The 72,089-nt window shown below is 37.5% G+C and overlaps 3 protein-coding genes across 7 annotated transcripts in view; 2 read left to right on the plus strand and 1 right to left on the minus strand.

The window, feature by feature from the left end:
- Positions 1-8,176: 8,176 nt before the first annotated feature.
- LOC110618010 (FIP1[V]-like protein) lies at positions 8,177-22,125 on the plus strand. Of its 3 annotated transcripts, XM_021761003.2 has the most exons (10): positions 8,177-9,185; positions 12,018-12,256; positions 13,714-13,840; positions 13,918-13,986; positions 14,105-14,236; positions 14,553-14,654; positions 14,743-15,080; positions 17,105-18,755; positions 20,927-21,098; positions 21,162-22,125. In XM_021761003.2, the coding sequence occupies exons 1-10, from the start codon at positions 8,361-8,363 to the stop codon at positions 21,479-21,481; spliced, it is 3,975 nt and encodes a 1,324-aa protein (XP_021616695.1). In that variant the 5' UTR covers positions 8,177-8,360; the 3' UTR covers positions 21,482-22,125. The 3 variants fall into 3 exon arrangements, 2 of the variants coding, with proteins under 2 accessions (XP_021616695.1, XP_021616694.1); XR_002488455.2 differs by lacking the exon at positions 21,162-22,125 and having other exon boundaries at positions 8,178-9,185; positions 17,105-19,062; XM_021761002.2 differs by having other exon boundaries at positions 8,178-9,185; positions 20,927-22,125.
- Positions 22,126-26,566: 4,441 nt separating this feature from the next.
- Positions 26,567-37,251, minus strand: LOC110617832 (glycerophosphodiester phosphodiesterase GDPDL6-like). Its single transcript, XM_043957751.1, is given in 10 exon segments — positions 26,567-26,844; positions 26,927-27,106; positions 27,109-27,316; positions 27,318-27,407; positions 27,495-27,637; positions 27,725-27,937; positions 27,940-28,005; positions 28,093-28,134; positions 28,297-28,798; positions 37,099-37,251. Coding segments are annotated over 10 exon segments (1,875 nt in total).
- Positions 37,252-64,147: 26,896 nt separating this feature from the next.
- Positions 64,148-72,089, plus strand: part of LOC110616941 — an 11,362-nt gene continuing 3,420 nt past the window's right edge. Inside the window, exons 1-4 of one of the 3 annotated variants that reach the window (XM_021759474.2) lie at positions 64,148-64,356; positions 64,571-64,621; positions 66,754-66,775; positions 67,138-67,252. In XM_021759474.2, the coding sequence (XP_021615166.1) occupies positions 64,213-64,356; positions 64,571-64,621; positions 66,754-66,775; positions 67,138-67,252 (332 nt within the window). In that variant the 5' untranslated portion in view covers positions 64,148-64,212. Of the gene's footprint in view, positions 64,357-64,570; positions 64,622-66,753; positions 66,776-67,133; positions 67,253-72,089 lie in introns of all 3 variants that reach the window. The other 2 variants (XM_021759476.2, XM_043957468.1) reach the window with 2 other exon arrangements.

A 72,089-nucleotide genomic window follows, 5' to 3' on the forward strand; every position in this document is an offset into this window, starting at 1 on the left:
GATTCATCTGTAAATAAATAAATTATAAATCTCAGTCAATTATAACACTAAATGAAATCAAATGTACACACAAGATGTGGATTGAAAAAAAGAAGCTAAGATGTTAACCTAAGGGAGCTGATTTCAGTTATCAAATATTGCCATGATGTGGGTGTTGTACATCGGGATATCAAGCCTGAAAATATCCTCCTAACAACATCTGGGCAAATGAAGCTTGCAAATTTTGGGCTAGCTATAAGGATTTCAAATGGTAATAATAATTTTATTTGTTTAATAATTTGTTGTATTTCTATAGGCATTAATGCTCATGCTCTATATGTATAGCCATTGTTGTACTATCTGTAAAAGATGCTGAAGTAAGGTTTAGAATTTCATTTCAGCATGTTCTGAAGCAATTCCAAATCATGTTCTCCATATATGAATTAGCAATATGAAGTGCATAATGTGCCTTTTAAAATGCATTTTGAATCAATCTAAATAAAAGAATTTTTATTCAGAAAAATGCAGAAGCAAAGCAAATCTTCTCTAGTACTAAAATAGACTAAGGAATAAGGATTTCATGATTGCTTCATCTACCCATTGTTTCTTTTGGAAAAAACTCTTGTTACATCATAACTTTTTTTTTTCAAAAACCTTGTGATACTTTTATATGAATTCCTTGCATCTATTGGAGCTGTTCTATGCGCAATGTATAGCTTTTCCTTATATTTTCAATCATATTGCAGAAATATACTCCTGACGTAAGTGAGCCAGCCAAGAACCTTAATGTGGGTTAAGTTGGGATAATCATGAAAGCAACTCTATGAATATTGATGGTGACAATAAACTGTTAATGTAAAATTTAAAAGCTTGAAACTTTATTAACCCTCTCTTTAACAGATTAGTAAAAAGCTAGGACATCTAACAAGTTAGGACATCTAATTTGTAATATATATAAAATCAGGACACAACATCACACGAACAGTAGATCTAATGGAACTTGATTTTCAAAATATTTACTTACCTTCTACGGTTGCCTCAAATTCAATAGCACACGGACGACACAACCTACTGAACTGAGGGCTAGAGGCGCGAGAGATGTACAACACAATAGCAGGCAGTAGTGCACGACAGCGATGCAGATGTACAACACAATAACACACGACAGTAGCGACGGGTGATGACTGACACGGCATCGACGATTGCCCGGAGAGAGAGACTAGAGAGTGACAGAAGATTGAGGTGAGGAGGAGTCGGCATCGTTGAGTCACGCAGCCGCAATGTACAAGCCGAGTTACCCGACAATGGTCAATCACTCGATGTCGCCGGGAGGAGAGTGGAGGTTGGACGGTGGAAGCGCTGCTGGAAGTGGTGGAAGGAGGCACAGGCACTGTGAGTGTGAGGTGAGGGCAAGTGGCGTGGAATCTGGAATGGATAGTGTGATTGTGAACCTCTGTGGCAGACGAGACAAGGAACTATTGAAAATGACGTAGTATTGATGATTTCGGTTCAATTTAGTTTAATCAAAATTTTTGGATTTAAAATCGAATCGAGTCGAAATCATTGATTTTTTAAAAATTTGAACTCGAACTGAACTGAATAAAAAATAAAGTCGAACTAAATTTCTAAAATTAATCGGTTCGGTCGGTTATTTCAGTTTAAACCGAATATTGCTCACCTCTATGCTTAGATTCCATGAAAGCTACAAGAAGGCTGCAATTTGGCAGAGTAAGGTGACCCCAAAAACTCATAAGACTTTAAGGAAAATTATAAATCAGAGTAGATGTATGAAGTTAATTTCTAGAAGAAATGATGAATTTGAATGTCATGAAGGTCCTCGCAAATTTGTAGTTTCACTTGAAAGGAGAACTTATTCATGTGGTTGGTGGGACATTTTAGGTTTGCATGCAAGCATGCTGCTAGAGCAACAGGATACAAGAGAGTTGAGATTGAAAATTTTTGTGATGAATGTTTCACCATTTCTACATATAAGAAGGTATATCAACATGAAATACATTCCATACCATAAAGGGATTTGCAACCAAATGAGGATCACCCACCAATGCAGCCTCCTCTTTTGAAAAGGCAACTAGGCAGACCAAAAAACGCAAAGAGGAGAGGAGATGGTGAGGCAGGTCCAACTCCAAAGAGGAGAAGGAATGCCACAATGGTTTACACTAGATAGCATAAGTTGGGATATAACAAAAGAATCTATCAGATTACACCTGGTGGGGTAATAATATCTTTCTAATTAATATCTTTCTAATTAATATTTTTATTCATATATATGTCTATTTACTATTTCAATTTATTTGATTATTTCTACTAATTTTGACTGCAGTCCACTAGTAGTAAAGTTATTTTAAAATGGGGTAGCTGAACAAGAGACAATGGACATTAATTCTACTCAATCAATGGATCTCTATAACCAAACATTAGCAAACTAAGATACTTTTTAAAAAATTAAAGACATTTTGGAATTTATATTTTTTTTGGCAGATTATTTTGTGCATGTTGTGATTTTTTTATGGATAGGTGTGCAGGTTGTGAGTTTTTTGTTGGATAGATTGAATGTGCAGCATACTTTTTTGGACAGATTTGGCGAATTTTATTTTTGTCCAGATTGGATGAAAGTGTATTTTTTTTTGACATAATTAGTGTGTAGCTTTTGATGTTTATTTATTTATTATTTTTTTACAGATTTAATTTGCAGGTTTTAAACATATGTTGGTATTCTTGAGAGCTTTTGATGTGGAGCTATTTTGGATATATACTAGTCATTTCAGATATGCAGCTATTGTAAAGCTATTTTGGATAACTTTGGAGAATTTAGATAATTTTTTTGGATATATTTTGTGATGTAATGGATAAAATTTTATTTGCAATATAATGGACTTGATCAGTAGAATGATTTCGCCGATTTTGTCATTCAAATAACCAAGCTTTTATATGAATGAATATGCAATTTTCTTCATATCCTGTGCATTCTGTAATACCCGGCTAGACCCTGGCATTGGAATTCCTACCTTTCGGTGGAATCTCCGTTGGAATCCGGAATTCTCGGATGACGGAGCCTTCTAGAAGGGTAAAATAAAGGTTTTCTAAAATATTTTTATATGTTTTTATGGTTTTAATGAAGAAAGAAAATTGAGTTTTGAAAGAAAAAACCATGGAGGAAAAACCCAAGTTCGGCCGCCGAACCTCAAGTTCGGCCACCGAACATGGGGAGCTTGCGGAAGCTCTTTTGGCCCCCAAAGGTGGTCTGGCCAGCCACCTATAAAAGGCCCCATGTCCAAAAATGGGCAAGTTTTCTCTCTCTATTTTTTGGCATAGGTGAGATTTCGCCCTCCCATGGTTGATTTTGTGTTTTCCTTCAATCCCTTCAAGTTTTTGATAAGTTTTACTTTGTTTTGAAGATTTTTAAGCTAAGATCAAAGTTTTGAAGCTTGGAGACCCCGGAGCTCGATTTCTCCCAATCTCCAAGTTTGGATCACATCTCCTCTCGATCTTCAAGGAGTAAGTGTAGATCCTCGCCTTCTTTTATATTTTAAGTAAGTTTTAAGGGGTTTTAAGGGTGTTTAATGCATGTTTAGAGTAGTTGTAAAATGTTAGGGTTTATGTTAGTTTTATGCTAAATGTGATGCTATGTTGATGTTTATTGGGGTTTAGGCTAGTTTTATGCCCCTATATGCTTGAAAATGTGTTTATGCATGTTTTAGGATAGTTGAATGCATGTTGTGGGGTTTTGGGTGGCTGGATGAGAGAGGCAAAATCGGGTTCTGCCATTCAAGAGAACCCAGACTCGGCCGCCGAAGCCAGTTTCGGCTGCCGAACCTGCCTGTGGAGGCAGTTTTGGCCGTCTAAGCTCGCCCCTGAAAGTTTGGACTTTTGGCTCTGGAGGGGAGTTTCAGCCGCCGAACCTGCCCCTGAAGGTTGTGACTTTCAGATCTGTGAAGGCCTTCGCCGCCGAACCCTGCCCTCGAAAGTGCTTGACTTTCGGATCTGTAAGGACCTTCGGCCGCCGAACTTGCCGCTGAAAGTCCCCTGCCCAGCCTTCCTTTGCTTGTTTTCAATGCATGTTTTATGATGTTTTAGGGGGTTTTGGGGAGATGTTTAGAGTCATTATAGAGTATGTTTGGTCCCTCATTGGAGTCCACCTGTGTAGGATCGGACCTGAGGAACCGAGATGATCAGCAGTAAGTTAGCTGATCCAGAGTCAGTTGAGTATCAGCTAGAGGTGAGTAGAACACAACTCTTTTTATTTCAAAGCAATTAAATTTTTAAGCATGTTCATGCATCATTGTTCATGCATCATGAATGCCATGTATGTAATAGGTTGTATTGCATTAAAATTCACGAATATGACGCATTGCATAATATGATGTTGATGTAGATGGATGTTGGATGACCCATTGACCCTTGATATGATATAATATGATATGATATGGTATGGAAGTCCAGGTCGAGGCCCATTCTACGCCTCTGACACAGATGGATATGTTATGTTATGATATGTTAAGAGAAAGTCCTGAGAAGCTCCCGTTGTGGGCCGGGCACATTGGATTATGTAGAGGGTCATTGGTGACAAGTCCATCTTTGATGTGATTTGTTTGTGATGTGATGCATTTTATGAAAGCATATGTTTAAATAACTGTTTTACTGTTCTGCTCACTAGGCTTTAGTAGCTCACCCCTTTCCCCTAACCCCTAGGTTGCAGGGCCAGAGATAGCTCAGGAAGTCAGCAAGGGTAAAGGCTATATATATGTAATAGATTAGTAGTGGACATGTAATGTAAAATAATGTAACGTAATGTAAAGTAAAGTGATGTTTTATGGATTAGTATTGTGCTTGCCCCTAACAGTAGTGGTAATTCCTTTTGTACATGATCTGTATGTAATGTTTTAATGATGTTATCTGATGAATCAAGCTTGATATATGAAATGTGGACCCAACTAGAGCATGTGATGAGAGTGCTCTAGTATGGGGTTTTATGTTTACAGTTATGGTGCATGCACAGGTCAAGCTTGGTGTATGAAAAGTTTAAAATTTTTATGTAAATGTATGATCATGTATGGGATTTATCAGGTATGACAGGATGTATGTTAGGCTTGCTACGGGTTCCGGCGACCTTAAGTCGATCTGAATCCTAGCGCCGGTAGCGGTCCGGTTCACGGGTCGTTACACATGCGTTTATATTTCTTGTTGGTACTTTTTTATAATATTTTTATGTATGAATAAAGATAAAATACTTTGCAATAAAATAATATATTTGTGAAGACTATTGTCATTTGGTTAACTAAGTTTATAACACTATAGTCCCCGTACATTTAAATATACAAACACTATAGTTTTCATATTTTTAATTTTTCAGACATTTTAGCCCTTATATATTCAATATTTTAAATATTTACATCCACATAAAATTAAATATTTAAACACTTTAGTCCCTCGCATTACAAATAATTTGACAGAAATATATTAAAAAAAAGGTCGTTTCTATTATCCAAATTTCTTATATATATTATTTCAAATCACTTCCATTGCTACTCCAACTATAACAAAAATCAAAATAATATAAATTGTTCTCAATTGGCATATAATCCCCCCAATATTTACAATCTCATCCCTAGCAGCTCTTTTTTCTTCCTTCATCCTTTTCAAATCATTCTTCATCTTTGCAATATCTTCTATTACCTTCTCTAGCATTTCTTCTATAGGTGCTATTTTTTCGATTTTTCATCCCTTATACACGTTAATGCTGTCACTTGATGGATTTGAACTTTATTTCACAAGTTCACACCACCCATGAAAACTTCCACACATATTATCTCTGCAAAAATAATATGGCTTATTAGGGTTTTCGGCTGACTCAGAAATTCTTATCCTAGCATTTTTTCCACATTTGCAGTTCACATTCTTCAATCTTCCATTCTAGTACCTGATAGACCCATTTAATACAAATATTATTCTTTCCTAGTGATGATTCACAATAATGGACGAAAGAAAATAGAGAAGATACGAGGGAGTAGAAAGATATAAGGGAGAAGAAAGATATGAGGGAGAAGAAAGATGGAAATGAGAAAAAAAAGGAGAGTCAACAATGTTGTGGAGATGGAAATCAAAAGAGAGAGAATGATTTAGGGATTTCACATTGTGGGGTTTTAACAAGTTCATTGAGGGTATTTTTTTGGAAAAAAATGTCTCCTCTCACCTTAGACTCTTTGACCAAATGATTATTTTGGACGGAAGGACTACGAGTTTGGACGAAAGGACTACAAATTTGGACGAAAGGACTACGAATTTGGACGAAAGGACTGCGAGTTTGGACTGAGCAGAAAGTGAGGAACTTAAGTGTTGAGTCATCAAAATAAAGAGACAGAAGTGTTAATTACGTCAAACCTTAGGGATTAAAAAGTAATTTTTAATTTAAAATTATTATAAGTTCCCATGTAAAATAAATATTTTAAAGGCCAAATGCATAATTTGCCCCCACACCTTTTCATAAAAAGTCATTTTACTCCCTCAACTTTATTTTTATCCTATTTACTCCTTTAACTTTTAAATTTTGGATAATTTAATTTCTATAAAGTGAGAGAATGTACATATCACCCCTTTAACTTTTAATTATTGAATCACTTAATCCCTATGATATGGTAGCGCGTGAATATCACATGTTAGTTATAGGGATTAAGTTATTTTACCATTTGAAAGTTGAAGGAGTAAATAGGATAAAATTAAAGTTGAGAGGGTAAATGACTTTTCATGAAAAGGTGAGGGGCAATTATGCATTTTGCCTATTTTCAATAAAAGTTTATTATTTTTTATGTACATGTAAATAAAGTTTATGCCACAATAATAATTACCCACCTAGCACTCATTTTCTTATTTCCCATTTGCTTTGTTCTATTCATCTTCATATTTCTCGCTTCTTTCCCATGCATCTCCACTGTTTCTCCTTGAATTAGCACTCACATTTTTCATTTCGTTTCTTAGCCCCATTTTGTGATGTTGTACGTTTTTCATATGGTTTCTTATACTTATCTTCTCACTTTATTTCATTTTCAACAAAGTAGCAGGTAATCTTTATATTGCCTATAATCTTTCATCCCAACATTTCTAACTTTATATGCATTTGGATTGTTATAAAAAGTGAGTCATCTCCTCTATTCTCTTAATTTAAAGGTAAGATAATTTTTATTTATTTTGACATCGTTCAAGATATTATGGCCAAAAGAAGAAAAATATGCAAGTATTACATTGTATTTGAAGGTGTTCAACCTGGAATTTATACTTCATGACATGAATGTATGCCTAACATTATTGGAATAAAAGTTTATATGAATCTTTTGATACGGAGGTAGAGACTATTTAAACTTATAATTTTTATATAATTGAGAAGAGAAATGGAAACTCATTTTCAAATGGGGAGGATAGCTGTAATAACCAGCTAAACTTCGATGTCGAATTTCCAATTTTTCGATGGAATCTCTGTCAAAATTCAGAATCTCGAAACCAAAATCTTTAAAAGGGTAAAATATAATTTTTATAAAATGAATTTGAAGCCTTTTATGATGTGTTTAAAAAAAGGGGATCTTCAAATCATCAAGGTTCAACCGTTGAACATGAGTTGGTAGACCCAGCTATAAAAGGCCCCAACCTGATTTTTGAAAAAAGTTTTTCTCTCTTCTTCAGGCAGAGGTGAGCATGAAACCTTTTGACGATTTTTGCTTCAAGTTTTATAAAATCCTTTATTAATTCATAAGTTTTACTATTGTTTTGAAGAATTGAGCCTTATTTTTGAAGTTTTAACCTTCGGGATCTTTGAAGCTCATCCCTCTCTCCTACACAACCTCCTTCTTGCAGCATTGTGCTTTCTCCAAAGAGGTGAGTTGGACCCTCAAACTCTTTTAAATTTGAGAAGTTTAAAAGCTATTTTTTAGTGTTTCTTTTTCATGCAATGGTTGAGTTTTTGGTTTAAAGAAAATCTTGAGGATGTTGGATGAGTTTTCTTGTTTTGATGTTTTGTGGAATGCATGCTTAAGATTAGGTTAGTCTTAAGTGTTCTTGGTATGTTGGGTGGTATAGGGTTGCTTTTGAGGTTGGGAGCGTTTTGGTGGCTATGGTCTTAACCCACATTCTTTTTTTTTTTTTTTTTTTTTCATCTTTGATAGAAAACCGTACATTAATATAATCGTGAAAAACGTCATCCAAACATGGTCTTAATGACCGTTCTTTCACCCATCCAAACAAACAAACCCTAACTAACTAGCACTCTCTCTGGCTCTATGCCATGCCCCAAAACCCTCTCTCTCTAAAGTAGCGTTCGCTTCTCTGTTTCTCTCTTTCAGTTTAGTCTCTCTCGTTCTCTATCTCTCTCTGTAATGGAAGACGAAGACGAATTTGGAGATCTGTACACGGACGTGCTACAACCCTTCTCCTCATCTTTATCTTCTGCCCCACAGCCCCAGCAGCGTTCTCCCTCACCATCGTTAAGTCACCGTTCGATCAATCTCAATCTTCATAAATCCAAAAACGGCGTCCATGATGATGAGATCCTCTACGGCGCATCTGGCGTCAATCCCCCTCCTCCCTCTGATCGAACCATACCCATTTCTTTCCAGAATTCAAGTGCCACTGTCAATAATTCAGCTGCTGGGCCTAGGGTTTTGGGCGAAAAATTACCTAATAATGCTTCAGATGTTACTGACTTTCCACCCGATAAACAGGATAAAGATATCACTTTTGATATTGAGGAGGGCAATACTGGACTTCTTGCAAATTCTGGTCCGATGATCCCGGGACTCGCCGTCGATGCCGAGGATTCTAAGATGAATGAAGCTAACGGTGGTTGTGGCCGAGAGGGAGACGAAGATTGGGAGGAAGACAGTGATAGTGAAGATGACTTGCAAATAGTGTTGAATGACACTAATCATGGGCCCATGGGGATGGAAAGAGGAGTGATGGGTGATGCTGATGATGATGACGGCGAGGATGGAGACCCACTCGTAATTGTAGCTGATGGGGACCCAAATCAGCCTTTAGAAGAACAGGAGTGGGGCGTGGGAGAAGATGCGGCCACAACAACAGGGGCTGAAGGGGAGAAGAAAGAGGGATCCGAGGCAACTGCGAAAGGGATTGCTGTGGCAGGGCCGAAGAATGGGTATAGCAATCATGGGTATCATCACTCATTTCATTCTCAGTTTAAGGTCAGTGTTGTTGTTGCTAAAAGTTAGAGTTTTAACCAAAGAAAGAAAGAAAGAAAGAAAGAAAGAGAAAAAAGAAATATAGTGGTTTCATTCTTTAAGTAAGGGGATCGTGTTTTCCCCTCTTCTGATGAGAATATATCAATGTAGAGTTGTAAATTGTTGTACATATGTGACAAATCCTAAACTTTTATTTTTATTCAAGTATGTCTACTTGAAAAACTTGAATGCGAATGGAGAAATGGTGAATCTTTCTTTATGCTCGTGAATTTTTATTCTTTATCTTCCTTTATGTAGCAAGATTTCAGCTGGCAAGGAAATGGTTTATTTTATTTTATTTTATTATTATTTTCTTTTACATTTTACCAGCTATTAAGTGCGTAATTATCCCACACCATGAAATTGTTTGTTCTGGTTGCAGCGTGGTGCATGCTCTTTCAGCTAAAGTACTTAAGTTTTGGTCTGTTCCATGGGAACAATAAAGTGTTAAAATGTCTGAGGAGTTTAATGAATGAGTTGCTTGAGCTCATTCTTAACTGTAAATATAAATATGAGAAGTTGAAAGGCTGTTCAAATAAGTGCTCGTGCTGCTCCTACCTTGATATGAGTGCTGTGAAGCAAATGCACCCAATTATAGCACTATTCAGTGGTCATATCCTATAAACATTGTTGGGATATGAAAATGTTAGATATAGTTTCCTTATACTTTTCTTTATCACTATTGTTACTGAGTTGTTATGCTGAAGAGTTCTCAAGAATGCATTAATTTTGATCCGTGGGTGACACGGATCATCAACTTAAGTTAGAGAGAGGTGGAAGGACAACAATGACTTGAAGATATCTGTACCGTCAACCTACAAAAGAATTACTAGGCAGCAGTGTTGATCCTTTAATTATCAATTAAGCGAATAGAAAAGAGTAGGGGTGTAAATGAATCGTGCCGAGCTTTGAAGAAGTTGGTTCGCCAGAATTTTTTCGAGCTCAAGTTTGTCATTTCAAATTCAAGCTGAATATTAATAAGCGCAGGGTTGGTTCATTTAGCAAACGAGCTAAGACGAGCCAAGTTTTTATCAAGCCTAATATCAAATATTTCATAAACAGTTCAATTTATTTACAATTATAATAAGTTTTAGTTTAAAATTGACAAGTTTGAAGCTAAATAATTTTTGTAAAGTATGTGTATGGGTCAGCTTGCAAACTTGTAAAAAACGAGTTCTTAAATTTTAACGAGCCGAATATTTTAGGAGTGAAATCAAATTGCGGAATTAAGTTGTAGAAGGCTCGGACTTGACTCATGAAAATTTATGCAGGCTTTAGCTTCAACTCGATTCTCATATGATATTGAACTCAGCTTGCTTAACAAGCTTGTTCATGAGCCGACTCAACGAGTCAATTCGCAAGCTTGTTCATGAACTTAGAAGCATGAACTTAAAAACAAGTTGATTAGCAAGCTTGTTCATGAGCCGACTCAACGAGTCAATTCGCAAACTTGTTCATGAACTTATAAACAAGTTGATTTCACGAGCCTTAACAAGCTGAATATTATGGAACTCAAGCTCAGCTTGTTTATTAAATGAGTCTAAAAATTAAATTCGATCTTGGTTCAATTAAAAAGAGCCGAGTCCGATCAAGTTTTTATCGAGCTGAGCCTCGGATATCTCACAAATAGTTTGGTTCATAATTCATTTACACCCCTAGAAAAGAGTGCAGTTTTGTCATGTCGGATTTGATTTATTCCTTATGGGTCCATTGCACTTATATGCCATTGGCGATGCCAAAGTACCTATTGTTGAGATCCAGAAGTAATTGACCAAAGCTTCTGTTGTATTCTTTTAGTCATGACCAGGACAACATACAGATAATTTGCAAACAAATGATAATTGGTGTGCAAATACAGCTTGGTGCCTCAACAGCATTGTGTTCTGTTAAAATCTTTGCAAAAGTATTTTTCTTACCCTGAAATGACAAAAGGGCGTGCTTTTTGTTTTCTTGTGCATTTCACCTTTTCACAAGTTTGAGTCAGCAAAACTCATTTTGAATTATAATATATAGTTAAAAAATTTTCAATTACCTGTTGTTTGATATGTTTTGGAAGCTGCATCATTTGGGCAACCAATCAACTGAATCTCCACTTAATAATTGAACTTTTGATTCAAACTTGTTGTAATACTAATACCCATGATGGTTATTGGTCAATTTGATATGCAATATCTTGTTCTGTGTTGAAAACAATTCGTTTATCCATTTTCTTTGTGATCCTTTTTTTAACTGCATAGCATAAGTGTGCTTTCTACTCTTTTGGCCTCATTAATGTCCTGGTCTCTTTTTTCTAATCCTCTCACTTAGAATTAAAGAAAGCATGTGGAACAATTATGACTTCGTGATAGTGTTCTGGCTGCTAACTATCCCCAGCTTGTGTTGTGACTACGAATTCTTTGTCATTGCCTGCTTAGCCTAGCATTTCTTTTGATTCCTTGACAAGTAATATATGACCAATGAACAGCTAAATGTGCTTGATATCTTTTCATGTTCTCTTGATTTTCAATTTTTTTTAATTTGAATCTATATTGTCTTTTGTTGCTATACATGATGCAAAAGTTGAACTTATATTTGGAATAATTCGTGTTTTTGGAAAGTTGGTCTTGTTGTGTGCCTCTAGCTTTGACTGGTAGGGGTTGGGTGTCAATAAGATGATTGTGTGCTGCTAAGCTTAGTGTTACATGGAATTCTGCTTCACTTGCAATTATTCTGAGTTCAAGTATTTCACTTGGTGGATTGCCACCAATTTCCTGCAACTTTATGTTAATGTTATGGCTTATTTCTGCTGCTGTGCAGTATGTGAGACCTGGTGCAGTGCCAATGACTGGGGCTACTACTGTTGTTCCTGTAGTAGCCCCAGGTCAAGTTCGTCCTCCTATCAACATGGCTCCTTTAGCTGGTCGTGGTAGGGGTGACTGGCGACCAGTAGGAATTAAAAATGTTTCTCAAATGCAGAAGGGTTACTTTGGATGGGGCAACAATGTGGCAGGGCGAGGTTTTGGTGGTGGACTGGATTTCACCCTTCCTTCCCACAAGTAATTTTTTTTTTACCTACTATATAAGCTGGGTGCTTTCTCCACTTTATCTCATAACATTTTCATGTTGCAATTATTGTGGACTCATTGGTTGAAGTCTTAACAATTTGCAGGATAATTGCCTTTTGAATCTTATTTCTTGTAATTAAGGAAGTTAATCAGGTAGACATGCCTTAAGGCTTGTATCACCTGAAACCTTTCTTATAAAAATGAACCAGCCTTGCGGGTTGACCTGCTGAACTGGTGACCTACACAAAACCAGGCTGGTTCTTTAACTTGAATGGATAATTTTCACGAAAAACTTGGTGACCCTGCATGAAACCGATGATCTATTTGACTTGATGACAGACCTTGCATGTTTATAATTTTTGAATTGAAAATTTTTTAAACTATCAATGATGTTGACATTTTAATAGTTAAAAAGTTTAAATAAATTCGTATTGAGTCAATGAATGAGATGTTATTTAGCTATTATCTTTTTATTTATGGTAATATAATAAATTTATTAAAATGATATGTTTATTTTTTATTTTAATTTATAATAAATATTTCAGAAATATTAAGGACATAGTTACTTATTTCTAAAAGTATTTTTATTTCATGTATTACTTATAAATGATGAAAATAAAAATATTTAGTATTTAAAATTTGAATATTTTTCATATTTTCATATAACATGTAAGTTTTTTTAAGATATATGTAAATGTAACCTAATAAATGTTGAAATTCTAAAAGGAAAAAATGAAAATTAGTTCATTAAACTTATTTATTTACATTAGTAAGTCTAATTTAATACATATTTAATTAATTTTTTAGTGATCTACTGGTTGAACCAGTGAACTGCCAATCCGGACTGTTAGCAGGTCATATTCCGGTTTGTGTTTGAAATCTATGCCTCAAACTGACCTAGTTGGAGACATAAAAATAGTCATGCTTAACGTTTTCCAGCTTGCTTAGATTGGAAGGGTGATGGATTTGAAATTGCTAAATGATACCTGAATCCAACTTTCGATGCCTGTTTGTGGTATTGGTATGGTTAACCAGTTAACATGCAAACACAGACAAAAATGTTATATATGTTTTCATGCTAGGCTTAGAATATAAGGAAAAACTTCTGCTGATTCTAGTTTCAGGTTTGTCACATTTTGTCAAGTGAAATTGGTTGTAATTAGTTGTATACTTCGATTATTGCTAGTTTATCATAGCGATCATGTGTTGCTAGTGTATTGGTTGGTGATGTTTTAGCCTATACTGAATCTGCTTATACCAGCATGGATGAAGCTGAAAGAACAGGCTATTTTGTTGTAGGATGTTTCATCTTGTTCTAATGTTTGTCCAATGTTGTAGTGAACTTCTTTTATTTTTTGGGTTGAACAATTCAGTATGGCAGCATGGTGTACTGATTGATAGAAGTTTCAGAGTTTATTTTATTTGACAAATGCTTATTAATTTTTCAGGACCATTTTTGATGTTGATATTGATAGCTTTGAAGAGAAGCCGTGGAAATATCCTGGTGTGGATATCTCTGACTTCTTCAACTTTGGATTGAATGAAGAAATCTGGAAAGGTTATTGCAAGCAATTGGTAACTATCTTGACTTTTGATGATCTTGCGTACCAAGTAAACCCATATTATAAAGGATCTGTCTATCTATTGCTCAGGAACAACACCGATTAGAGACTACCATGCAAAGCAAAATTCGTGTATATGAGAGTGGGCGAGCAGAGCAGGTAGTAAGATCTTCCGTATTATATATATGTGACTGTATTCAAATGATATAATTCTTATTATATTTTGAATTCTATAAAGAGGAAAGATTTTTTTAATTTTCTATGGCCTTCATTTTAGGCATATGATCCAGATTTGCCACCAGAATTAGCATTAGCAGCAGGTATTCCAGCTGACAATTCTAATCTTGGGAAGTCAGATGTTGGACAAAGTGATTTAGCAAAAGGACCTTCCCACATGCGGCCATCATTAGTATGCTTCATTTTCAACTTTGCTTCTTCTCATTGCTTTTCTTTGAAGTTCAGTTATTACTGCTGCTGCTCTGCTGCTACTTTATAACGAGGGACAAGATCGAGATTCTTCTACTGTTACTGCTACTTTATAATAAGGGGCAAGATCAAGATTCTTCTTTATTAATATACTTTTGTAACTTATCAATTAAAGAATTTCTTAATATCATTGCTTGGCTGGGAGTGCCTTATGTACGAGAGTTTTGATAATGTGGATCCTCTAGATCTACTTTTGCCATAGCATTTTGAAGACTAATGTTTATTTTATTCTCTGCCAGCCAACTGGACGGGCAATACAAGTTGAAGGAGGTTCTGGTGAACGTCTCCCATCTATTGATACTCGACCACCTCGAATTCGTGATTCTGATGCAATAATTGAGGTATAGTATCTTTCTCATCTTTGGTTGCTTTTGTCATAGAGACACATCTGATGCAATATAAATTAACTAATGATACTTGGGTAAACAGATTGTCTTGCAGGACTCTCTAGATGATGATTCCTCCACAGGAAATGGTGGGATGAATGGAGGAAACAATGATCTACTAAGAGATGACGTCATAGGAAGCCTTATACCTGAAGATGACATGGCACAGATGGAAACTGAATATTACAAGGATTTTCCACAAGGTTATGACAAGCAAAAGGGTGGGAGGAGGGCACCATATACTGATTCTGGTCTTAGAAACACACCTGACGGAGATGGGAGTTTGCCCTGCCATCCTGAAGCACCATCTCAATATCTTGCTGGTTCTAGGGGGCGGCCTATGTTATCTGGTGGTGATTTTGGGGCCCCTCCTGAGGAAAGGTACAGGATAATGTAGGTCAGATAGGAGAAATTTGCCCTTATAGGTTGTGGAATGGCTAGGATTTGTTAAATCTACTAATTCAGATGTGTAAATTGTTGAGGGTATATGGCTGGAGAATGGTCAAGTTTGGTAGCTAAACCTACAAGTATCTGTGAGGGTCACAAAATATTAAGTTTTGGGATTTCATTTTGTTGGTTTTATTAGCAGAGGGAGTTGGAAAAATTTGTGGTCCTTGGGGTTTGTCTTTGTGTTTGTTGTAATGCTTGGATTGAATGGGTGATTAGAAAGTGCAGGAACTTTCAAGCCTGTTACGTAGCTGCAAATGGTAAACCAAGTTGCTGTAGTGGTAGATTTTAAGAAAGAGGATGATGACAATGAGGGGCAAATGTCACACTGGCAGGCATGTCTGTAAAACCAAATCCTCATCCATGATCAAGAATCTTAGAGAATAATGATATAAATAATAAATACATAGTAACTTTGAAATTTTCTGTTGTCCCAGAAGAATTTATTCTCCTGTATGGATTCCCATGAAATAACAAAAAAAAAAAAATTTAGTCTAGACCTAAAGAAACAATTCTGAGACTCCGTCTTAGCGGCTCTATTCTAAGGTCTAAACTCAAATACTTAACTTCATTTAGCTACCGATTGGTTTTAGATTAAAATGTACACTAGGTTAGTATATCACTCCTAATGAGTGCATATTCATTGCACTATCTACCTCTAGTGCAACATTCGAAATGATATTATATCAGGTTAAATGGGTTAACTTTAACCTCTCAACTACTTTTTTTTTTTAGAGATTTTCTAAGGGATTAACTATTACTCCATGAAAAGATGCACCATTAACAATTAACCTTATTTTGGTAACCTCGTACCAAACGTATCCTAAATTGCATAGAGATTGGAGTATAATTTTGCCTCTAATTTCCTTTTTATTGTAACTGCAATGTGTACTTGTCTTGAAGCTGGATGCTGGGAAATGAGTTCTGAATTGAATATTATCTTCATTTCTGCAGCACTTTTTGCATGCGGTCACTGTTTTTTCCTATCCTTTCCCAGTTCGTGCCACATTCCTTCACCTTAAATTGGGGATATCATCCAGCTATCTTCGTTTATTTATTTGTTTGTGGGGATAAGCAACTGAAACATTAAATCCATGTTAAAGGAAAGGTAGTCATGCTAATGAGCTTTAGCTCAGTGGTAGTGAAGTTGTCTAGGGTTGTGAGATCTTGAGTTCGAGTCCTAGTTGGAGCTAGTTGTACCATAAAAGAATTTGTACAAGGTACCCATGATGCACAATTTCTGAATATGGTGTTTAGAGAGAGAGGGATGGCATAAATGACAGGTTGGGATTCATGTCCTATAGGAGGGTGATGGTGTCTTTTTATGAGTCATTGCATAGTTGATACAGTTATGCACATAAAAGCATGACTAAGGGCTTCTAAAGGCCATGGCAATAGTAAACACTAACTCGAACCAACTTCGAATTTGTGTGGAAAAGAGAAGTTGCGAATTGCTATGTCCATAATGATGAAGTTAGCAATTACTTGTTATTGTAGTAACTGTAGTGAATGGCATTTTTAATATGTTTCTGTATAGAAGTTACATATTTATATACAAGATTCCTAACTAAAAAGGAATGTAATTTCCTAGAATTAAGGCTAATGACTATACAAGATTACACGCATCTATACATATTTAATTTCCTATAACAGTAACAAACCCTTTTGAATTGAAAACTGTCTGCCTTCGAATTTGGGTTGTTTAACAAACTAGAGATATTCTGCTCATTTACCATATCCACTAAAATTTTTTTGATATATTAACCTTTTCTATTGCTAGACCTGAAGTTGTAGAGGTTAGGAAGTATTGTGTTCTAATTGATTTTGCATTGTTTGAGGATTTCTTTGGCAGTGACTTCAATTATTTGCAATATACTACTATTTTGGTGTTGGATTAATTTTAACTTGGTTTAAACCTGAACTAATCGGCATCTTTGGCTCTCTCCTCTTAATGGCAGGCAGGAACGGGGAAGAACAAGTGACATATCCTCTCATGTTACTCCTAGTGGTACACGGGAAAAAGGATTATTTGACGATGTTGAGGAAGATTCAGTCAAAAACATGGGTGGTAAACATAGTCAAGTTGTGTCATCTCACACTGCAGTTAGAGATACAAGGGAGCTGAGTGTTGAGGACAAGGATGTTACTGTGCATAGTGAGCCTGTGCTAGATGAAGGAAGTTCTGGAATGGAAAAGGATGGGATGACTGAGAATGAAGTAACCACAAATGATAGCATAAACGATGGGAATGCACACCATTCCGCAAAGGAACAAAAATTAAGTTTACGTGTTGAACAGTCTGCACAGCAAGAACTTGATGACAGAGAGGGCTCCAAGGCTGCAAGAAGTAGTGAAAACAGCAAAGCAAGATCAGGTAGCAGCAAAGATTATCAGAAATGGCAGGATGGTGTTGAGGAGGAAGTAGTTCAAGATGGCCGTGCTAGGCCTACAGGGAGCACCAAGAGGCACCTTGATGATGAACATCATTTCCGAAGAAAAGAACGTGATGCAAGACCAGAGATGGAAAGAAATCACATGGTAATAAAAGGTAGGGAGGGTTCTTATCCTCGTAGAGCTTTGGGCACTGGCTTGGACCATCATTTGCATATAAGAAATGAAAGTTATGGTAAGCGAAAGGAACGCGAAATTCCTGATGGAGCTTGGCAACGGAGGGATGAAGATCTGCATAGCAGAAGAAGTAGATTTGAAGACACAAGGAAGAGGGAACAGGGAGATGAAATGGGATCCAGGCAAAGGAGTAAGATGCGGGAAGGTGAGAGGAGTGACAAAGAGCAACTTCTTCATTCAAGAAAACAGTTTGACAATGGCAGCTATGGGGTCCATTATGACAAGGATGCTGGTTCAAGGCATAGGGAAAAAGAAGAGATTTTGAAGAGTAGGTATGACATTGCAGATGATTATCATAGCAAGAGAATGAAAGATGAAGAATATTTAAGGAGGGAACATACCAAAAAGGAGGATTTGTTGCATGGCAACAGAGAAAGTACAACTCGTCGAAAGCGAGAAAGGGATGATGTTTTGGATCCTCGAAAGAGAGATGATCAGCAAAGAATTAGGGACAAAGATGAGGTCTGGCCCCAGAGGGAAAGGGGTGAAAGACAAAGAGAGAGGGAGGAGCTGTATAGGCTAAAACAATCACGTGACGAAAATTTATCCAAGCGAGAAAAAGAAGAAGGTCGTGGTTCTCTGAGGGCTGGGCATGTTGCAGATGATAAAGCATGGATTGGCCAAGCCAGGGTGAAGGATGAATACAGAGGTTCTGACAGAGAATTCCAACAAAAAGATGCTGTTCGGAACAGTGAACTGCAGAAAAGAAGGGATAGAATGGAGGATGAAAGTTATTCACATCATAGGGGACGTGATGATGTTTATGTACGGGGAGATCAACATAGTACTGAGGAGAGAAAATTGAGGCTAGAAAGGTCAAGCACTCGCATTGATCGTGCTGTCAATTCTCCTGATAAAAGAGTGCATGATAAAAAACATAAAGATAACATGAAGAATAAAGAATCTGATGGGGGAGATCACAACAATTTGGGTCCTTCTAGAAGAAATCAAAAGGATCATATTGGTCACATTGATGAGAGGGTATGTTCTTAATTAAAACAATAGCATGACCTCCTATTACGAAGGATGTCCTCCCTCATAAATCCACTTGTTGACCCGCACAATAAACTTAAGTTCTCAATCTGCAATTGGTACTTTGAGCACCTTGTTTTGAATGCGGAATTTGAATACCTTCTTTTGAGCAGTGTAGTCAAAGCGCATAAAGCGCTTGACTAGGTGCAAAAGCAGAGTGATATATGGTATGGGTCCAGTGCAATAGCACTCATAGTTGAGACACCTTCTAGTAAGGCGCTTTCTTTCCTCACATAAGCAGACAGTGCACACCGAGGTGGGCACAAGAGGCATATGCCTAGTTAAAATTAATTTCTTCCATCTTTGTGAAGGCCTGAAGGGCATTATGGCTTTTGTTCTTTTAGCTTAGAAGGGTTGCAATATTCAACATGCATAAAAATCATTGAAGAAACATGTTAGGCTGCTGAATGTCCTCTTCTCTTTTCTTTGGGTTGGCCGTTGCTAGGATATCCACTTTGCTCCATGCAGACATGGCTATTTTAATATGACAGCATATGAATGATCACGTTCTTTTTGCATGAGCCATTGCACTGGTTCTTTTGCACATTAATTTATTAACTATTTTTAAAACTTCATGCCTTGCTTTAATAATGTGGCGATGCTTTGCACTTTAGGCTATGGAGGCTTTGTCCTTATCATTGATGTCATTGAATTGAATTCTTCTTGCTGAGGTTTTAGTCATTTCCATAAACATTAACTAGCTATTATTCTTACCTCTTGATGGGAAGCACATCATCTAAACCTGCCTTGGCCATGAGGTTGTTTTTCATGTGCAGTGAATGGCCAGTTCTATGTGACTGCAACCCCCCTTAGCACAGTGATAACTCCCATTTTGCCTATAATCCGCAAGAATACGAGTTCCCCTTTCATTATATGATGTAGGTATGATGTAGATGAGTGTTGCCATATTTTAGTAAATCAGTGCAAACACCCCTCCCCCCAAAAATAAAAGTTATATTTATAATTTATATTTATTTTCTTTTGTGGTGTCTGACAGATATTTACTGAAACGTTCTTAAAAAGAAGAAAGAAGAAAGAAGAAAGAAAAAGAAAAATGGAAATTATTGATTCTCTAGTTTGTGGTCTCTAGTTATAGTTCCCTAATACAATAACTTTGTGTAGAATCCTACTATTTTGTGCTAAGTTTTGTAAACCCTTAATTTTTATCACTGAAATTTGTGCGTTTCAGATTTTATTTGATCTAGTACTGAAGGAATAATTTAAATTTGGCATAAGAAATATCACATATTACAAATCTAAGCCTTGCTAGGTTTAACAAATAAACAAGCTTTGAGCCATGCATGGGAAAACGCACAACTGAATTAAAAGCTAAGCTAATCGAGTACTTACTCGATAGATTTCTGTCATTTTTTTTATGCTTGCACAAAGTATATGAATGAACTTATTTCCTGATGACATGAACTCTTACTGTTTCATTTATGCTTCCAGACTATGTTCCATGATTGCCATCCAACTGGGGGGAAAGTGATTTATGTAAAACCTAATGATTGGAACGTTTATCCATTTGATTAACTTTAACTTTGAAATTTGATTTCTTGCTTAGCTTCTTCAAAGTTATGCTCCTTTCTCTCTCTCTCTTTCTCTCTCTTGTTCTATCTCCATCTCTTTCCCCCTTGTTTTCTTTATTCTATTTGATACTTTTTCATTGCAGTTAGTTCCATAAAAGGTGGTAACTTTTATTGCAAGGTTGACAAATTCCTTTGGAGATATATCTATATGGGTTCTTATACTGCAACATGTGTGTTATGCCTGAAATCTCAATAGCTCAATGACTGATAGATTTAAGATTTAGGTGCTTGGGCTAGCACCAAGGTGCATCTTTAAATTCCACTGACGCATGCATAGCCATTTTAGCATTAAGGTGGCTAAAATTGTGCTTGCATGGGTGCCTAAAACTAGATTTGGTTTTCTTTTAGGGAAGCTACTTTCATTTAATTTTTTCTCACCATTTCCACTAAAAAGTGAGTTACTGTTAGGTCATTAAAATTTTAATATGATGCATATAGTTAGTTGAAGTGCCATCACTAACGTAAAGCACAAGCAGATCTGAACCCTCATTAATGTGGCTCTTCTTGACTGTTTCTGCCTTTGCTTAATAGGGGTTGGATGATGGTGCTGAACAAGGAAAGAAAGAGATTACAGCACAGAACAACTCTTCCAAAAGACACAAGGAAGACGTGCCCTCTGATGATGAGCAACAAGATTCAAGAAGAGGACGATCAAAGTTGGAGCGTTGGACAAGCCATACGGAGAGAGATTATAGCATTGACAGTAAGCCATCATCTTCCTTGACTTTTAAAGAAAAAGATATGAATAACAACATTGGATTTTCAGAAGCCAAAAAACTTGCTGATGAAATTCTCAAGAGAAATCAGCTTGTTGAAAAGCATTCCTTGGCTGAAGAGAAAGATGCTGCTGATGTAGAAAATAAGGAGACTAATGCTAAACCATTGGAGGATCGGCACCTAGACACAGTTGAGAAGTTGAAGAAGCGAAGTGAGCGATTCAAGCTTCCAATGCCAAGTGAAAAGGATGCCTCGGCAATAAAAAAAATGGAGAGCGAAGCGCTGCCTTCGGTCAAAACTGATACTCCTGTTGACTCAGAGATCAAATCAGGAAGGCCAGCGCGTAAACGAAGATGGACTAGTAACTAAAAGTGAAATCAGCGGATGTTTTCAGGTGCATAGCTTTCGTCAGTGAGGATATCGCTGCTCGGCCTGATGTGTTCATGCCCAGAAGATCCTGTAATATTTCGATGACAAAAAATCTGTAGGGTTCCACGGACGGCCATGTACTTCAGCTATACTTATCATATAACTCATGTAACCATATTTCTGTCATACTTATTTAAATGTTGTGTACATGCTAAGAGACGTAAGATTAAACATGTCACCTTATGGTGGCCGGGAATTGCATTTTTGTATCAATTCCAATCATATTACACGGATTGAAATATGAAGAGATGCAACCAGACCTCGAACTGGAGCTTAATGGGATCTGGGAATGGGGTGTTGATGCTGGCGACTTCAAATTCAGACGGTACTGAGGTTGAAAGATGTGTTACCAAGAAATTTCATGACAGAGTGGAAGGCCAAAGCCAATTTTCTACAGCTATAGAAAACTTCATCTGGGTAAGGAATATGAAATCATACATCTTCTGTATTATGCATGTGGATTTATCATTTATTTGATGTATTTTTTTGGATAAGATGTAGGAAACACAGACTGAAAGCTCCATTTGTATTTTAGGAATGAGTTACAGCAAGTGATTAATGAAAGAGAAATAATGTTTTTGATAGCTTTCTTTCATGATAGAATGTTTTAGTTCCTGTATTTCATGAGAAGCAAGCAAATTTTAGTTGATTTCTGCTGTTATTAGCTGATTCTTTAAAATTCTAGCCTTATTCTGGAAGGAGAAAACTACTCTATTGTGTTTTATTTGATTTTTTTTTTTTTATGTAAATTTTAAGTCTTCCTAAACATTTTGAGAAAGTTTAAATTTGTCAAATTTCAGTTATTTTTTAAATTAATTTTTTAATTATTAATAATATATATATATATATATATTTAAAAAAAAAAAATCAAAGTATTATGAACACAGATTCCATAAAACAAATCCAGAAATTCACGTGTAAAGCATTAAAAATTTTGCTCTTTATTTTCGTGAAATTCTGTGAAGGTGACTCCTGCGTAGATGTAATAGGAGTAATGCGTTTCATGAGCATCGTTGCATATCCGGCTGCTGCTTCTTGTGGTTTCTCACTATGCATCATTTAGATAAAATTTATTTTACGACTTTGATTATTTATAATTGTTATATTTTTATAGTTTTTATTAATTCTATCAAGAAAATATATAGCTTTTTTTTGCAATTTAATTTTTTTAAAATATTTTTTGCAGCTTTTATTATTTATTTTGTATATAAAATATTATTTCTAATTTTAATAATATCCATTAAAAAATTAATTTTATATTAGAAAGTTTTAAGTATTACCAATGAGGGCTGTTATCAATGATAGCTGAGCTTTTTATTTTTCTGTGATATTTTTTTTAACTGGAATCATTTGCTCATCTTTGAAAAAACATAAAGTTTTAAATTCATATAACTACCTAATATTTAAAAAAAGAAAACAAACAAAGAGAGGATATGGGAAATTAGAAGAAGAGTAAAAAATCTCTACTACTAAATTATTATAAGAGGAAAAAAGAGAAGAAAAAAAATGAAGAGAAGGTAACGCGACAAGTGTATTCGTATTTTCACTTTGAACGATATCAAGGTTTGGTGATTTTCTTTTTATTGGTGATTACTTTTACTTGAGTTTACTTTCTCTAACTTGAGATAGTCTTTTGGTTTTGTTTGTACCTCTTTCTAATTTTCCTTTTGTTGCTGTCTAGATTGACATTGTTATTGATTTCAAAGGTTTCTTGTTTGCTTGATTGTTGCATGTTGGTTGATGTTATTTTCATTTCTTCTTTCTTTATTTTTTATGGGCGTTGAAAAAATATTGTATGTATTGATAGTTTTTATGAGTGTTGAAAAAATAGTGTATGTATTGATAGTTTTTATGAGTGTTGAAAAAATATTGTATGTATTGATAAAAAAGAAGAAGAGTGAAAGACAAAAGACAAATGCTCTAGATATCTCTACTGATCTGCGGCTTTTCCTTGCCCCTTCTAGGCAAGGGACAACCTCCCTCTAACTCGGTGTATGGGTGTCCCCTTCAGCCACCGGTATTTGTGTAAATAGATTTTTTAGTTCTTTGTTGTAGGTTTATGGATCTTAGGAGGAGTTGTATTTTGTGACATGCGGTATTCTAATAAGAGTTCTAATGGTCGAGGAAGGTATGACTTTTAAGGGTGAGTATCTCTTAGGGTCATAAACCAAGCATGAAATTGATATAGTGACCTTCAACACTAGTATGGATTAAAAGAGTTCTGTCTACCACCTCCCCATGGCTGCTACCTATATTGTTTTTTTTTTTCTAGCTGCTTGATCTCAGACTTTTTTGGTTGGTACTCATATTTTCCGAAGTAAGGCTTGGTTGCTTCGATGTTAGTTTTCGACATGCAACAACAGTAACTAGAAGGACACTAATAGTGAAACTTTTTCAAATTCAGTTTGGTTTTCCAGCCTTTTTAGCATTATGGTTGAGTTTATCTCTGTTTCTTGGGCTTTTGAATGTCTCTCCTCCTGATTTTAGTTGAGGTTTAAGCATGCATGTCTTTTTTTCTCTTGTTGGATCTTTGATTAGGAGTAATATATGATTTATGTGATTGTAAAAGGATCCCTTATATTGAATTTTCGATTGCCGATGGTGGAACAAATAACGGTAGAAAATTTCCAGTCTTCTTTGGATTAGGTTTTTGGTTTCGAGCTTGGATTTTGTTGGAGTTTAGATGTACTGTCGGGTCTTTTGATTTTCTTTGTCTAAATCGTTATATTAGGCTGAAATCTTTTATTTTTGTTAATAAAATTATTTACCTTTAATAAAAAAAAAACAAAATAAAAAATACGAATAATGGTGATCCTGAAGAATAATAATATTATTTTTATCAAAAAATTAAAATTAAGTTTCATGAAGTTGATGAAATTGTTAAATATAATTAAAATATTTGGTAAAATAATTTATTAATTTATTGCAATATGTAGCATATATTCACCCTAATTTTGCAATTTGAATATGTAGATTAACTTATAAGCATTTGTTTTTGGCAAATAAAATAAAAATATCATTAAAAATAAACAGGGTATAAGATAGATTAAAAAAATATATATATAAATCACCACCTCTGGAATAAAGGTCTAAAAGAAACCACAATACAATTCTAAAGCTATCAAAAGCTTCAATCTGAAAAGAAGAGGACTGAGCCTGAATAAACCGAGCATCTCAGTAGAGCACCACAAGGTTTCCTCGTACCCAAAGCCATCGAAACTAGATCATCGGACAACAACCACAAAAACTACAAGTTGCACCAAATGCAACTAGAGATACAAAAAAAGCACACTAAAAGGAGGAGGACTGGAGAACTTGACGAAAAAAGAGCTCAAACCATCTCAATTTTATATAGGCTTTGAAGAACCAGGAAGTCGACGAAGAGTGGTATCCTAATATCCCCTGAGGTTTCCAAACCAAGTAAAAAGGAGCCTGTGAGAAAACAGTCCTGCAATAACCATAAAGCCATAGAACCACAACAAGATCTCCATCTTTCACAACCAGCAATAAAACCAATAGAGGAAAATACTAATATACATGTAGAAACACAAACAAACAAAACCAACATAAAAGATCAAAAGATACTATCTATGTCCCCCTGCGGAGGAGGGAGCATAAATTTACGGTGGGGAGGGGAACAAGTCCATTACTAATGGACTGAGCATTGGTGCAAATCAAAGTGAGTTTATAGTGAAATGACCATAATACCCCACTCTTGGCTACCCTAACACCTAACAGGATACAAGTGAAAGGGTAAACATGGAATAATACTAAGACATCACCATTATAAATAGAGAATAAATGCTACGAGTCGAGGAGTTTTAACTCATTAGTTTATTTCAAAAAAAAAAAAAAAAACTCATTAGTTTAAGAATGAGGCTTTGTTCTCGGACCGGCGGAAGGTTTCCGGGGGTGGTTGACTCCCCTCTCCGATGGTAGCGAAGCCGGTGATTTCACTTTCTTATCTTACCAACCGCCCCTTCAAAATCAGAAAGGAAAAAAAAAAAAGAAAAGAGAAAAAAATGATTATCCATCTCTTTCTCTCTCTCTCTCTATGGCGAGGCTGTGATGATTTTCTTTGTGAACCCAAAATCAGACGTTTACCCTTTGTTTGGATCCTCAATTGTGCGGGGGGAAATGAAGAGAAAAGAAAATTTTCCTTTATGGTGCAGAGAAATGCCTGTTCTCTTGGCTGGGCAACCTTTGGGTGCTTGTGAAATGGGTTTTGTCTCATTTCCTGGCAGCTCATTAGTTGCAGCCATGATGCAATGGTGTTTCTGTGTTGTATGATGCAATGCAAATCTGAGCCTCATCCACATCTAAATTAATTTCTATGTTTAGGTTCTGTTTGTTTAGCGGAAAACATTTACCTGGAAAGAAGCATAGGGTTAGGTTTTGCTCTCAGAGATACTATCTGATCGATTGCAGAGCTAATCCCTCTCTTCATCTATCTGTCTATCTATATCTATATATAAATGTGTGTTTTTGTGTTTCTTTTGGATCTGGATCTTCTCTTGTTTGTTTTTGTTTTTGTTTTGTTTTGAGGCTGTGATGATGCGTTTTCTGATGAAAAATCAGACACTTTTCAAGGAAAATTGGCATCTTTGGCTGGGCAACTTTGAGCATGTCTTTTCATAGGTTTTAGCTATTTGTTGCAGCCATGGATTTGACATGTTCCCATTTGTCTGCGAAAAGGCGAATCTGAGCCTCCTCTATTTTTCTTTTTCTTTTTCTCTTCTTTTTACATGAGTAGAATTTTAATGCTATGGAAAATGATTTCTTTGTTTATAAACAAGACTAAATGTAAACTAGAAATGTCCAAGGAATGCCTGAGTTTTTTTATCTACTCATCCATTGAAAATTGATATCAATATCCCACTCTTATATCATTCCCTTAACTAGTTTACTCGGTACAGGTTTCTCAAGAAATGGAATAGGATATTATGGCAGGAAAATGAACTTAACAAGGTTAAAGAGTTTTGAGTTCCAAATCATTTTTCCATGCTTCTTACTTGTTACTTGTGACTAATATCCCATACGGAGTAAGCCCATCAGCCAAGTTGCCACCAAAGAACAACCCAAACCAGCTATCGAAGGATATTTTGGCCTAGTGCTTGGACGACTACCAGAGGTGTTGGCTACTGGTGGAAGTGGTGGGTCAACAACATCTGCAACATCTAGGGCTGGAGAAGGAGCAGCTACTGGTGGTTGACTATTATCAGGAAGGAATTGAGTTAGATATGGTAGTTGAATAGGTAATATGGCGCATTCAACATCACAGTTGAGATCTGAACATAGATTTCCTGCAATGCCAAATCAAAATCATTATGTGTTTTAGGGGAATTTGGCAGATCAAATATTGTAGTAACAGCTTGCAACACTTACTGAAATATCTGTTTGCAGTTGCTGGGTATTCTGTGATGATTCCACTAATGTTGAAGGAAGCGAAAGTAGCAATTTCCAAAGTAGGATCAGAGAGGAAATCATATGCAAGAGAAATAAACTTGTTCCTCAGTACTGAGACATATACTATAAGATTGGCCTTTTGTAGTTCGTCTGCAACTGGGTTGCAGCTTTTGCAAGGCCTAGGTGTATTGGAACGATGGATTGTTTGGGCACATTAATTGCATTAGCAAACTTCTTGATTTCTTCTATAGACTTCGCAGGTGCATCACCTATTTCCTTTCTAAGGTAAAATACTCTTTGGTATGCAGTCACATTGTGAAATTTGGACAACACTGAAGTGTCATCTGATTGGATTAGGACCTTTTTATGCTGATTGCTTATCAAAAGAGGCATTGCTCAAGGCAGTGCTAATGGTGCCCACTATGTCAAGACCCTTCTTTGAAGCTAGGTAAGCAGCATTCTTTAAGCATAGATTTTGTAATGAGGATAAACATTCCAAACGGAGGTACATTTGCTGAGTAAAGATCTACAAACAATAAGTGCTTACCTCTATGTTGATTAGAACTCCAGATGCTGCCTTGGCTTTGGCGAAATCCAGAAAATCAGTCAGAGTTATAAATTTACCTGTGTTCTTGTATGCAGGGTGTCTTGGATATTTGTCACCCTTTGCAAAAGGGCTTCCTAATTGAGCTGAGGTAAGAAAGATTCACTATATAAGAGGGAGTGCCAAAAACATTATACAAATGTATGCAGGGGAAGCAGTGAAGAAGGCCTTACGTTTCAATGTCTGAATTTCACTCCATGTGAGATCAAAACAAAAGATTCCAGCATTCTGTTGAATTTCAGGGCTAGTGCTAGATTTGGATGAGAAGGTAGTCTTTGCGGTAGTATCTCCTGCAAGATCTGCAGAACCCAAACAGAATGCTATCCCATCCTTTGTCATTTGAACTGAGCAATCTATTATGTCAGCCCCATCATTTAATGCTTGTCATAAGCAAGATCCGTGCTGTTAGAATAAACTCCACTTGCTCCATTGTGAGATATGATCAACGGTTTACCTGCACAAGAAGATCATAATTGTGCATGTCAAAACAGTTTTTCTTCCGCTAGTTGATTGTCCCCAGTACATAAGAATAGCAACTTACCCTGCTTAGTGAAGTTTAGATCACTGTAATGTGCAAAGCATGCTACATCAGGGGAACATAAGAATGGTTAGATCAGAAGTTGGATGCATTTTAGCAAAACTGAGTTATCTGGATCAGCAATTTGGGTTGTTATTTTATAGCCCTTTTGGTAAATTCATATTGGTGAGAAAATGACAGATGAATATAGAGAATTGATAATATTACCAAGAGCTGATGATGCTGTGGGAGGAAAATCTGTAACCACCCCATCAACAGAAAACTGTGGATTATTGATAAACTGCAAGTACTCAGATATGGGGTCATAAGTATAATTATAGACTGTAGCCAAGTCATTTGCAAAGCCAGTGACATGTACTTCAAGACCCAGTTTATGAGCATTGAGGACAAGAGTAGTGGAGCTCTCCAAGTAGTTCTCTTTGTTTACTGGCCATATGTAATCTTTTGGTACAGCAATCCCAGATGCGAATTTCTTGACTGTGGCAAGATTTGCCAATATTGAACCATATGATTGTTTGGTCGTGGGTTCAATTGCATCTTTGTCTAGGAAAACAAGGATGAGCTTTGTCTTGGGAGTGTTCGTTTTTCCTTTCATTGCCTTCAAGAAACCAATCTCGGGAGATGAGATGTAATTGACTGTCCTAAATACTCTCTCCTTTTGAATATATGATGCCACATCTAGTTTGCGTTGAGAGTAGAAGATATAATTCTGCAGTCATTTTTTTATTTTTTAAAAAAATATTGTAGTGCTTGTATATTTGCTAGAGATTCTTGGAATTGAAAAGTGATGCTATTTGGTAGAAATGTACCTGAACAATTCAACCAATATGATTGGATTTGCGGTTTTGACTGATTCAAGGTTAAAAAAAAAAAAAATCTAAAACCTTGATTCGATAAAAAGATTTTCTCGGATTGGGAGAAAATTGGACTTTATTGGAAAAATTGAAATCTACTGTTGGTGCTAGTTTTGTAAAATTTTATTTTATTTTATTTTTATTTTAATTTGGCGCGGTAAACTAACACCTTCAGCGCTTAATTTTTGTCAGGTTAAAAATTTTTGATCTAGCAAAATGTGTGACGTTCTGTCAATAGTCTGTCGCGCCTCAGCAGGAGGCGTGCTTTTAAAGCGCAATATCTATTTGGTAGAAATTTAATAAATAATTGCTTTTTATAGAAATTTAATAAATAATTACTTTAAATTTATATAAATGTATGTTAGAAAAAAATTTTTATAGAAATATTTTAATATTATAAAATAAAAAAATTTTATTAGTAAAATGCTGAATTTTTTTATATAAGGTGTGTTGAAAAAATTCTGAGTTGGGATGAAATTGATAAAATTGAGTTATTTATGTTTATATAAATTTTTTTTGTTTATATTAAAAAAATATAACATATTATTAATTATTATCATAAATTTTTATTTTTTACAATTAGATTGATATTATAAATATTTTTATTAAAAAAATTATTATATATTTTGGAGAAATTTTTATAGATGTAGGATGGGTAAAAATAAAAAAATTTAATAAATAAGTGTTAAATATATATATATGTTTGTTGGAAAAAAAATTTTATAGGAATATTTAATGTGATAAAAAGAGAAAAATTTAGACTGAAATTTCTTTTATATATAGTGTGAAAAAATTTTGAGTTAGGATGAAATTGATAAAATTTAAATATTTATGTTTATATAATTTTTTTGTCTATATTAAAAAAATATAATATATTATTAATTGTTATCAAATATTTTTATTTTTATAATCAGGTTGGTATGGTAAATATTGTTTTTAAAAAAATTATTATATATTTTGCTGACAAATTTTTTATAGGAATTGAAATGGATAAAAATAAAAAAAATTAATAAATAAGTATTTTAAATTTATATACGTTAGAAAAAAAATTATTGAAATATTTAATGTGATAAAAATAGAAAAATTTTTTGATGATGACATTTGAAAAACTTTTGAGTTAGATAAAATTTAAATATTTATGTTTATATAATTTTTTTGTTTATAGTAAGAAAATATAACATATTATTATATATTTTTAATTTTTATAAATAGGTTGGTATCGTAAATATTTTTTTTTAAAAAAATTATTATATATTTTGCAGTATAAATTTTTATAAGAATAAAAATGGATAAAAATAAAAAATTGAATAAATAAGTGTTTAAATGTATATAAATGTATGTTAGAAAAAAATTTTATAGAAATATTTAATGTGATAAAACTAGAAAAGTGTACATATAAAACGCTGGATTTATTTAATATACGGTGTTTGAAAATTTTTTAAATTGGAATAAAATTGATAAAATGTAAATATTTATGTTTATATAAATTTTTTGTTTATATTAAAAATATATAATATATTATTAATTGATATCATATATTTTTACTTTTTATAATTAGATTGGTATCGTAAATATTATTTTTTTAAAAATTATTATATATTTTACTGTGAAAATTTTTATAGGTATAGAAATGAATAAAAGTAAAAAATTTAATGAATAAATGTTTTAAATTTATATAAATATATGTTGGAAAAAAATTTTATAGAGATATTTAATGTGATAAAAATAGGAAAATTGTAAATATAAAAAGTTAAAATTTCTTGATATATGATATTTGAAAAAATGTTGAGTTGAAATAAAATTGATAAAATTGATAAAATTTAGATATTTATGTTTATATAAATTTTTTTGTGTTTTTATTAAAAAATATAACATATGATTAATTATCATATATTTTTATTTTTTATAATTAGGTTGGTATTGTAGATATTTTTTTAAAAAAATTATTATATATTTTGTTGAAGAAATTTTTATTGGGATAAAAATGGATAAAAATAAAAAAACTTAATAAATAAATATTATAAAAAAATTTAATAAATAAATATTATAAAAAATTTAATAAATAAATGCTTTAAATTTATATAAATATATGTTGAAAAAAGTTTTATAGGAATATTTAATAAGGTAATAGGAAAATTGTACATATAAAAAGCTAAAATTTCTTGATATATGATGTTTGAAAAATTTTTTTATTGTGATAAATTTAGTAAAATTTAAATATTTACGTTTATATAAAATTTATTGTCTATATTTAAAAAATATAATATATTATTAATTGTTATCATATATTTTTATTTTTTTATAATTAGAATAGTATTGTAAATATTTTTTTTTAAAAAAATTATTTTATATTTTGTGGATAAATTTTTATAAAAATAAAAATGAGGTAAAAATTAAAAAAATTTAATAAATAAGTGCCTTAAATTTATATATATATATATTTGTTTAAAAATTTGTATACAAATATTTAATGTGATAACAATAGAAAATTATGAATAAAAAATTAATGTGATAATTTATATACTTGTTGGGAAAAGTGTTCAATTATGAAATTATAAATATTCATTTAATATATTCATTTAATTATTGTAGTATAATTTTTTACCTTTATAGTAGTTAAATTAGAAATAAAAATCGCTATTCCGCATTATGGTACTGTATTCTGGAGTGGACACATTATTAATTTTGATATGGGTGCGATTATATCGATTGACAGTTAATCGGTTGACAGTTTAGAATATTTTGTATTGAAAAAAAAATCAAAATATAAAGAATTAGTGATTAAAGTAGTTTGTGCCATTAAATTGCATGATGTGACCATAAGGATTATTTTTAGACAACCAATATTGGATAATGGTATTATAAAATATGGATTTTTTTTTTGAATCAATTATAAAATATGGATTAACACTGTTAACTAAGTGATGATGAAGATGTGAACATGATATTTAACTATGTGTCGATAATTAGACCTGTAGATTCAATAGTATTATATGTAAATAATTTATCTTTTTATCATACAACAGAAGATGGAGGTTTAGTATTTTAAGTAGTTGTGCAATCATTATAGAGGGCAAATGTGAATAAAATATTCGGGATAGTAATTGTCCGGTTGTAAGCATAGGAACGTGTAATGAAGTACAAAAAAAAGTATAGAATGGTGGCCATGGTGAAACCTACGATGATAGTGATTTTCGTGATGATCTCGATATTGATAAAGATGATCATTGGATTGATGAGAAAGAGAACATTCTAGGTGGCCAATTTAATGATGATGATGATGATGATCTAAATTCTGCAATGTGTTTTAGTAGTAGTTATAAAAATCCTATTAAACCATTGATATTTCCACCTCCGTATTCTGAAATTGACTTTGATATAATGAGAGTTCGATCTCTATGCAAATAATTCATCGAATCTATTTTGGGATAAGTTGAAAGAATTCTCTGTTTGAGTGATATTTAGATCTCGAGAAGCTGTTGTAGTTGCTGCTACAAAGTATCATATGCTGCGATATCATTAATTTTGTTATAATGAAAGTAGAGTAGGATATATTCGATTAAGTGTAAAAATAAATTATCTAGTTGTCATGGTACCTTCGTGCATCCCGCAAAGAAAATGATGATGTTTGGAAGATAATAAGATACGCACACATGTAGAAATGCAGATGTTAATAAAGATCACGATCACCTTAATTCTAGATTTATCTGTGTATTATTTTACCTAAGATTGGACAACTAGTTACGAAGATTATTATTCTTCAGGTTGAAATCAAAGATATGATTGGATATGAATCGTCTTACAAGAAGACATGGATGGAAAAACAATTTGCAATTGAAAAACTTTTTGGTGGGTGGGAGGAATTATATGGTCAATTGTGTAAGTTTATTCATACTATTATTAATTTTAATCCTGAAACAATTGTCACAATTGAAGATGATACACATTGGATTGAAGGCGTTTGGATGCAAACGTTAGAGTGTTTGATAGAATATTTTGGGCATTTAAACAATTAATTGAAGGTTTCAAGTTTTGCTAGTAATCTTTGTTGACGAAATTTTTTTATATGAAAAATATAGTGGTTGTATTTTTGTGTTATCAAACTTAATGAAAATAATATGATCTTTCCATTAACATTTACTTTAGTTGATAAAGAGTATAGTAAAAACTGTGGATGGTTCATGATTGCATTCGATTATATGTGACTGATAAAAAAGATTTATGTATTATATCTGACGTCTTACATTAGAATTAAAATGGCAATGCAAAAGGATTGGTAGCAGCTCCCATCAGCAAAGTATCGATATTGCATTCGGCATATCTTTAGTAATTACAATACAAAATTTAAAAATGTCGATATGAAAAAGGCTTTGCGCAAGACATATCAGTCAGTCATTCAATTTTCATATAAACATATAATTCATTTTGTGCTATTAATTTGTATATAATACATTAATATTAAATACTTATATTTTTTACCTTCTGCTAATCAGAATTAGAAGCGAAAAATTTATAATGCTATTAATAAAATACGTGATGTCAGTCTCAAAACATTTGAGTGGACTCTTAAAATACCTTTAGAAACTTGGACAAGATCATATGATAGAGGAAAAAGGTATGAATCCATGACAACAAATGTCATTGAATTTGTCAATAGGATATTATGATTTTGTGCATTGTTCATCACAACTATGGTTGAAATCTACTAATATGCTAACTACTTTGATATACGTCGCACGACGTATTGGATTAAATGCAAATGGGATATACTTTTACACACGTATGTACAGACATAATTTGAAATAATGAGATGAAGTAGCAAGACATCGGGTGATGATTTAATAACGAAACTTTAGTTTTAAGTTTGTAATAGTGGCACCGAAAACAAGTAAGTTATTAAACTAATTGAAAGTACATGAACGTGTGGTAAATTTCAAAAGATGTGAATTTCATGTTCACACGCCATAGCAACTTGTCTGGCCAAATTCATGGATTATAATCAATATGTTGATACATACTACACTTTGGAACGCAACTCAACTCAAATGTTATGCCAGTATGTTCAATCCGTTAGAACATTTTGATTACTGGCCAGAACCTGACGATAAAACTCTAATTTTTGATATACAAAAAATTAGAAAAAAAGTCGTCCAAAAAGTAGCAGAATTCAAAATGAAATGGATTGAAAGGCATCAAAGATTTCTTTAACATCTAAAAATGATTGTACTATATGTGAAAAGTCTGATCATAATTGATAGCGGTTGTCGAAACCGTAAAAAATAAACCTATTATCAACCAACAAAATAAATTGCAGATAGTGGCAATAGGGTCGAACCATAGGGATTTGACACTATGAATTTTCCTATTAATGACTTGGACAAGTAAATAACAAGTAATTAAAAGAGGGGGGTTTGATTTGATGAATTAATATTAAATAGCAAGAGAAAGCAATAATTTAAAAAGATGAGAATTTCAATGGGAGAAGGATTCTAGTTGAAGCATGGATCTATTTCAGCTTGTTTAGAATTGATCATTGATCTTTTTGATACTCTTATCTATTTCAATAAGTTAGTTTAGGACGTGAAAGACGCTTCTCACAATCCAAATTCTTCCTTAGTTTTAGTTTGATTAGGAAACGTTCGCTACTCAAACTCTAGTTAATAAGTTGCCAAGGAATGTCCTTGGGGCTTTTAGCATCGAACAACTGTTAACTGCATTAGGACTTAGAGGAACCCAACTCTAACATTGCCAACCGCGTGGTCAAGTTTAGATTATGCAATCGATTATATTTGTGTTTAAATAATCTAAGCAATTACGAACCTAAATTATTCAAACAATATATTACTCAAGCAATTTAAAAGCAACATGCCTTAATTGATTCTAAAAGCAAAGTAATAGTTATAGAAAGATCAAGTTGCATAAATATTGAAGGTAAATAAGAGTTTAATAATGGAGATTTAAATCTCCCAATTCATCACAAATCTGAAATTCACCAACTTCAACTAGAAAAGAATGGATTTAGCCACTCATGGTGGACAAAATCACAAAAGAAAGAAGAAGAAAAGAAGGAGATAAGCTGCTGTATTTTTCTGTAGAATTGCTGAAAATGAGATGCCCCTTTGCTGGTTTAGATGCTGCCCTTATATAGCTGGATAATCCCAGTTCCCATTTGATTAGGGTTTTGAAATCTCAATTTGATTTGGTCTTCTTTGTAGTCTTTGATTCCTCTTTGGATTTTGTATTTGATTGAGAATGGAACTCTCTAAGTGAAGGGCTTGGCTCTTGGGACTGATCTTGTGGTGTTTGAAGTGCATTTGGACTTCTTTTCTTTGAATTTGGATTTTCTGCTCTTTTCCCGCTTCTGTTGTCAATTCCTGCTGTCAGTGTGATCGGGGCGGTGATTTGGGCAGATTGCTGCCCCGATCGCTTCCTGTGAATCAGTCCAGTTTTCAGCTTTCTGTTTCTGCTTGATTTGGACAGTGATTTGGGCAAATCACTGACCCAATCACTTTTCTGTCATTTTCTGCACTTTTTCTTCAGTTTTCCAATTTCTTTCTTTTCTGTAAAAACAAAGTAAGAACCATAAATTAAGCTAAAAATTGTGTAAATAAGCAATAATAAAGATAATAAAAATGTGGCTAATTTATGCTTGATCAATAATAAACAAATGTGTGCCGTCAAACGTCGTTGATCTATTTTATATTAATGTAGTTTTATAATTTCTCTATATTATTTGTAATAAAATTTATTTTGTAAATTTTTGTTATTAGATAATATATTAACGACATCTACAAGTAGCAAATAACTGTACAATAATAAAAAATGGAAGATGATATTACATATCAGTTATAATAGACAAGTAATTGACAAATATAAATATCCTCAAGGTCATACTTGGTATGACATTAAAAGGCATTTTGAAAACTTATCGTGCTATACTCATATAAAAAGGGGATGCAAATCACATATTTGTAGGATATCACTCAAAAAATATATAAGATTTTGGTGACGTAATTGTTGTCAAAGAGTCTGAATGGGGAAGATTATGGAATGTACGTTGCGAAATAGAAGCATATTGTTGTTTCTACGACATAAATATATCAAAAGTAATTTTTGCTGACTTACCTCGAATGACAAATGACGACATTAGACGCATTAATGAAGTACTGCAAATTGAAATAAATATTATGCATAATTGTCTTGATCATTCTCATATGCATAATTGCTCATATGAGCGTGCAATGACCAGTCAAGAGACTTTATAGTTGATGAATGATATTATTGTCAATTAAAATGTTCCTAATTTTAGTGACAATGATGACAATAATTTTATAAAATATTTGTCACGATGTTTATCTCATTATATATGCAATTTAGTGTATCTTATTATTGTAATTTATTTAATATAAAATTATATCATTGTAGAACAATTTTCGATTTGAGATATATTCCAGGTGACATATTTAGAATGAAAGGAAGTTGTTGGGCACTGAATGATGATTTTATATATCTATGAAATTCAAATCAGTATAATTCTGATAAAGTTTACAACGTCATAAAATCTGAATGGTCATATAGGGTGGATCAGTCAGCAACTTTATGTGAGGAGACTATTTTATTAAATATTAAAGTATTAAAGGAAAAGACGATTAATATGTCAATCAATAATATTAATTAGTTTCGAACTGCATTATATCCTATAAGATAGGAAAACAATCATATTAAAATATGATTAAATAGATGAAATTTTACATTCAGAGCTGAAAATTTTAAGACAGATGGTGATATTAATCATTATCAAATTTTCTATAATTTAAAAAATGCACTAGAGTACCAATCCGATGTGCTACTGTCGGATGATAATTGTAATAATTGAAAATAATATTATAATGTTTGTAAAATGTTTGAGTTGAAAATGATATTTTTGTGCATGAATGGTTATGATCCTTATGTAAAACTTTCTTCTTTTTTTTTTTATAGAAATCCTTGACCATATTATATTCATAACACCTCCACTGTAGATAATATAGCAATACAATTACTCTTTTTCAGATATATTAAACTGTAAATGTAGATAACATAAGAGCACAATTACTCTTCATCAGACGATTTTTTCATCAGATGCATAATTTGAATAGTTTATTATATTTCTTACCTTAGCTTCTGTGAGTTCATGATCCACTGTAGTTGCTTGTTCTTTTGCTAATTTATACATGTAAAACCTGCAATGGCGAAGTAACAATTTATTATTTTCTTTTCGAATTATACATAGACTTTCTTCATATGTCCTTATATTATTCATTGTCATGTTAAGATAATGACGTTTTATAATAGGAGCACCTAACGTCTGCAAATCAACAATAAGTTTGTTTGATTCGTCAATCCTAAAACTCCACTCTCTTCTCAAACCAGCATAATATTCTCTATGATCTCTATACTTCTCATTCTTATAACCATCATTGAAAATTGAAGCAACCACACTCGATCCTCTCTATTAAATGATGAACTTCCAACCATTCTTCTATGATCACATAAAGATGATGAATGCTCTTTATTTATATACAATATAAATCACAATAATGATATGTACTACGACCATGCATGTGATCTGTTCTGATATATATTATAAAATTATGACATGTATTATAACATTGCATGTAACTTGTTTTGAAACATAATACAAAATTATGACATGTACTATGATCTTGCATGTGATTTGTTCTAAAATAAAATACAAAATTATGATATGTACTTCGGCTTTACATGTGACTTGTTCTGAAATATAATACAAAATTATGATATGCACTTTGGCTTTGCATGTGACCCATAAATGCACAAATTGCGTGCGTACTATTTTGCTACTATTGCGTTTGGAAGCATTTACTAACATTGCATGTTACTCGTACCTGCTAAGGTTGCTTGTCAATTCTTTTTCTTACAATTTGCAAATGTTATATAATACTTACTTTATTAGTGACAATTATTATAAATTTATGACTTATTTGTTCACATTTTATTTTATAGATATAACGAGCAGACAAAATTACCGTGATTACATAAGTTTGGGCCCTCATGATCAGTCTTTATTGACACAACAACAGTCTCATAGATCGTAGTCGGTTCGGAATGAGAAAATTATAAATGAGCCACTATATTGTAGGTGATTTGTGAGTGTTTTGAAGCAGGATTTCCACCCCCGTGTTGAGGTATATCTCAGAATTTCTGGATTTTACGGTGTTATCAAATTAAGATTCTTTTCGTTGGATCATCATTTAATTATAGTATTGGTTGAGATATGGCGTCCAGAAATGCACATATTTATGATGCCAGTGGGAGAGTGTACAATTACTCTCCAAGATGTAGGTGTTATTTCGGGTCTATTTATAGATGGAGATGTTGTTGTCGGTAACTATGTTACAAATTGGATGATGCATTGTCAATAGATTTTGAGTCTCGTACTTTTTGCTAATATAATGCGTAGTAACTCTTTGCTATCCTCACTAAAAAAAAAGGATGATGATGATAAAGTAAAGAAGCCATAGCCATAACTTGAGAACGAACCAATTCAGGGAGATAGCTATGATAAGTTAGTTAATAAAAAATTTTAATGAGCTATTAGATAATACTGATGAAGAAGTGGTCCAGAGACATACTCGTGCTTATATTTTGCAAATTATTGGAGGTTCTCTTTTCACTAATAGAAATCTTAATAGGGTTAACCTGATGTTTTTATCTCTTATTGCTAATTTACATAGAACTAGCATGTATAGTTAGGATTCAGCTTGCCTTACTTGGTTATATAGAGAACTTGGTTGGGCCACTGATCCGAGAGTGTCTTAATTAGGTGGAGCTCTACACATTTTTCAAATATGGGCATGAGACCGATTTACTTCAATAGCACCATCTATAAATATATGAGATTCACACAATGATACTCCACTTGAAAGTCAGTTAGTATTTTATGCTTATTATGACATTATTATGTTTTGCATATGATGCATTTAATATCAAATTCTTAAACTTTATTTTATAATAATTTTAGGTAGAGTAATGCACGATGATGATGCATTGTCAATAGATTTTGAGTCTCGTACTTCCTGCTAATATAATGCGTAGTAACTCTTTGCTATCCTCACTAAAAAAAAAATGGATGATGATGATAAAGTAGAGAAGCCATAGCCATAACTTGAGAATGAACCAATTCAGGGAGATAGCTATAATAAGTTAGTTAATAAAAAATTTTAATGAGCTATTAGATAATACTGATGAAGAAGTGCTCCAGAGACATACTCGTGCTTATATTTTGTAAATTATTGGAGGTTCTCTTTTCACTAATAGAAATCTTAATAGGGTTAACCTGATGTTTTTATCTCTTATTGCTAATTTACCTAGAGCTAGCATGTATACTTCGAATTCAGCTTGCCTTACTTGGTTATATAGAGAACTTTGTTGGGCTACTGATCCGAGAGTGTCTCAATTAGGTGGAGCTCTACACATTTTCCAGATATGGGCGTGAGACCGATTTACTTCAATAGCACCATCTATAAATATATGATATTCCACTTGAAAGTCAGTTAGTATTTTATGCTTATTATGACATTATTATGTTTTGCATATGATGCATTTAACATCAAATTCTTAAACTTTATTTTATAATAATTTTAGGTGGAGTAATGCACGATATATCACTCAAGTTGTGATACATATCTTGACAGAGATACGCTATAAATTTGACAGCATGGGTGATCCAGAGATATTATATAAAATATTTTATGTACTTTGATTAGTACAATATTTCTTATATTATTATAATAAATCTATATTTTTTTTCAAATAGTATGTAAGCCATATTCGAATGAACTCCTTATATCATTACCATTGTATTGTATGCAAGGACTTGACATTTGGAGAGCAGTGGTTCCCTTAATATGTTTTCACGTGGTAGAATGGCATTAACTAGATAGGGTGTTGCGCCAATTCAGCATGCAACAATTAATACCAAATCCATCATGCTAGCTAGCTAATCTTCACAATACATCTCTACTGTCATCTTATAGTAATTGGATCACAGTACATGAGCATTGAATTGCCATATGGGAAGATAGATGCCAGAGGTTGGTTGAAGCAGTACCATTAGATGAGCAACTTTATTATCATTTAGAATACCTGGAATGGTATAGAAGAGTTTTTCATCGATGGATATCGCATTGTAGTACAGTTATTGGCACAATAGTAATATTTTATTGTTCAATATATTTTCATATGTTTATATTTATTTAGAATATCATTGTTTAATTATATAATGCCAATAAAAAGACGTTGTAACGACCCGAAAATCGGACCGCTACCGGCGCTAGGATCCGGGTCGACTTAAGGCCGCCGGGACCCGTAGCAAGCCAAACATACATCCTGGAAACCTGTTTAATCCCATACATGATCAAGAAAATACATAAAAATTCAAAACCTTTCTTTCAAACATCCAACTCAACCTAAACATATACTGTACATAGTCATAATCATAATTATGATCCCTCTGTGGGACCTCAACAATGCCTCAAAGGGCAAATACATCATGAGATGAGTTGGCTTCCATAACATTATAAAACATTTTGATCATGTAATAAAAGGGATACCTCAATACATAATGTCAAGCACAATATCTAATCCTCAATATCATTACACATAACATAACTATAATATACTGAAATCTCTTACATTACATCATAATACAACTGTCATGTCCACAACTAACTATTACATACACACTTCATATCTCTGGCTAACCTCCTGGTCTACCCTGTACCTGCACATCTGGGGTTAGGGGAGAGGGGTGAGCTACAAAGCCCAGTGAGCAGAATAGAGAAAACATATATTTAAAATCTCATGCCATTATGTAATGCAACACATCACAACAAATCACATCTCGGATGGTATTGTCACCAATAGTCCTCTACATAGTCCAACTGTGCCGGGACGTAGAATGGGTACAACCGGTCTTTCCCTTAACATAACATATCATACAGTCCAACTGTGCCAGGGACGTAGAATGGGTACAACCTGGACTTCCTCTTACATCGTGCCAGGGACGTAGAATGGGTACAACCTGAACTTCCATACCATATCATGCCATAACATCATCATATCATATGAGGACTAAAGGATCATCCAATGACCAATCCACATCAACATCATAAATGCAATGCAACATATCCGTGAATACTAATGCAAGCAACCTACTATATCTCATGGCATTCATGATGCATGGATCATGCTCAAAATTCATATTTCATTCATTTTAAAACTTAAGGTTTATTCCACTCACCTCTGGCTAGCTCTGACAAACTCTGTAGCAGCTGGCTCACTGCTGAGGTCCTCGGTTCCTCGGGTCCGAACCTACACGGGTGGACTCCAATGAGGGACCAAACATACATAAACATAACTCTAACATACTCCCCAAAAACCTCCTAAAACATCATGAAAACATCACATAAAAACATGCAAGAAATGGCTGGACAGGGCACTTTCGGCGGCACCTTCGGCGGCCGAAACTCCCAGACAGAGACGAAACTCATGCATGTTCGGCGGCACCTTCGGCGGCCGAAAGTCCCAGACAGAGACGAAAGTCTCTTTTCGGGGGCAACTTCGGCAGCCGAAAGGCCTGCCTCCCCAGCCATGTTCGGCGGCCGAAAGTGCCTTCGGCTGCCGAACCTGGTTTCTGCCAAAGGGCAGAAACTCGGCTCCTTTGTGCACATTTGCCTCCTAACTCTTCCAACATGCATAAACTTGTTCTAAAACATGCATACACACCATATATCACACCTAGGGGTCTCAAATTATCAAATACCCCAACTACAACACTTCAAACACACACAATCAACATACATTGTTCAAATCATCATCAAAACCCATAAACTCAACTTAAAACTTACTTAAAACACATAAGGAGCTTAAGATCGGCTCTTACCTCTTGAAGATCGAGAGGGAGACGACCTAAACTTGGAGATCCACGAAAATGAGCTCCTGAGTTCCCAAAGCTCCAAAACTTGTTTCAAAAGTTCAAAACCTTCAATGCAAGCTTAAAACTCAAGAAAAATGGTGGGGATTTGAAGGAAGAACACTAGATCTGGGGAGAGGGAGGTCGGAAGCTAGCTGTGGCCGAAAATGGGAGAAAGCTCGCCCATTTCGGCTAAGTGACCCTTTTTATAGTGGCTGGCCAGGCCACGTTCGGGGGCCGAACTTGCCTCCGCATGCATGCCATGTTCGGCGGCCGAACTTGACTTTCGGCGGCCGAACCTGAACTTCCCTCACTCATGCTTTCGGGAGCCTAACGTGCCTCCAAAACGCATGCATGTTCGGCGGCCGAACTTGACTTTCAGCGGCCGAACCTGGGTTTTCCTCCAAAGACTTTTCATGCAAAAACTCATTAAATTTTCATACTTAAAACCATGAAATACCTTAAACATTTTAAGAAAACATGTTTCTACCCTACTAGAGACTTTCGACATCCGAGATTCCACCGGACGGTAGGAATTCCGATACCGGAGTCTAGCCGGGTATTACATTCTCCCCCCCTTAAGAACATTCGTCCCCGAATGTACCTCAACTACCACTCATAGCATGGCATAAAACATAGCATACATGCATACATAGCACATCAACACATAGGGATCTAACCTTAAAAGAGATGAGGGTACTGCTGGAGCATAGACTCCCGTGTCTCCCAAGTGCATTCTTCCAAGTTGTGGTGGTTCCACAGGACTTTCACCATCGGGATTTCCTTGTTTCTTAACCTTCTGATCTGGGTGTCTAGGATCCGTACTGGCTGTTCAACATAAGTGAGATCCTCTTGGACCTCCACATCAGGCTCACTAAGAACCTTGCTCGGATCTGACACAAATTTCATCAACATAGAAACATGGAAAACCGGATGGATTCTTTCCATTGAAGCAGGTAAATCCAGCTTGTACGACACATTCCCAATCTTTTGCAAGATTTCAAAGGGTCCGATGTATCGTGGGGCTAGTTTACCTTTCTTCCCGAAGCGAACCACTCCCTTCATTGGAGACACCTTGAGCAATACCAGATCCCCCTCCTGAAACTCTAACTGTCTCCTGCGGACGTCTGCATAGCTCTTCTGTCTGCTCTGAGCAGTCTTGATTCTCTCTCTGATTATGGGTACCACCCTGCTGGTGATCTCTACTAGTTCAGGCCCTGCCAAGGCCTTTTCTCCAACTTCCTCCCAGCAAACAGGTGATCTGCACTTCCTCCCATATAAAGCTTCATATGGAGCCATCCCGATGCTAGAGTGATGGCTGTTGTTGTAGGCAAACTCCACCAAAGGTAGATGCTGCCTCCAAGAACCGCCAAAGTCCAGCACACACATTCTGAGTATATCCTCTATGGTCTGGATGGTCCTTTCTGACTGTCCGTCAGTCTGGGGGTGGAAGGCAGTGCTGAAATCCAACCTAGTACCCATGGCATTCTGCAGACTCCTCCAAAACCTGGAGGTGAACTGGGGCCCTCTATCTGACACTATCGAAACAGGAACCCCATGCAGCCTGACGATCTCATCCACATATACATGCGCTAATTTGTCCACAGAGTAGCCACTCCTGACAGGAATGAAGTGAGCAGATTTGGTGAGTCTGTCCACAATCACCCATATGGAGTCCACTCTGTTGGACGCCGCCGGTAACCCCACTACGAAGTCCATAGCTATATTTTCCCATTTCCACTCTGGAATAGGTAGCGGGTTAAGCATTCCAGCCGGCTTCTGATGTTCCAGCTTCACCCTCTGACACACTTCGCAGGCTGACATGAACTGTGCCACGTCTTTCTTCATAGCTGGCCACCAATAAACCTTCTTTAGATCTTGATACATCTTGGTGGCTCCGGGGTGAATGCTGTATCTTGCATTATGAGCTTCTCTCATAATGTCTCCTTTTAGCCCAATGTCATCTGGTACACATAGTCTGCTCCCATAGCGGAGGATCCCCTTGCTGTCGAATCTGAACTCACTGTCATTGCCTGACTGAACAGTCCTGGCAATCTTCACTAACTCCGGGTCCTCATGCTGTTTCTGAGCCACCTGCTCCAGAAACACGGGTGCCACTCTCATCTGGGCCACCAAGGCACCTGTACCAGACAACTCCATCTGTAGACCTTCCTCAATAAGCTTGTAGAACTCCTTCACCACTGGCCTCCTTTCTGCCGATATGTGGGATAAACTGCCTAGTGACTTCCGGCTTAGGGCGTCTGCCACGACATTCGCCTTACCCGGATGATACTGAATCTTGCAATCATAGTCACTCAGCAGCTCCACCCATCTCCTCTGTCTCAAGTTCAAATCTCTTTGACTCAGGATGTACTGCAGGCTCTTATGATCTGTAAAGATCTCACACTTTACCCCGTAGAGGTAGTGCCTCCACATCTTGAGTGCAAAGATTACTGCTGCCATCTCTAGGTCGTGTGTGGGGTAATTCAACTCATGCTTCTTCAGCTGCCTAGAAGCATAAGCAACCACCCTCTCATTCTGCATCAGTGCACAACCCAGTCCCACACGGGACGCATCACAAAAGACTGTAAAGTCCTCCTCACTAGATGGCAGAGCTAAAATTGGTGCTGAAGTCAACCTCTTCTTAAGCTCTTCAAAACTCTCTTCGCACTGGTCGGTCCATAGAAACTTCTGATTTTTCCTGGTTAGTCTGGTCAGAGGAGCTGCTATCTTCGAGAAGTCCTGAACGAACCTCCTGTAGTAACCTGCCAAACCCAAGAAACTTCTAATCTCTGTCACTGAAGTGGGTCTAGGCCAGTTAGCCACAGTTTCTGTCTTCTTGGGGTCCACCTCAATCCCATTCTCTGACACTACATGCCCCAAGAACGAAATGCTCCTCAGCCAAAACTCACACTTAGAGAACTTGGCATACAAGCCATGTTCCCTTAAGGTCTGCAAGACCAACCGCAGATGATGGGCATGCTCCTCTGCATTCCTGGAATACACTAAGATATCATCTATAAAGACAATAACAAAGTGATCCAGGTATTGACTAAACACTCTGTTCATGAGATCCATGAATGCTGCAGGGGCGTTGGTTAACCCGAACGGCATCACAAGGAACTCAAAATGCCCATATCTGGTCCTGAAAGCTGTCTTCGGCACATCTTCATCCCTTATCCTCAGCTGATGGTACCCCGATCTCAGATCTATTTTGGAGAAACAACCCGCTCCTGCTAGCTGGTCGAATAGATCATCGATCCTTGGCAGAGGGTACCTATTCTTGGTAGTGACTTTGTTCAACTGCCTGTAGTCGATACAAAGTCTAAGGGATCCATCCTTCTTTCTCACGAACAAGACCGGAGCACCCCAAGGTGAGGTACTCTGTCGGATGAAACCCTTTTCTACCAGCTCTTGCAACTGTTCCTTCAATTCTTTCAACTCGGCTGGGGCCATCTTGTAGGGAGGGATAGAGATCGGTCTAGTTCCAGGCACCAACTCTATCTCGAACTTTATCTCCCTAGCAGGTGGTAAACCTGGAAGCTCATCCGGAAAAACATCCTGAAACTCTCTGACAACTGGCACCGAGGCCGGCTCCCTGACCTGACTGTCTAGCTCTCTCACATGAGCTAAGTACCCCTGACATCCCTTCCTAAGCAACCTACGAGCCTGAAGAGCTGATATCAAACCTCTAGGCGTGCCCCTCTTGTCTCCCCTGAAGACGACCTCTGACCCTTTCTGATCTCTAAACCTGACTACCTTGTCCCTGCAGTCCAAGGTAGCACCATGGGTAGATAGCCAATCCATCCCTAGAATGACGTCAAAGTCTGTCAAATCTAGAACCACAAGGTCGGCGGAGAGGCATCTTCCCTCAACAAAAACTGGACTGTACCGGCAGACTGACACTGCCACTGACGGGTCACACTTGGGTCCACTGACCCATAGGGGACACTCTAACCTAGAGACTATCAGACCCAACCTCTCAACGGCTCTCGGAGCAATAAAAGAATGAGATGCACCCGGGTCCATTAATGCATACACATCAGAACACCCAATGACGAGATTACCTGACACCACGGTGTTGGATGTGTTAGCCTCCTGCTGAGTCATGGTGAAGATCCTGGCTGGAGCTGATGGACCTTCACCTCGGGAACCAGAAGAAGAGGCTGCCCCTCTCCCTCTACCTCTGCCACTGCCCTGAGTTGTGGCTGGAACTGCTGGCTGTGCCACACTACCAGAAGCTGTCTGCTGGGGCTGGCCCATAAAAGGCGCTCTAGGACAATCCCGAGCCATGTGTCCCTCCTGTCCACATCTGAAACATGTGTTAGTCCCAGCTCGACATACTCCCCTGTGTGGTCTTCCACATCTCTGGCATTCTGTACCATCTGAGCCTGAGCTCGAGCCACCGCCAAATCCCAGACCGGATTTCAACTTGTTCCAAAACTTATTCTTCTTCGACTTCCTGGTGGTGTTATCCCACCTCTTCTTACCTGAGCTCTGAGAAGAGAAACTTGGTCCTCCTCTGCCTGGGGTCTTAACCCCTGAAGACTGGGTCACTGACTGCTTCACTGACCCCTCAACTATAGCACTTGCTTCCATTCTTCGAGCCATATCCACCACAGTGTGGAAACTTTCTCTCTCAGCTGACTGAATCAGCGAGGAGTACCTGGAATGCAGCTTCATAACATACCTCTTGGCTTTCTTCGTATCTGTATCTAGAGCTTGCCCTGAAAAAGGCAATAGCTCCAAGAATTTATCCGTGAACTCCTCTACACCCATGTGCTTTGACTGCCTCAGTTGCTCAAACTCAATCATCTTCAGTTCTCTAGAACTGTCTGGAAAAGCCCATCCAGCGAACTCATTCGCAAATTCTTCCCATGTCATACCGTCTAGTCTCGGGTCCACATAACACTTGAACCATTCCCGTGCCTTCTTGCACTTTAAAGTGAACCCTGCCATCTGAATGGCCCTGCTGTCACTTGCCCCTAGCTCATCAGTTATTGTCTTCACCACTCTCAGATACTCAAAGGGGTCATCCCCTGACTTGTATTTGGGAGCATCTAGCTTGAGGTAATCTGTCATCTTTACCTTGCTCCCATCAGCTGAGCTAGGTCTAGGAGGTTGAGTAACTGGGGCTGCTGGTTCTATAGGTGGTGGAGGTGGAGGTGCAGCATTCCCCGAGGTGGGGTTTGCCGGGTTTGGATAGAAGGGTGAGGGTGGATAAGCTGGGTACTGTGTGTAAGGTGGATAGAAAGGTGGATAGGGCATGTAGGTAGGGTAGGGGTTAAAGCTGGAAAAATCCGATGTGCCTCCCATCGGATACCCTGAACCCTGTGGGAAGGGTGGATAATGGGGTGGAAAACCATACCCCGAGGCCTGAACGCCTCCCTGAGACTCCCCTGTCCCTTCTTCCTCCATGCTCACATCCAGGTTCCCATCCCTCCTCTGATCCTCTTCCATAACCTCCCTCACATCTGAAGAACTTCCTCCTCTATCAGTCCCCCTTCTGCTAGCATCAAAAGACCTTCTAGGGTCCCTTGACACTCTTTCTCTGTTGGCTCTACAAGACATTGCCCTAGGCAATGTGGGAGGACGGGCGCTCGTGCCCTCATCCTCAGGTGGCACTCCAGTCAATCTTGCCGATCGACGAGTTCCCCTCATCCTGTTTTCTGAAAACAGTGCACATAAAACAAGCATTAGCATCATATGGTTCATGTGGGCACACATGAACCCTCATCACATACATCACATAGCATAGCATATCATTAATGCACATGCATATAATCATGGCATTTCACATCATCATACAAGACAGGACTCAACATCCTATCCTAGTGGACATGATCTTTCCTATTGTGCTTGACCTTCTATAACATCTATGAGCCCGACACTCTAGGTCCGACCATATGAACCTAGGGCTCTGATACCATTCTGTAACGACCCGAAAATCGAACCGCTACCGGCGCTAGGATCCGGGTCGACTTAAGGCCGCCGGGACCCGTAGCAAGCCAAACATACATCCTGGAAAAATGTTTAATCCCATACATGATCAAGAAAATACAAAAAAATTCAAAACCTTTCTTTCAAACATCCAACTCAACCTGAACATATACTGTACATAGTCATAATCATAATTATGATCCCTCTGTGGGACCTCAATAATGCCTCAAAGGGCAAATACATCATGAGATGAGTTGGCTTCCATAACATTATAAAACATTTTGATCATATAATAAAAGGGATACCTCAATACATAATGTCAAGCACAATATCTAATCCTCAATATCATTACACATAACATAACTATAATATACTGAAATCTCTTACATTACATCATAATACAACTGTCATGTCCACAACTAACTATTACATACACACTTCATATCTCTGGCTAACCTCCTGGTCTACCCTGTACCTGCACATCTGGGGTTAGGGGAGAGGGGTGAGCTACAAAGCCCAGTGAGCAGAATAGAGAAAACATATATTTAAAATCTCATGCCATTATGTAATGCAACACATCACAACAAATCACATCTCGGATGGTATTGTCACCAATAGTCCTCTACATAGTCCAACTGTGCCGGGACGTAGAATGGGTACAACCGGTCTTTCCCTTAACATAACATATCATACAATCCAACTGTGCCAGGGACGTAGAATGGGTACAACCTGGACTTCCTCTTACATCGTGCCAGGGACGTAGAATGGGTACAACCTGGACTTCCATACCATATCATGCCATAACATCATCATATCATATGAGGACTAAAGGATCATCCAATGACCAATCCACATCAACATCATAAATGCAATGCAACATATTCGTGAATACTAATGCAAGCAACCTACTATATCTCATGGCATTCATGATGCATGGATCATGCTCAAAATTCATATTTCATTCATTTTAAAACTTAAGGTTTATTCCACTCACCTCTGGCTAGCTCTGACAAACTCTGTAGCAGCTGGCTCACTGCTGGGGTCCTCGGTTCCTCGGGTCCGAATCTACACGGGTGGACTCCAATGAGGGACCAAACATACATAAACATAACTCTAACATACTCCCCAAAAACCCCCTAAAACATCATGAAAACATCACTTAAAAACATGCAAGAAATGGCTGGACAGGGCACTTTCGGCGGCACCTTCGGCGGCCGAAACTCCCAGACAGAGACGAAACTCATGCATGTTCGGCGGCACCTTCGGCGGCCGAAAGTCCCAGACAGATACGAAAGTCTCTTTTCGGGGGCAACTTCGGCAGCCGAAAGGCCTGCCTCCCCAGCCATGTTCGGCGGCCGAAAGTGCCTTCGGCTGCCGAACCTGGTTTCTGCCAAAGGGCAGAAACTCGGCTCCTTTGTGCACATTTGCCTCCTAACTCTTCCAACATGCATAAACTTGTTCTAAAACATGCATACACACCATATATCACACCTAGGGGTCTCAAATTATCAAATACCCCAACTACAACACTTCAAACACACACAATCAACATTGTTCAAATCATCATCAAAACCCATAAACTCAACTTAAAACTTACTTAAAACACATAAGGAGCTTAAGATCGGCTCTTACCTCTTGAAGATCGAGAGGGAAACGACCTAAACTTGGAGATCCACGAAAATGAGCTCCTGAGTTCCCAAAGCTCCAAAACTTGTTTCAAAAGTTCAAAACCTTCAATGCAAGCTTAAAACTCAAGAAAAATGGTGGAGATTTGAAGGAAGAACACTAGATCTGGGGAGAGGGAGGTCGGAAGCTAGCTGTGGCCGAAAATGGGAGAAAGCTCGCCCATTTCGGCTAAGTGACCCTTTTTATAGTGGCTGGCCAGGCCACGTTCGGGGGCCGAACTTGCCTCCGCATGCATGCCATGTTCGGCGGTCGAACTTGACTTTCGGCGGCCGAACCTGAACTTCCCTCACTCATGCTTTCGGGGGCCTAACGTGCCTCCAAAACGCATGCATGTTCGGCGGCCGAACTTGACTTTCGGCGGCCGAACCTGGGTTTTCCTCCAAAGACTTTTCATGCAAAAACTCATTAAATTTTCATACTTAAAACCATGAAATACCTTAAACATTTTAAGAAAACATGTTTCTACCCTACTAGAGACTTCCGACATCCGAGATTCCACCGGACGGTAGGAATTCCGATACTGGAGTCTAGCCGGGTATTACAGACGTATCGAAAATATTTATCTGATAAATCGATAATTTCCTAATTTGGGTACAAATCTTATTAAAATACAGATAACAACCATTTCTATGCCATGGAAGAAGAGAAACGAATAACTGAGATACATCTACCACAACTTGCTCCTCGGGCACAACCTATGTCAGATGATCCTAACGAGCCTGTTGACTCGCCGAGGAGATCTAAGCATAGACGTAGCTCATGCCAAAAAGCTAATGTTGATGCACATACCACTATCCAGGCAAATGTCATAATTTCGGCACCCGTTTCATTCCATACTCATCGACTATTTGGTGAGGTTGGACAGTCATCAGCAGGACCTAGTGTTCCAAAAGTCAGTGAATCACAGTATACTAGGTGAACACATGGTAGTTATATGCCACCACCTCATATAACCCCAGTGCAGTGGTCCTTCTAGCAAGTTGGTATTCAAGATCATCCATTTCAGATGCAGACCTCGGTAGGTAGTACTTTTACTTGACATGCCAACTCCATTAATACATTTTTAGCTAGACATTTTGTGGATATAGTTCATATAGTCTACGAGTACAACCATTCTTTGTCCATTTTGTACCGTACATATCGGGCCAGCACTACTCTATTATTGCATTTGATGATATCTTTTTACTATCACATTATACTGCGACACAAGATCTGAGATCGGTGGCCCCTGAGTTTAATATTCTCATGTCTTTCACAAATATTGATACTGCTTCTGCTGAAGGTGAGGGTATAAGTGGTAACCACCGGCCATATAGAACTTGACGTCCATATGAAAAAGGGGATGTGTGGCACGAGAGGATATTTGTATCTTTTTTAACATTATTTTTTTACTTTATTATTTGTAAATATATTGTATTATTTTTATTACCTTTCATGTTTCCCAAATATTTACATGTATTTTTTTCATTTAATTTTTTATAGTTTCTACACTTCATAAATATTTATATTAAATATTTATGAATTAATTGTAATAAAAATAACAAAATAAAATGATAAATATGAAACAATTAATATTATGTTGTAAATAAATTAAAATAGTTAATATTTATTGTAATATTAATATAATTTTTATAACTATATTTATATAAATTTAATATATAATTAAATAAATGATATAAATTAATAAAATAAATTGATAAATATAATAAATATAATGTTATATTATAAATAAATTAAAATAATTAATATTAATATAATTTTTATAACTATATTTATATAAATTTAATATATAATTAAATAAATTAAATTAATAAAATAAAATATAATAATTAAATAAATAAAAATTAAAAGTCTGTAGAGTCATATTTCACCCTTATCTAAAATTTTTTTTTTGGAATCAGGTTGAGATTTTTTTTTCTTTTTTTAACTTGAAAATGAAAAGAATCTTTAAATTTGAGCACGGAAAATATCATCACCATTAAGCATGGAAAATTTATTGTTGAGCAATTTTCGCCGATTTAATACACTTTGCTAATAGATCAAATAAAAAAAAAAGATAAAAAATACTATTTATTCCTGTGTTATATGAAAATGTGTTAATTAGCTCTTTAATACTAAAAAATATATTAAAATATTTATAAAATTTTAAAAAATTTACTAATTAGTCATTATATTTGTGATCTGAGATCTAGAAATAATAGGGTTTTACAGAGGTTTTTTGGAATATTGAAAAATTTAGAGCTTATGGGAGGATCATCCTCCTTTTATCTCTTTTTCTCCTATGCTAGTGACGTGCAACGGCCCGGCTATCATTGGACCACCTGTCTCTGCCATATTGATACGATTGTACGAGGATATCCGGTACCTGTCTCATGCGTAACGGCCCCTGATTCCCTTCGTGCGTGTGTGGACGGGTCTACAAGGCTGAAGGTGGGGCCTTCTTCCCGATTCCGGGCTGGGCCGGGAGATAGGAATAAGATTGAGTCCAAGGAGGATCATCCTGAGGAGCCATGAGGGCTGGGCCGGCCTGAGAGGCAGTGGAGACTGGGTCGGCCTGGTTGAGAAATCCACATGGACCCTGTATCAAGGTTCGAACGGGCTGGACCTGTTTGTACTGGGGTCGTGTGGGCCTCCGAACGATGGGCCGTGATCGAGGGCTTGGCCCCTGACCGGGGTGGAGAAATCCAGCGGTCATCAATTGCCCCTGTACCTTCTCGTCAGTTATTGCTTCGACTGACGAGGGGGTAAATCCCAAGAATCATTATGACCGCATCTGTTTATGTACTGCTTCCTTCGTAATGCCTTTTTATCTTTTTATCTTTTTGACTTTCGAGTCCCCTCTGTCTTTTTCCATTTCTGGCTTTCCTCTGTTCTTTGTGCGTACTATTGTCTCCACTTTCTTGCTTTTATTTTTCAGATACGCCTTCCTTCCTTTTCTATGAATATCCTTTAAGGATCCTGACGCCGCTAGCCTAGGGTCTGGCATCACATCGTTCAGCATAAGAACCTCCTTCTCGGGGTGTCTCTCGATATCGTCTCCTTCTTTCCTTTTAGGACCTTCGCCAGGATGGAGGGGTCTTTCCTTCTAATCCATTTACCTCTGGTATAATCGATCTTCATGCAGGTGTGAACTCCTTTCTCTTATTCCTTTTCTTCCATTGGATTTTTATAGCATTTCGAGATTGCTTCTTAATTGTCAACCACTAATTTTATTCTCTTCATATTTTCTTTTGAACCTATCCGTCCGGGCGGGGGTTTCACGTTCATGAGGCATCCGTTTGGTACCTTATTCGGGCTGGTCAAGGCGAGCCGAAAGTTTTATTATCTTGTCCCTTATAGTCGTCCATTTTGATCTTGCTTTTGTGATTCTTGTTGGGAGCCGTTCTGACTTGCCCCGGTTTTGGATTTTTTTGCAGTTGCTTAGGTGAAGATGAATCAGATTGAACCCCCTAAAATTCTTATGTTGTCCAGGGGGAGCCTGAATGTAGCCCCGGGCGCCCTCCTGGTTGGACGATTGGCGGAGGGGTTTACCCAGCTAGTGACCGAAGTTATATCATTCGGGTCGTTCAACCGGCCTCCTTCTCTTGTTCCTGCCCAAGCTCCGGAGCCGAGCTTTCGTGGTGCCGAATCTTTAAGGCGGCCAAGTATTGACAAGTCCGTTTCAGCCGTGCTGGTTGTTCAAGCTCTCAGGTTCTCTCGGGCTTCAAGGCCGAGCGAGGACTCCGGTTTGACTACAGCGAAGCCTGCCCCGTCTTTTGGCGATGCTTCTGGAGAGAGGCCTGAGGCCTTCATAGCTGAGATGAGGACCCTTGCTAGCCGGGCTGAGATCGCCTCTGTGAGGAATGTCTATGGGGTCCCCTCCGAGGTCGGTCCGACTGATGAGGATAGGGAACCCAGCTTTGTGGATGATGGGGGTGTAGCGGAGAAGGTCGGAGGCAAGTGTCCTATTCTCCTCAAAGTGTTTGTCTTGGTTCGTGCTCCAAAGAAGTCTTGGGCTTCCGGAAGATCGGCTCTTATCTTTCTTTCGCCCGGGGAGGAGGAGAGGATTCTCGTGGTGCCCCTGATGTCTGCTTCTGACTCAAACTCATGGAATAACATGGTTTCTGAGGCTTATTATGAGATACAAGATGCTGTTTACATACGTAATATTAGCAAGGGTAATCTGCTAAAATTAGTCCAACATAGTATGTGTGTAGATTTGCAACATTCACTTGTTCCATTGCTCTTCAGAATGCCTCGCCAATTTTCCTCGGCTTGCTCGAGTGTATCGTGCATCACACTTGGGCGACAGGAAGCCTGCCTATGACGGAACAGTGAGAGATGCTTATGGGGATCAACTTGTTCAGCTCTCCTATAATAACGAGATAGAGTTCGGTTGGTGAGTAGGGGACCTCTAAGGGAGTAGAAGGAGTCCGCCGAGCTAAAAGGGGAACAGGGTAGATAATAGCGCCTCTGGTTGTGTAAGTCCTTTGAGGACAGCTCTTTCTTCAGTGGAGTAGGCACTTGTAACATGCTATAAATGTACTTTTCTTTTAATGAAACTTTATTTTTACTTATTTTGCTTGCTGTTTCAACTTCATCGGACTACTTATTCTGTTAAACAGTCTGACTTGTTTAGATTTTAAAGATTTGACAAGAAACACTTAAACTGTGCTTAATAAACTTTGTAAAGAATTGACTACATCGTTTTTCATCCCTTGTCTCTCAGCTAATCAAGGCTGAAAATTTTAACCAAGGATTTAGTCTCTGACTCATAAACTTTTCTTTTTTCACAAGTCATTCTTATCCGTAAGCTCTTTCCGAGCTGGGTTAGCCGCACTTACGAGCTCTGTTTTTAACAGTGATCAAGGCGTTCAATTTACAAGTTTTTATCCTTGTTACTTTATTAATGTGAGCTCGGGCGCATAGCCTTTGCTGAGTAATAATGAGTCAAATCATGTACCTGTCGCGATGATGAGCAGGGCTCGTCTTTCTACCTTTAGTTCTGTCTTGACAGGGACTGGAGCTGAGGTTTTATCTGCTTCGAGCCATTAGATTTTCCTCGGATTGCCCCTTTACTTCCTCAGTATTTATTATATGAATAGTGAGGGAGTAAATCCCTGTACTTTATTTGTACTTGCACGGCTTCTTTTTAGGCGATTTTACTTTGCTTTCTGATTGTGAGCTCGGATGTCTAGTCCTCCTCGAGGTGATCCTTTGTCAGGCGGTGCAACTTAATCTGCGTGCTCCACTGGGACGGGGAGTTCGGCCTTTATCATTTTCCTTCTTCTTGGGTTATTCTTGCTAAATGTTTGTTCATGGCAAACTGACTTGAGCTGTGAGCACAGTCCTTTGCCCTCGTTTATCCTCCTATATGTTCCTGCATTTATGGGCCTTTTCATAGAGGGAGCTCGGTTCTCTGTTATTTCCTCTATATTTAGCTTCATTCTACCTGAGTGTTGCATGTTGCGAGTCTATCCGAGCTGGGAGCTCGGTTCTTTGCTCTTTGCTTAGGCTTTTATGCCTACAGTCTGTAACGCTTCTTGTATCGCGAGCTCGGGAGTTCGAAATTTCACTTTTTTCGCTTTGGTGCCCGGAGCTCGTTTGTGAGGTCGGACTTGGTTTGGGAGCTCGGTTCCTTGCCCCTTGCTTAGGCTTTTATGCCTACAGTCTGTGATGCTTCTTGTACACCTGAGTATTTTTCGGGCTCTTTGCTGTTTAGACCTCTCTCTAGGCTAGTTGAGCTAGTTTAGTGCCAGCAGTCAATTCGCGAGGTTGATGTAGTACCGAGCTCATTTTTTGAGGTCGGCATGGGGCTGTGGCGCTCCTGGCTATTGTGCCCCGAGCTCCTTCGGGAGGTCGGAATCTGGTTTTTCATTGGTAGCTTAGGACTCATCTTTCGCGTGAGATCGGAGCTGTGTTTTTATGAGTTGTCCCTGCACATGATATTGGGAATTTTTGCTCCGGAAGGCCCTTAAGACCTTCACCGACCGTTTTTGTTTTGTTTTCCCGGGAGTTCTAGGGAATCCCGATCTTCGTGCTTCGGGAGGTCTTTTAAGATCCTCACCGGCCGTTTTTGTTTTGTTTTCCCGGGAGTTCTAGGGGATCCCGGTCTTCGTGCTCCGGGAGGTCTTTTAAGATCCTCACCGGCCGTTTTTATTTTGTTTTCCCTGGAGTTCTAGGGGATCCCGGTCTTCTACCTCTGAGGTCTCTATGTCTCAGGGTCTTCGTTGCCAGGAGATCTTGGGGATCCTGGACTTGTATCCGGGAGATCTTGGGGATCCCGGTCTTCTACCTCTGAGGTCTCTATGTCTCAGGGTCTTCATTGCCAGGAGATCTTGGGGATCCTGGACTTGTATCCGGGAGATCTTGGGGATCCCGGTCTTCTACCTCTGAGGTCTCTATGTCTCAGGGTCTTCGTATTCTGTTCTTTCTTTTTCAAAGAGAAGTGACATTCATAATAGAGATAACATCATTGTGTAAAGAATGGCGTTATTTTATTCATTTGTGCTTTTCAGAGTACAATATTTTTCTTCACAAATATTTCAAGGGAAATACCTCTTCAAGTGCTGGATATTCCAGGCATGGGGATCAGGGTTTCCCTGCATATCTTCAATTCGGTATACTACTGGCCTGACCACTTTTGCTATCCTGAATGGGCCCTCCCAGGTCGGTGCCAACTTGCCCACTGCCGCTCTTTTTCCCGTAGCTTCCAAGTTTCTTAGGGCTAGGTCCCCTACCTTTAGACTTCTTTCCCTGACCCTTTGGTTGTAGTAATGGGCTGCCCGTTGTTGATAAGCAGCAGTTCGGACTTGAGTTTCCTCCCTAATTTCTTCGAGAGCGTCCAAGTTGTTCCTTAATTTGTCGTCGTTAGTGTTCTCGTTAACAAATTGGACTCGATGAGTGGGGATTTGCAGCTCAACTGGGACTACGGCCTCAGTGCCATAAGCAAGTGCAAAGGGCGTTTCTTTAGTGGACGCTCTAGGGGTAGTTCGGAGTGCCCACAGGATACTGTTGAGCTCTTCTGCCTAGTTCGCCTTTGCCCCATCCAGCCGTTTCTTTAATCCTTGGAGGATAGCTCTGTTGGTAACCTCTATTTGACCATTAGTTTGAGGATGGGCTACGGAGGAGAATTTGTGCCATATGCCCATGTTCGCCGTAAATGCTCTGAAGGTGCTGCAATCAAATTGTCTGCCATTGTCAGATATGAGCACTCTCGGTATGCCAAACCTGCAGATGACGTTTCCCCAAACGAAGTCTATCATCTTGCGAGCTGTGATCGCGGCTATTGCTTCTGCCTCTGGCCATTTTAAGAAGTATTCTACAGCCACCACTACAAATTTCCTCTGCCCCGTGGTCTTGCGGAATGGTCCCAGGATGTCTATTCCCCATTGCGAGAATGGCCATGGACTGGATATGTTGGCTTGAGGAGTGGCTGGGACTTTGATGGCGTTAGCAAATCTTTGGCATACGTCGCACCTTCGGACAAACTCTTCTGCTTCTCTTTTAACAGTGGGCCAGTAGTACCCTTGCCTGAATATTTTATTGGCTAATGTCCCTGCCCCTTCGTGAGCTCCGCACATTCCCCTATGTATCTCTTCCATCACCTTTGTAGCCTCTTCCGGGCTCACACACCGGAGCCACGGACTGGATTTCCCTTTTCTGTATAAGGTCCCCCTTATTGCTTGGTAGTTGGCAGCACGAGCTGCTATCTTTCTGGCTTCATCTTTATCCTCAGGGAGCTTTCCCTTCTCCAGGTATTCTAGGTATGGGGTCATCCAAGTCGGGCTTTGTTCCACCTGCAATACCGTGTTTGCTTTACTAAAAGCAGGCGTATGGATGTGCTGTATGTACACTTCATCGGGGAGCTGTTCTAATTCTTCTTTGGACAACCGACTAAGCAGGTCTGCTTCCTCATTTTCTTCACGAGGTATTCTTTGAAATTTGATGGTAACTCCCCGATCTATGAGTTCAGCCTCTATAGCTTTTACTTTTGCCAGGTAGCTCTGCATGGTTGGATCTCTGGCCTGATATGCCCCAGTTATCTGATTGACCACCAGTTGTGAGTCGCTATTTACTTCGAGGTCGGTTGCCCCTACCTCCATTGCTACCAGCATCCCGTTTATTAGGGCTTCGTACTCCACCATATTATTGGAGGCTTTGAATTCTAAGCGTAGGGAGTAGCAAACCTTAAATTCTCCAGGCCCCTTAAGCATTATTCCAGTACCGCTGCCTCCAGCGTCTGAAGCCCCATCTACATATAACTTTCAGCTGAACTTTTGGAAGAGTTCTTCCTTTCTTTCCTTCCCCGACACTTCTGAAGATGATTCTCCTTGTTCCTCACTGAATGTGCACTCTGCTATGAAGTCAGCAAGGGCCTGAGATTTTATAGCTGTTCGAGGTCGATACTCTAGGTAGTAAGGACTAATCTCAATGGACCATGCTAGCATCCGGCCTGAGGTCTCCGGTCTATGCAGAATCTTCTTCAAGGGTCGATCTGTCATTACTACTCCCTGGTGGCTTTCCAGATAAACCCTGAACTTTCGGACTGTCAGTAGTATAGCGTATGCTATCTTCTCAATATTCAAATATCTGACCTCGGCATCTTTAAGCACCTTGCTGACATAGAAAATAGGCTTTTGCTCTCCTTCTTCCACTCTTACCAATACGGCGTTGACTGCTTGTTTAGAGGCTGCCAGGTATATCAGAAGTTCCTAACCTTCTATGGGACTACTAAGCACGTGAGGCGAGCTAAGATAGCTTTTGAGTTCTTTGAAGGCTTCTCGACAGTCTTCTGTCCATTCGAAGTTTGGCACTTTCCTCAACTTCTTGAAGAATGGTAAACACTTTTCTGCCGACCTCGACATGAATCGATTAAGCGCCACTACTCTCCCGGTCAGTCTCTGGACGTCCCTTACACAGGTCGGTTCTGGCATATTCAATATGGCCTCTACCTTCTTCGGATTGGGCTCGATGCCTTTCCCACTCACTATGTATCCCAGGAATTTTCCTCCTCTAATGAAGAAGGCACATTTCGCTGGGTTCAGCTTCATTCTGTACTGGTCTAATACTCCGAATACCTCCCTCAAATCTGCCATGTGCTGTTGGAAAGTTAGGCTCTTGACCACCATATCATCCACATAAACTTCTACGTTTCTGCCGATCTGATTTTTGAAGATTTTGTTCATCAGTCTTTGGTAAGTTGCCCCGGCATTTTTCAATCCGAAAGGCATGGCTCTATAGCAGTAAGTCCCATCTTCTGTTATGAACGAGGTCTTTTCTTCGTCCGACCTGTCCATTGGGATTTGATGATAACCAGACATTGCGTCCAAAGACGACATATAATCAAAGCCGGCCGTAGAATCGACCATTTTATTAATATCAGGGAGGGGATAACAATCTTTAGGGCAAGCCTGATTCAGGTCAGTGAAATCTATGCACATCCTATATTTGCCATTGGCTTTTTTGACGAGTACAGGATTAGCTAACCATTGCGGGTACATGACTTCCCTAATAAAGCCTGCCTCTTCTAACTTCTGCACTTCCTCCCTGGTGGCTTGTTGCTTCTCCCTTCCTACCACCCTCTTCTTCTGCTTCACCGGCCTGGCTTCGGGGAGGACGTTCAGCTTATGGGTTATCACCTCGGGATCAATTCCGGGCATGTCAGAAGGCTTCCAGACGAAGCTTGACGCGTGACTTCGGATCAAGGCCATGACCTCGATTTTCTGTTCTTTGGTGAGGCCGGCGTTGAGACTAAAGACTTTATCTGTTTCTGCTTCTGTTAAAGGAAAAATCTCCAGTTCCCCCACCGGCTCTGTTCTGGCTTCTGTTTTCTCGTCTCGGACCTCCAGGACTTCTGAATCCAGCCTATCTTCTGTTGAGCTCGACTCTGCTACCATAGCTAGGTACACTGCCCTTGCTTCCTCCTGGCTTCCCCGAACTATTCCCACCCCTGCCTCTGTTGGAAACTTCATTGCCAGATATCTGATACTGGTGACGGCCTCAAAGTCAAACAGCGCAGGTCTTCCCAGGATCGCATTGTAGCTCAGGGGGAGTTTAGCCACCAGGAACACCGTATAATGGGTGCGAGTCCTTGGTGCTTCTCCCAAAGTAAGGGCTAGCTTTACCTTCCCTTCCACCGTTACTGGCGTTCCTCCAATTCCTTTAATCGGGGCCTGATCCCGAACCAGCTGCTCTTCGGGGATTCCCATTTGCTGGAAGACTCGATAAGGTAGCAAATTCACCTTGCTCCCGTCATCCACCAAGATCTTCTTTACCCGGTAGTTGTGAATGACAGCTTCAACGACAAGGGCATCGTCATGGGGCATCTGAACACCCTGGGCATCCTCTGGGGAGAAAGTGATGACCGTCGGAGAGTGTACGACGACCTGCATGACCTCAGCACTGCTGCTTTCTCCCTCTCTACTCCTCTTTTTCCCCCTTCAACTCATCCGACCTCCTGTGCCTCCAACGATCATATTGATGGTCCCACTGGACCCGTCGTTTACAGGGTTAGCTCCCGTTCTCCTCGGCGCTTGGACTACCGGATTGGGCTGGGGTCTCTGTCCTTCCGGTTTCTTCACGAAGTTCTTCAGGTGTCCCCTTTTTATCAGCCGCTCGATTTCCGTGATCAACTGGAAACAGTTATTGGTGTCGTGGCCATGAGTACGATGGAACTGACAGTATTTGTCAGGATTTCGCTGGTTGGCTTCCGTTCTCAGGGGTCTGGGCCACTGAAAGAATTCCTTGTCTTAGACGGCCATGAGCACTTCGGCTCTAAAGGCATTAAGTGGGGTCGGCTTCTCTGGAACCCACGGAGGGAGTGACTTCTGTTCTGAGACCCGAGGAGGGAGAGGTCTTTGGTCCCTTCGCTCCCAGGGCTGTCTGTAAGGCTCAGGCCTTTTGCCATGTCTCTTCTCTTGCTTCTCCGGCCTCCTTTCCTCCGGGGTTTTCTCCTTACCTGCCACTCCCTTGGCGAATCGGCTTGTCACCAAGGCGTCATCCTGCCTTATATACTTCTCAGCCCTCTTCATCAACTCGGCCAGTGAGGTCGGAAGCTTCCTGCTTAATGAGCCGAAGAACTCGACAGAGGTCGTCCCCTTTTGCATGGCCTCCACCGCCCTTCCCTCATCGAGCTCAGGAATCTGCAGGGCCTCCGTATTGAAACGAGCGACATACTCCCTGAGCGATTCGTCTCCTCTCTGCCTGATTGTCTCCAGGTAGCTCGTCTTCCTATCTGCGGGCACTCTGGTAATAAACCGGCTGATGAAGCGAGTGGCCAGATCCCCAAAACTGCTGATACTCCCAGCCTCGAGGCTGTTGAACCACGCCCGTGCTGGCCCCGAGAGCGTCATTGGGAATGCCTTGCATATCAAGGCATCTGATAGAGTCTGCAGCTCCATGAAAGTCTTGTAGTTGAGGACATGCTCTCGGGGGTTTCCAGCTCCGTCATAAGCCGCCATTGATGGCATCATAAACTTCTTAGGAACAGTCTCCTGTTGCACCCACTTTGAGAAAGGTGAAGAAGTGGGCAGAAAGGTTTGGCTCTGATCCTTCTTTCCCAGCTCAGCCAAGAGCTGCTCTCTCAACTTTTGCAGCTTTTGGTCTACATTCTCATCTTCCAGCCTGGGTTTCTCCTCCAGGTGGTATTCCTCCTCCTCTGCTTCACTTCTCGTCCACCTGGTTGTCCCGGCGAAATAGTTGTCAGCCTCATCATTCTCTATCATCTCCCTCACCCTCCTTCCATGGACTCGGGCCTCCGGTTCTTCTTCTTCCCAGGCTCTTCTCCCCTTTTCTCCGGTATCGCGGCTGCTGGTTTGAAGGCGGTCAAGGGCAGGTTGGGGCTCATTGGTTTGGGGTTCTTCTACCACTGGGAGTGTATTTATCGGGGTGCTGAGGCCCCTTTGTTGCATTATCTGCCCCAACCAGTGGGCGGTGTTCTATAGTTGGAGGGCCATAGTTTGAAGGTCCTGGTTAGATAAGGTAGCGGTGGGAGCATTCCCTGCCAAGCTTGGCGAGGGATTGAGAGGAATAGGTGTTTAGTTATTTAGTGTTGTAGGACTAGAAAAGGAGAACTGCTGCCCCTCTTGGGCAGAGCTCAGGTCATTTGGGATGTTAAGGTTGCTTTCATTGTGATTAGCCATCGTGGATCTCAGTGGGTTTTGTTAAGAGTGGAACTTCGGTGATGAAAAGATCTCCTTCGTTCCCACAGACGGCGCCAATTTGATGATCTGAGATCCAGAAATAATAGGGTTTTACAGAGGTTTTTTGGAATATTGAAAAACTTAGAGCTTATGGGAGGATCATCCTCCTTTTATCTCTTTTTCTCCTATGCTAGTGACGTGCAACGGCCCGGCTATCATTGGACCACCTGTCTCTGCCATATTGATACGATTGTACGAGGATATCCGGTACCTGTCTCATGCGTAACAGCCCCTGATTCCCTTCGTGCGTGTGTGGACGGGTCTACAAGGCTGAAGGTGGGGCCTTCTTCCCGATTCCGGGCTGGACCGGGAGATAGGAATAAGATTGAGCCCAAGGAGGATCATCCTGAGGAGCCATGAGGGCTGGGCCGGCCTGAGAGGCAGTGGAGACCAGGTCAGCCTGGTTGAGAAATCCACATGGACCCTGTATCAAGGTTCGAACGGGCTGGACCTGTTTGTACTGGGGTCGTGTGGGCCTCCGAACGATGGGTCGTGATCGAGGGCTTGGCCCTTGACCGGGGTGGAGAAATCCAGCGGTCATCAATATTAATTTTAGAGTTATTTAGTGTTATGTAAAAATCTAAAACACTCTTAATATGAAAAGATTAAATAACAAATATTTTATATATTATAGAGATTAAATAGTAAAAATATCTAACAATTAAAATTAATTACTAAAACTAATAAAATAAGTAATTAATAAATTTTTAAAATTTTTAAAATATTTTAATATATTTTTAAAATTAAAAGACTGACTAATAAATTTTTTCACTGCAACTAAATAATAAATTTTAAAAAGTAATAAAGAAAACTGAAGGTGGAGTTGGGAGACTTGCCTGTTACATTGGCATAAAGCTGATTACTTGTAAAATCCACAGAAAACCACCCCTTAAGATCCTGGCCATTTATTGTATAGGCTTTTGCTTGATCTGGCTAGATCTTATCAATATTTGTTGAAGCTTCTAGGTTGATATTTTCCTGACATAATCCAATGCTGTCCTTTATTAGCTGTAACTTGCAGAGCATAACCATATTTGTTATGCTTGAACCCTTTCCCATATTAACTGCTAAGCTAGATGATTCAGGGAAAACTCCCCCACCTCTTGCTATTACGACAAGGAAATATCACATCTAAAGATATTTTTAAAATTATACATATAAATTTATGGGAGTTTATATTCTTGAAGATCCATAACTAGTGCAACTTATGTTTTACTAATTAACAGCAAGTTGGACCATTTTTTTTTTTTTTTTAAATAAGCATTCATAATATTTTGGAAGATGTTTCAAAAATGGTTCAAAATCAATACTAGAAAAATATTAAAGTGATAAGATCTAATAATGGATCAAAATTTATAAACAAAACATGCAATAATTGGTTTAAGTATAAATGCATTTTGCATAAAAAATCTTGTTCTTACTCTTTACGTTCTTACTTTTTACAACAAAATAAAGTTGTAAAGCAGAAGTATATGCATTTATTATAAATTATTCTTACTCTTTATATCCTTACTTTCTACAATAAAATAAAATTTTTACAATAAAATGTAGTTGTGGAGGAAAAGTACATGCATTTTATTATAAACTGCAATGATTTGTGTATCTACTTTATGACTTTTAAATTTTTTTATCTTTTCTTATTCTGTTGCATTGCAATAATAAAGTAATACAGTACAGTTTTTCACGACCGTACAAAGCACTTGAAAATCGATTGTTATATAGTTCGCAATCAGCGTACTTCAAGCTTTATTTCTCTCATGCATGTATCCTCAAAGATCAATTTGTTCACAAAATTCCTCAGTCTTATATCTCTCAAATTCCTCCTTTTCATGAGACTCCAATTTTGATCTGTCTCCATCTTAAGAGGAAAATGAAGAGAGTAGTTAATAAATGATACAGTAAAATAAGTATAAAAAGCGGAATAAAACAGAACAATGGGAATCGATATCATTTTGTATAGAGATTAATTTATTTTACAAATTCTTCCATTTTATTTGCTATTCACGTATATTATACTAAGCATACGCTATTACAGCTAGTATAGCCGACAAAGAATAACGGCTCATTTCTAGAGTATTCCTATCAAGTGTATATATAAATTCTGTACATTTTTTTTTCAGAAAAAAATGGAAAAGTGAAATATTTGGAAGGTAATTAGGGAATTATAATTCTAGATCATAAATGGTTCAAAAGCCCATTTTTAGATGGATGTCCTTAACAGAATTAAATAATAGAGATTTTTTAATATAATGAAAATAATTTAATTAGATAAAACTGTTGGGACATATTTCATAATAAAATGTTAAATCTCTCTCTTATATTATTAAAATAAAATAATAAATATTGTGGTTGAAATGAAAATAAAATACTAGAAATAATGCCGCATTCGTTTTTCACTTGTTTTTAACGGTTTAAATTCCAACTCGTATCGCCCGTAAAATAGCGCGCGAAACTGGAATTGAAGGTTATGTTAAGCTTAAGCGCGTCGTTTCACGCTCCGTTTGTTTCCATACCCCCTTCCCGCCCCTCCTCCTCCTCCTCCTTGTCCTCTAAGCGCAGCACCACCTTTTCAATGTCGGTCTCGGCCCGAATTGCAGTCGTCGGAGACGTCGTGAGTTTCTCTTTAGTATTTGTTTGCTCTTCCAAGCTTGTATTTCTTTTTAATTTACAAACCCTAGCTTCGCGTTCTCTTAGATGGCTTATTATTTGATTAAACTAGGGCTGGGATTATACGATTATTATATTTTTGGAAATTTTATATATACATATATATATATATATATATATATATATATATATATAAAATTTATTTGTGGTTTTTGAAGCATGATGATTGGAATCTAGAAGAAGATACAAAAGCACTTCAACTGTTGCAGGTAAATTTCTTTTCTTACTTCTTCTGTGTTCACCATTATTACATAATATGCTTAATTTTTCATATTCTTCTTTTACTTGTAGTCTTTGCTTTTGATTTCTGCTGTATGTCCCAGTAACTAAACCCATAAATCAATATAGGGGTTTAATAACCAAAAACAATTTTGCTTGCTAATTGAGAAGAAAGTAACACTGTCTTATTTTTAGTTCTGTGAGGAAGTGAATCAGATTTATGGAGAACGTTTCCAGGCTAGCCTGGTCCGGGCACTGTTCCAGTTTTGATTCCAATTCTAAGCTGGTCAAGGTGCAGCCATTTTTAAAATTCATTTTAAGGGAAATTAAATGTTATTTATAGCAAATTTTTCACTAATCTAATTACTAATTACCATTTATCTACTTCTAGGAAATATTTACTAATCTTATCAGTTATTCTTTTGAAAAATACTAATCTCACCAGTTATCACATTAAATACATAATTTTTTTAGTGAACAAATGTGAATGTTATTTTATTTCCTTAAATATTTTTCTCTAAATAAATGTATTTAACTGCCATTAATAAATATAATCTAATTGACTTAAGTAGATGTAATTTAATTTCCTTGAACAAATGTAACCTAATTTTCCTGAAATTATTTTAACTTCCCTTATTATTATTATTATTTTTTAAAAAGTCAGCTTGGAATTGGACCCAACTGCTGGTTTTGGTTCAAGAAAAGCAGAAACCTAGCCAGGCCTTTGGAGTGTCGAATCTGAATTGGGGAACCATTGACTGGTTTCAGGTCTAAACCAGTCTGTGGCTGAGCCTAGGTCAGACTTGTGTACGACAAGTATCTTTTTTACTTAATTAAATAAATATTAATAATATCCCAAAAAAAATAATAAATAAATGTTGATCAAAATATTCCCCTTTTTCCTTCAATTCTATTTGTCAGATTGGGAATGGCATCTGCTAGAACTAGAGGCATGCGATCTTGTAACAGGTTGGAACTAACATCATCACAAAAACATGCATATGTATAGTGTAATGGAAATATGTATATGAGAGAACAAATTAAGTTTGGCTTAATTTTGGGATCAAGTTACAAATGGGTTGTGGGTTCTAAAATTTGATTTAGTAATCCATATGAGATTTGGTCACCGAGGGTCAACACAAACTCTTTTATCACTTTTAGCATTATGGCTCACTGCCTTATTTATCTAGAAATTTCCTCATTCACCCATGCAAATATGTAGCCAAGTGCGTCATTCTCAAAAAAAAAAGAAGAAGAAGAAGAAGAAACTATAATATAGAGGTTTCTAAGTTTAGCAGAAGATACTTGATATTGTACAATACTGAAATCAGCAAAGTGCGACCATTGAGCCTTACCTTACTGGAATTGTCTTCAAGACTGAGAGGTTTTGAGCATATATATATATATATAAAAGAATCAGCAAAGGGCGGATAGGAGTCTTAACATGCTAAAAAAGGAACTTTAGGTTTTCTCATAAGGTTTAGCCAAGAAACAGACCACTAGGTCTCTGAGCTGTCATTTGAGAAAACTTGGTGTTGGGAGTTAATATTGGTTAATGTAATGTTCTTCACCAGGAATATATATGCGGCAAAGAATCCTTGAAGACATTGAGTTTGGTACCCTTGTTTATTTGTGGTTAGAAGAAGCACCCATGTCAAGTGTGTCTACGACACTTGTAACAAATCCAAGAAGAATACCTAGTAGAACTCTCTGAATCCAAGAAACATACCTAGAAGAACTTTTCTTTGGCTGTTTCTCTATTTGTGTACTATAATCAAGGCTCTGCCAAAATTATGTAACTAGTTTTTGTCCACCACATACTTGAGCTGGAAGTTACCGAGCAATGTCTTCAGTAAAAATATGAAGAGTTAAAGGCAAACCCTGGAAATGGGTCAATCATTATCTCGCATCTGAGTGAGGGAAGAATCTTTTGGCCACGTTTTTACACTGTCTCGAAATAGAATCTTGCTAGAACTAGACATTCACAATAGTTTTAAAATTGCCTTAAGCTATTTATTGTTTAATTTGTTTTGTCAATTTTCTTTAGCTTTTCAGAAGCCTTTCTGTTATTCCCGAATTTATATCTCTTCTAATAATGTAATATGTGTTGATGGCAATGCAGCCGGATTTGGTGCTGTTTACAGGCAGGTTTCTTTTCTCTGACCTTATACCTATATGATGTCATTGGCTGGCCTTCATTCACTCCATATGTGGTGCCTTCATGGCCTTTTTTGTCATTTTTAATTGGTGAGCTTAATATAAAGGAAACATCTAAATAGGATATGGCTATGCAGGACATTACATGTTTTTTTTGGGTATCTTATAGCATATAGACAATATTCATGTTCATAAATTTGATACATGGAAAATCAGCTTAACGCATGTACCATGGCCAGTCATTCTGATTGTGTATTTACAACATTGCTAGTAAATTTTTTAAATCTAACTTTGTTAATCTTTCTTTGCCTTCTATTATTCTTCTTTTCCTTCCCTCTCCTTGAGATAGGTGATTTTGGTAATGAGAATGTGGATCTCGTTCAAAGTGTTGCAGATCTTCAATTTCCTAAGGCAGTTATTTTGGGAAATCATGATTCCTGGTGTACCCAGCAGTTCTCTCAAAAGTAAGTCCAGATTGTACAGCCCATTTCAATGGTGTATTTGGTTGACATATGCTAAGATGTCTCGATATTGTTATATACTTTCAGATTTTCCTTCTTAAATTATGGAGGCTAGAGCAATTAAATAATGCATTATTGTTTCAGTTCTTATATGCAATATCTGATGAAAAATATAAATAAAGAAAGAAAAAAAGAAGAGAGGAGATGTCACGTATTCTAGGAAGAAATATAGAAATAAGAGGGATTCAAATGTATAGCAGGGAATATTACAGCTATTATTAGGCTGTTATAGGTTGTTATAGCTAGTAGTGAGGTTGTTATAGCTATGAGTGTACAGCTGCCAAGTTAGTTACTGAGAAATAGTATATATCTCAGCACATTACACATGTAAGGGCATTCCATTTTCATCAATACAAGTATAGCTTATCTGCTTCCCTATAAAACCTTCTTCTCTATCTAAACAGTCTCTTCTTCTCTATTTCTCTTTATTCTGAGTTATTTCAGCCTGTTAGAGGTATTGCCCTAACATTTGGTATCAGAGCCATCGAAACAGTGGGTGATTGCTCCTGAGGGTCGGATCCATGACTCGATCAGCCATAGTAAGTCAGGAGATGGTGAGGATCGTGGAATTAGAAGAACAACTTAGAATACTCCAAGAAAACACCCAAAAGAATAACGACGAATTGAAAGAATTTAAAGAGGAGGGGCAGAAGGACTCTCGGGATACTAACACGATCTTGGATGAGTTGCGATCTTTGATGATTAAGCATGTATCTGAGAAGGGGAACGAAGTTAGCAGTTCCAATGAGGGTGGAAACAGTGCATCGCAAACAGTTTTTGGAAATGATAGAGTATTGCTATCAGCCCAGAATCAGTCCAATCAAGCTAAAGAGAAAGGTATTTTAGGCTCTCAACTTATAATCTCTCTTTAATGATATGACACAAATGCTTCCTAAGATAGAGTTAGCCACATTTGAGGGAAAAGAGCCAAGGGCTTGGCTGAGGAAGTGTGTTAAGTATTTTTAGATCTATAGAGTCCCTACTGAGCAAAGGGTAACATTAGCAAGTCTATTCTTGATGGATAAGGTTGATGCATGGTTCTATAACTGGAACAGGGGAAGAGAGCCTAATTGGGATGAATTTGAAAGGGGAGTTTGCATTAGATTTGGAGATGAAGGCTTAGAAGATATAGTGGAAGGGTTTATGAAACTGAGGCAGAAAAACTCTGCTGAAGAATACCAGGACGAGTTTGAGGATATGAGAATTAGATTGGAGAGGTTAATGCCAGAATTGAGTGAATCCTATTTTCTTTCTGGGTTCATTGGAGGTCTCAAAAATGAAATTAGGCTTATGGTAAAAATGATGAAGCCTGTATCTCTTTGTCAAGCTGTGGATATAGCTAAATTGCAAGAGCAATTGTTAGACAAAAGTAAATTGAAGGGAAACTTCACCAATTCTTTCAAAGCTTACAAAAGTCCTAACTTTAAAGGACCTTCAGTCACCAATAGCAATTTACTCCAAACAAAACCAGCCTTATCAATACTTCTCTAAATCCAATAATACATACCAGAATCCACTCTGTCTAATTTTAAAGGACCTTCAGTCACCAATAGCAATTTACCCACCCCTAATAATACCAGTTCAGCATCCACAAATATAACCATAGCCTCTAAAACTCTCCGAACACCTATCAAATACCTAACAAGGCCCTGCTTTAGATGTGGAGACAAATATTTTCCTGGGCATCAGTGTTAATCCATAACCTTAAATGCAATTTATACTGAAGAAAAAGGGGAGGATGGGAGAGATGAGGAATGGTATGAAGTGAAGGGAGTTGAAGTGGATGAGGATGTGGGGGAGGCAACCCTATCTGTGCATGCATTGGAGGGCAGTTTTGGTGCGGATACAAATAGAATTATGGAGTGTCATAAGGATAGACAGTTAGTAATCCTCGTAGAAAGTGGGAGCACAACTAGCTTCCTGCATACAAGGGTGGCAATGGAGTTGAAATTGGATGTGGTGAAACTTCCTCTTTCTGCTGTTACTGTGTGACTGGAAGAAAGTCATATTGTGATCACAAATGTCTTGAGTTTAATTGGAAAATGCAAAAGTAGGAGTTTCCAGTTTGATGTGAGGATATTGGAATTAGGGGATTTGACATGATATTAGGAGTGGATTGGTTAAAATGTCACAATCCTTTGTTGTTTGACTTTGAGGCCTCAGTAATCACTATTACTAGACAACAAAAACCTGTATTGTTGCATGGTATTGGTGAAGGAGCTTTGCAATCTAGATTATGGTATTCTGTAGATGTGTTGCAGAGGAAGGGAGTGGACCTACAGACTCTTACTTTTTGTATTTTAGCAATGTGAGGAGCAATCTTAGGAGTCACAGATGCAACAAGGGCCTTTTGCTCCTGTCTTGCATGCTGTTACTAATGACAATGCAGACTTGAAAGGGGTGCTGCAACAGTATCAATTAGTATTTGTTGATCCTCAAGGGTTACCACGCATTAAAAGCTATAATCATGCCATTCCACTTATGCCCAACACTCAGCCAGTCAATGTGAGGTTCTACAGATATTCTCAATACCAAAAGAATGAAATTGAGAGACTGGTAGTTGATATGTTACAATCCCAACTCATTCAACCTAGCATTAGCCCCTATGCTTCTCCAGAGTACTCTTAGTAAAGAAAAAGGATGGGACTTGGACATTTTGTGTGGATTACAGAAAATTAAAAGAGCTAACTGTTAAAGATAAATTCCCTATGCCCATTATTGATGACCTTTTAGATGAACTGAAGGGAGCTAAGGTGTTTTCTAAAATAGATTTGAAAGCTGGATATCATCAAATCAAATGAGGGAGCAAGACATTCCTAAAACAGTCTTCAAAACACACCATGGTCACTTTGAATTCAAAGTTATGCCCTTTGACTTGATCAATGCTCCTGCCACATTCCAAGCCCTAATGAACCATTTATTCCAACCCTTTCTTAGGAAATTTGTGTTGGTATTTTTTGATGATATCTTGGTCTATAGTAACAGTATGGCAGAGCATATTCAGCATTTAGAAGCAGTATTTAAAGTGTTACTAGACCAGCAACTGTTTGCCAAGTTATCTAAGTACATATCATTTCTGAACAAGGGGTGAGTATAGATCCTATGAAAATTGAGCCTATGGTCCGTTGGCTAGCACCACAGTCTCTTAAAGACCTCAGAAGCTTCTTGGGACTCACAAGGTACCACTGAATGTTTATAAGAAATTATGGGATTATTTGCATACCCTTAACCAACCTTCTAAAGAAAGATGCTTTTAAATGGTGTGAAGAAGCTCAGTTAGCATTTGATTAGCTCAAGCAGAATATGACTGAGGCTCCATTATTATCCTTACCAGATTTTTCTATGCCATTCATTGTAGAGACTGATGCAAGCAATTTGGGGAATGGGAGCTGTTTTGCAACAATAGGGACACCCCATAACCTACATTTTTAAGGCTTTTGGTCCCCGAAATCAGGCTTTATCAGTTTATGAAAGGGAGTTATTGGCTATTACTTTTACAGTGAATAAATGGAGGCACTATCTAGAGCAAGGGCAGTTTTTTATTAAAACAGACCATGAAAGCATTAAATACCTTCTTGAACAGAGATTGCATACTAACCTACAACAGAGGGGCATTTCTAAACTATTGGGACTTGATTATAAGATATTATATAGAGAGAGGGTAGAAAATATTGTGACTGATGCACTTTCAAGGAGATCTTCTTCCTTAGACAGCCATCAATTATATAACATGCTGTCAATAGTTATTCCCCCTTGGATGCAGCATTTGGAGAACAGTTATGAAGCAGATTCTAAGGCTACTGAATTAATTCAACAACTCTCAATTGCTTCTCCTATCACCACTCCTTACCAAGTGAAAAATGGAGTCTTATTTATAAAACCAGAATGTATGTGGGAGCAACTATAAATCTTAGACAGCGCTTATCACAATCCAACAGTGGGTAGACATTCTGGCGTGCAAGGCACTTATTTAAAGCTTAAAAGGTACTTCTACAAGCCTAGAATGTTAAGGGAAGTTATGGAGTGGATTAAGCAGTGTGATACTTGTGCAAGATGCAAACATGAACACTGTGCTTATCCAGTATTGTTGCAGCCTCTGCCAATTCCTACTCAGGCTTGGCAAGAAATATCCATGGATTTCATTAAGGGCCTTCCTAAGTCAAAAGGGAAGGATACCATCTTAGGAGTGTTTTGCAAATTGAAAAAATTAGTCCATTTCTTGCCTCTTACTCACCCTTTCTCAGCCACCATAGTAGCTCACTTGTTCATGGATCATATCTACAAGTTACATAGTCTTCTTAAAGTCATCGTTTCTGATCGAGACAAAATATTTACTAGTTTATTCTGGCAAGAATTGTTTAAGAGTTTGGATGTTAAACTCTCCTTTAGCTCAACCTACCATCCTCAATCTGATTGGCAAACTGAAAGGGTCATTCAGCACCTTGAAACTTACCTCTGATGTATGGTTCATCTGAAGCCATTGGCTTGGATTCAATGGCTCCCTATGGCTGAATGGTGGTACAACTCTACCCCCCACAGTGCCCTCAAATGTCCCCTTTCCAAGCATTATATGGCTATTCTTCTTTCAATTTTCCTATAGATCTACCTATTGATATTGTTATTGGCAATGTGGATCAATTTCTCCAAGACAAGCAAAAGCTTGGGCAGCTCTTAAAGGAAAACTTAAGAGTTAGCTCAACTTAGAATGAAGCAACAGGCAGACTCTAAGAGGATTGAATGAGAATTTTCTGTGGGTGATAGGGTTTATTTAAAGCTTCAG

This window comes from Manihot esculenta, chromosome 6 (genome assembly GCF_001659605.2).
Source record: "Manihot esculenta cultivar AM560-2 chromosome 6, M.esculenta_v8, whole genome shotgun sequence".
Lineage (NCBI taxonomy): Eukaryota > Viridiplantae > Streptophyta > Magnoliopsida > Malpighiales > Euphorbiaceae > Manihot > Manihot esculenta.

What these genes read in the sequence shown, in the direction of transcription:
- LOC110618010 (XM_021761002.2), top strand. Translation starts at nt 8,361, where the DNA reads ATGGAAGACGAAGACGAATTTGGAGATCTGTACACGGACGTGCTACAA. An exon ending in AAGGTTATTGCAAGCAATTG is followed by an intron (nt 13,841 to 13,917) that starts GTAACTATCTTG and finishes TCTATTGCTCAG; the next exon opens with GAACAACACCGATTAGAGAC. An exon ending in GGGGCCCCTCCTGAGGAAAG is followed by an intron (nt 15,081 to 17,104) that starts GTACAGGATAAT and finishes TCTTAATGGCAG; the next exon opens with GCAGGAACGGGGAAGAACAA.